This window comes from Rutidosis leptorrhynchoides, chromosome 11 (genome assembly GCF_046630445.1).
Source record: "Rutidosis leptorrhynchoides isolate AG116_Rl617_1_P2 chromosome 11, CSIRO_AGI_Rlap_v1, whole genome shotgun sequence".
NCBI classification, from domain to species: domain Eukaryota; kingdom Viridiplantae; phylum Streptophyta; class Magnoliopsida; order Asterales; family Asteraceae; genus Rutidosis; species Rutidosis leptorrhynchoides.
Window position 1 is genome coordinate 14,184,086 of NC_092343.1, and position 72,089 is coordinate 14,256,174.

The following is a 72,089-nucleotide window of genomic DNA, read 5'->3' on the forward strand; positions in this document are numbered from 1 at the left end:
CAAGAATATTTTTTTTATAGTTTTAATTTTAATTTCCTAGATATTAAATCTCGCGTAAAATTACTCATTTTAGTGTGTGAAATAAAAATACTTTTCATGAATTTTTCTGTCAAAATACTCATATTTTTTCTAAATTTTCTCAATGAACCGGTCTATATGGAATTGTTTGGTTGAAGCGGTTTGACTGTAAATGTGTTTTTGTCTTAAATGGTATGTGAAACCAACTAAGAACGAGTAAAATTGGCTCAATACTAATATTTAAATGGACATCATAATGGTTTCACGAATTATTTCATTGATTATTTCTATAATTATTTCATTGGTTTCTCGAATTGATTCAATGCTTTCAACTACAGTATTTTTTATAGTTTTAATTTTACTTTCTGAGATTTTAAATCTCGCGTAAAAGTACTCATTTTAATGTGTGAAATAAATAGACTTTTCATGAATTTTTCTGTCAAAATACTCTTATTTTTTCTAAATTTTTCTGAATGAACCGGTCTAGATGAAATTGTTTGGTTCAAGCGGTTTGACTGTGAATGTGTTTTTGTATAAAATGGTATGTGAAACCTAGTAAGAACGAGTAAAATTGGCTCAATACTAATATTTTAAGAACGTTAAAATGGTTTCACGAATTTTTCATTGATTATTTCTTTAATTATTTCATTGTTTTCTCGAATTGATTCAATGCTTTCAACAAGAATATTTTTTTTACAGTCTTAAATTTACTTTCCCAGATATTAAATCTCGTGTAAAAGTACTCATTTTAGTGTGTGAAATAAATAGACTTTTCATGAATTTTTCTGTTAAAATAGTCTTATTTTTTCTAAATTTTCTCCATGAACCGATCTAGATGAAATTGTTTAGTTGTAGCGGTTTAATTATAAATGTGTTTTTGTCTTAAATGGTATGTGAAACCTAGTAAGAACGAGTAATATTGGCCCAATACTAATATATAAATGGATGTCAGAATGGTTTTACGAATTATTTTATGTATTATTTCTATAATTATTTCATTGGTTTCTCGAATTGATTTAATGCTTTCAACAAGAATATTTTTTATAGTTTTAATTTTACTTTCCTAGATACTAAATCTCGCGTAAAATTACTCATTTTAGTGTGTGAAATGAAAAGACTTTCCATGAATTTTCTGTCAAAATACTCTTATTTTCTCTAAATTTTCTCAATGAACCGATCTAGATCAAATTGTTTGGTTGAAGCGGTTTGACTGTAAATGTGTTTTTGTCTTAAATGGTATGTGAAACCTACTAAGAACGAGTAAAATTGGCTCAATACTAATATTTAAATGGATGTTAGAATGGTTTCACGAATTATTTCATTGATTATTTCAATAATTATTTCATTGATTTCTCGAATTGATTCAATGCTTTCAACAAGAATATTTTTTTACAGTTTTAATTTTACTTTCCCAGATTTTAAATCTCGCATAAAAGTACTCATTTTAGTGTGTGAAACAAATAGAATTTTCATGAATTTTTCTGTCAAAATACTCTTATTTTTTCTAAATTTTCTCAGTGAATCGGTCTAGATGAAATTGTTTGGTTGAAGCTGTTTGACTGTGAATGTGTTTTTGTATAAAATGGTATGTGAAAACTAGTAAGAACAAGTAAAATTGGCTCAATACTAATATTTAAATGGACGCCAGAATGGTTTCACGAATTATTTCATGTATTATTTCTATAATTATTTCATTAGTTTCTCGAATTAATTCTATGCTTTCAACAAGAATATTTTTTTACAGTTTTAATTTTACTTTCCCAGATATTAAATCTCGCATAAAAGTACTCATTTTAGTGTGTGAAATAAATAGACTTTTCATGAATTTTTCTGTCAAAATACTTTTATTTTTTCTAAATTTTCTCAATGAATCGGTCTAGATGAAATTGTTTGGTTGAAGCAGTTTAAATGTGAATGTCTTTTTGTATAAAATGGTATGTGAAACCTAGTAAGAACGAGTAATATTGGCTCAATACTAATATTTAAATGGATGTCAGAATGGTGTCACGAATTATTTTATGTATTATTTCTTTTATTATTTCATTGGTTTTTCTAATTGATTCAATGCTTTCTGAAATGTTCCGTTCATATCGATTATAAACGTTTCATATTAATTGATTTTGTTGCGAGGTTTGACCTCTATATGAGACATTTTTCAAAGACTGCATTCGTTTTATTTAAAAACAAACCATAACCTTTATTTTGTTAATAAAGGTTCAAGAACCATAACGTAGATTATCAAGTAATGATAATCTAAAAGATAACGTTTTACACACGAATATTACATATTGGTTTACAACAATATTACACATCGATTTAAATCTCCGAATGCAATTTTTAAACAATATATTACAAGCATGCTGACTCCAATTATTGTCCTTAAATTAGCATGCAACAGCGGAAGCTCTTAATAATCACCTGAGAATAAACATGCTTAAAAGTCAACAAAAATTTTAGTGAGTTATAGGTTTAACCTATATATTTATCAAATCATAATAATAGACCACAAGATTTTCATTTCCATTTTTCAATAACATGCGAACTGCATAAAAACCATTCATATGTTGAACACCTGGTAACTAACATTTACAAAATGCATATAGAATATCCCCAAAATAGAAATCCATCTGTATTAATAACTCGAAGTACTAAAGCATACCATTTTCCAGTATGAGGGGAATTAGTGCCCGTAGATCTACCTTTAGGATTCGCGTCAATTAGGGTGTCTGTTCCCTAATTCTTAGGTTACCAAGCTAGAAGGGTGATATTCGGTATTCATAATCCAACATAGAATGTATTTTCAAGTACTTGTGTCTATTTTGTAAAAGATTTACAAAATTGCATGTATTCTCATCCCAAAATATTAGATAGTAAAAATGGGACTATAACTCACTTTCACAGATTATCACTTCGTCGGAAAATAACACTTTGCCACTGGTCGATTCACGAACCTATAACAAATATGTATATATATATATATATATATATATATCAAAGTATGAACGAAATATAATTATACCATTTTTTATTATGTTTTAACGATTTAAGTTTGTTAAGTTGATAGTCCAACGTTTGTAATCCACAAATAATTGTCCACAGTTAGTAGTACAGAAATAAATCAATATATATTATCTCGAATCAGTCCACGACCCAGTGCATACAAATCTCAGACTCGATCACAACTCAAAGTATATATATTATTTTGGAATCAATGAGACGACCCGTCCTTATCCATCTGGACGAATACATTACATTTGGTTACATCACGAGGTACTTGACCTCTATATGATACATTTTACGAACATTACATTCGTTTTTAAAAGACAAACTTTCATTTCATCGAAATTTAACGGCATGCATAAATTTCATAATATATCCAACTATAATTGACTTTATAATAATCCTGATGAACTCGACGACTCGAATGCAACGTCTTTTGAAATATGTCATGAATGACTCCAAGTAATATCTCTAAGATGAGCAAATGCACAGCGGAAGATTTCTTTAATACCTGAGAATAAACATGCTTTAAAGTGTAAACCAAAAGGTTGGTGAGTTCATTAGTTTATCATAAACATTCATTTCCATCATTTTAATAGACCACAAGATTTCATATATTTAATTGTACACGTAACCCGAGTACAAAATAACACGCGTAACCCGCGAATTAAAAATCATTCATATGGTGAACGCTTGATAACCGACTTAACTTTATTGCATAGAATATCCCCAAACAGAACCTCTCATCTGTATAATAATAATAATCTCAAAGTACTAAAGCATCCGTACCCCGGATGAGACTTGTCGAGGTCCATAGATCTATCTTTAGCATTCGCGTCAATTAGGGGCCATACCCGTTTCCTAATTATTAGGTTACCAAGCTAAAAAGGGGTGATATTCAATATTCATAATCCAGCCATAGAATGTAGTTTTTAATCACTTGTGTCTATTTCGTAAAATATTAGTAAAATCAGCGCATGTATTCTCAGTCCCAAAAATAAGTATAAAAAGGGAGTAATGAAACTCACAATACGATATTTTGTAGTAAAAATATGCATACGACGATACTGAACAATGCAGGATTGGCCTCGGATTCACGAACCTATATCATTTATATATATTAACACATATAATCACATAATTCCTTCTATATAATATTTATGTATATTAAGTGCTGTAGTAATATAAATATATATACTTTATTTATATTTTATATCTTCAGTTATATTTTATATATGGTTATTTTGTAAAATAATCAATATTCATACATATAGTTATATTAAAATATATATATATATATATATATATATATATATATATATATATATATATATATATATATATATATATATATATATATATATATATATATATATATATATATATATATATATATATATATATATATATATATATATATATATATATATATATATATATACCCTTATAGTTGGTATTGTATCAAAAATCAATAATTTGTTATGTAATATTTATATAGATAAATGTTAATATGTTTAATATAATTTTTATGTAATATTAATATATAGGTATATAATATTTATTTATTATATAAAAATAATAATAATAATAATAATAAAGTAACTACCTCAAAGGCCTCCTAAAAAGAAAATATTTGCCACAGCCCGAGCTCGAACCCACAACCTCTCGCTAACACGAAACACACCAAACCACCCTTCCAATTCCGTTTTTCTTGATTCAATACCGAAATTAATTATTTTTCCCGTTTATAAGATCAAGCCCAACAGAATCTTTACTCCTCTACCCAACTGCAATATGTACCGGGCCCAACTGATTAAATCCTATACGGCCCAATAGAAATCATGTAATATCTCAGTCCAAATGCTCGTTTCTGGCCCAACCCTTAAGACATCTTTTATTGAAAAACAAATGTATGCTGATGCCTGGTTTCGAACCCACGACCTCATGCTCAACTTCCACACTCCAAACCATTCCTCCATTTCTTCTTTTCTGCTTAAGTTACTAACTTAAATTTATCTAACTTATTCCTTATATCACCTCCTTCTTCCTCTTAAATAATCTAGTTCACCATAATCATGATCATATATCATTATCGTATTCAATATCATGTTCATCATCACATTTTCGTTCACCAACATAATCATAAACGGTTTCCTGACCCAAGAACACAACCTAACATTTACATCGGCCCAAAGAATCTGAATCCTAGGTTTAGCAGAAGGAACACAACTGACTAAAAATATCCTAAACCAAGCACGACCCAATTACTAAATCAAAGATCGTGGCCCAACAACAGTTTATCAGGCCTAACAATTTAATTAGTCCATTCAATATTAAAGGTTTTCGTTTTCAATTGGAACATGAACGAATCAATCCCAGCTGTCCTAGATGTACCCTTATTGTGATGACCCGGGAATTTCTGACCAAATTTAAACTTGATCTTTATATATTTCCAACACGATAAGCCAAGTCTCTATTGTTGAGTCTCAAAAAGTTTTGGAACTATATTCATGTAATCAATTACCCTTTTGACCGTGCTCTATGATTCACGAACAATTGTTGTTAGTAAATATGTATATTAAAAAAATGACATATGTAAAACTAATATAATAAATATAAATACAAGTTTAAATATAGTATTATATCAATATTATTATTATTACTCTCATTATCATTAATAATATTATATTATTTGTAATATAATATTATTATAACATATAATGAATAGATATGAAGAAAAAAAACAAGATATGTAACTTGTATAATCTTAATTGTTATTTGTATTATCATTAGATATTGTTATTACCTTTATTGTTAAAAATCATTATTATTATCTTCAATAATATGATTATTATCATTTTATTTTTAATATTTGTATCATTATTATTAATATAATAATTATTATTATTATAGTATTATTATTAATATTGATATAATTAGTATTAATATCTATTAAAATCATTATGTTAAGTATTGTTATTTATATTAAGACACAACTGATTATTATCATTAATGTTATTATTATTACTAATAAATATTGTTATTTATATTATTATTATTACTATTATTATTTATAAGTATTATTATTATTATTATTATTAATATCTATATAATAATTATTAATATTAATTGTATATATATATATATAAAACAAGGAAAAAGGTACGATTATGTATTCCATCAATAGTAAACAATTTTTGTATCTGTCTTCAATCTGTTACACATCACATTCAGCTGTACCAATTTGGATTATCAACAATCTGCTTTTAGTTTGTTTATATTTTCTTCTACTGACTGAATATTGCTTGTCGACACAATCTTAACTACAAAACAAATACAATAAAATCTTACACTATGGTAATTGTTAGATATCACATTACATACACACATTATACTGTAATTGAGGAAGGAAAACAAAAACTATGAAATAAAGCTCACACGCACCCATCAACCAAACTACCACCATGAAGCATTCCTTCACTTCTCAATATTCAACACTCTCAACATTCGATATAAATGAATAAATAAATACTCTCAAAATTCAAACCTTCATGACGGTTTCGGGTACCATGATCTCCACTACAATACTTGAAACACAACAACTTCATCAAATGAGAATCAAGAGAGTCGTGTAGACCACTAGTGTTGTATGCTATTGTTTTCGTTTCTACTTATGGTTGCTAGACAACTATACAAACGTCACCATCATCATATCATACAACTTGCTCGATGTAAACCTTCACCACCTTGAACTTACCATGAATCCCCACCACCTCCTACTTGCTTCTTTCTTCGAGGACCACAACACACCACTTGTAACCACCATCAATTATCATGACTATACTACTATATCCCGTTTTATGATATGATCAGTCGAAGCTACATCTATTTTAATCTTCTCATGCGTCTGTTTCAAAAGCCAATAGAATTGAACACTTTACAAAAGAAAAATAGGACGTGGACTTTTATACAGCTCGATCAAATTAGGTACAATTTGTGATATATATAATGCGTTTTTTTTACAAGTGGAGCAAAGTTGAATACTTTTTTTTAAAAGAATGATGTGATACAATTAAATAAAAAAATGGCACTAGGATATGTTTGTGCAGATGCACTTTTACGGTTTAAAAAAAAAGACTCAAGTTGCTGCATGAACGTGGAGACCAACATCAACCGAATTTTTTTATATTTTTTTTAATATTAAACGGTCTAGATTTGGGCTTACAATGGGTTCTTGTAATTGGACTTCAAGTATTTATCATGTTGGACTTCAATAGATAGGTTAAATATATTTGGGTTACAATTAAATTCAGAAAAACAAAATGGTCCGATGGTTGAGCGCATGTTTGATGAGCGAAGGGTCGGGTGTTCGAGCCTTGGCTACGACAATTCTTTTTGAAAGCTTATTTGGAGGTAGCTAAGTTATTATTATTTCTATTATTATTATTATTATTATTATTATTATTATTATTATTATTATTATTATTATTATTATTATTATTATTATTATTATCATCATCATCATTATTATTATCATTATTATTATTATTATTATTATTATTATTATTATTATTATTATTATTATTATTATTATTATTATTATTATTATTATTATTATTGTCATTGATATTGTTATTGTTATTGTTATTGTATAGTTAATATTATGATTATTGTTATTATTATGTATTATAATTATTATTACTACTAATATCATAAGTATAAATAAACATTAGGGACCATATTATCATTAGTATTAATAAGTATCATTAATACTATTATTATCAATATAGTATTAATATCATTATTAGTGTTTAGATTATTATTATTATCATTAATATTTCTATCATTAAAATTTAATATTTGTAACATTTTATGAATGATAACATTATTATTACTATTACTACGAATATTATAATTATTATTAGTAATACAATTATCATTATAAGTATCATGATCAGTATTATTATTATTACCATTATAAGTATGATTATTTATATTATAATAAGTGTTAATAATATGTAATTACTAAAATCATTAGGATAAGTACCAATAACTGAAAAATGTATATTTCACAGTTATTATTATAAATATCATTATTAATATCATTAATATAAATATTAACAACAATACCCTATTTAGTAATATTAAGTCTTATGATTTTTATTATTTTTATTGTAGTATTACTAAAATTACTATTTTTAACACACAAATGGTATATACATATATAAAAATACATTTAATACATAAAACATAATGAAAAGTAATATTTTAAATAACAAAATAAATATATGAAACATATATAATATTAATATAAAAAGTATATAACTACTAAATTTATATATATATTATTCGATTACAACTATGTATATTAATAAATATACAAATGATATAGGTTCGTGAATCCAAGGCCAACCCTGCATTGTTCAATGTCGTCATATGTATTTTTACTACAAAATACAGTACTGTGAGTTTCATTTTCCTTTTTTACCCTTTATATTTTTGGGCTGAGAATACATGCGCAATTTTTATAAATGTTTTACGAAATAGACACAAGTAATCGAAACTACATTATATGGTTGAATGATCGAAGCCGAATATGCCCCTTTTTGCTTGGTAGCCTAAGAATTATGGAACATCACTATTTTTGAGAATTAGTTCATGCCTAATTGACGCGAATCCTAAAGATAGATCTATTGAGCCTAACGAACCCCATCCAAAGTACCGGATGCTTTAGTACTTCGAATTCGTTTTTATCATGTCCGAAGGATTTCCCGAAATGATAGGGGATATTCTTATATGCATCTTGTTAATGTCGGTTACCAGGTGTTCAATCCATATGAATGATATTTTTGTCTCTATGCATGGGACGTATATTTATGAGAACTAAAAATAAAAATCTTGTGGTCTATTAAAATGATGAAAATGATTATTTATGTTAAACTAATGAACTCACCAACCTTTTGGTTGACACTTGAAAGCATGTTTATTCTCAGGTATGAAAGAAATCTTCCGCTGTGCAATTGCTCATGTTAGAGATATTACTTGGAGTCATTCATGACATATTTCAAAAGACGTTGCATTTGAGTCGTCGAGTTCATCAAGATTATTATTAAGTCGATTATAGTTGGATATATTATGAAATGGTATGCATGCCTTCAACTTTCGATGAAATGAAAGTTTGTTTTTTAAAAACGAATGCAATGTTTGTAAAATGTATCATATAGAGGTCAAGTACCTCGCGATGTAACCAAGTGTAATGTATTCGCTCTTATGGATTAGGACGGGTCATTAGAGTTGGTATCAGAGCGGTGGTCGTAGCAAACCAGGTCTTGCATTAGTGTGTCTAACTAATAGTTGTTAGGATGCATTAGTGAGTCTGGACTTCGACCTAGTAGTTATTAGGTTATATTAATGAGTTTAGACTTGAACCTGGTCCGCATGTCAAAAGTTTTGCTTATCATTCTTTGTCGAAAAATATCCACCTATCATTGTCAGTCGCAACACTTCTTATTGCAATTATTGCATAGATGGTGTACAGACAAATTCATATCTTAGCATATCTACTAATCCATATCTTAGCGTATCTTCTAATTCATATCTTAGCGTATCTATTACGGTAAACTTTGCCTGCTATCTCCCGTAAATTTCTCCGTAATTTAAGGAATCCTGGTACTATATATATCTATGCATATTATGCATTGAGAATACCATCCAACTATCAATTGCTATCACTAAACGCTTCATACCAAAAATATTTTTCTGTGATAGCGAAAGATGGCCTCTACGAATCATCCAAATTCCTCTGACTCCGAAGACAGTGTGACGGGAGCACAACAACCAATCAACTACCGTGATTACTGGAGAAAATGGGGGTGGGTTCGTGACATACTCACCCTATGGAGAAGGGAAGAAGGTACTCCATATCATGAACCGAATCTACCACCTAACCTTGGAGTACTCGACCCGCTCACCGGCGAACCTGTTCGCAATACCGTTTATACCCTTTTTGCCAGAATCTTTCGTCTTGAGACTACCATTAACGGAACTAGAGAAGATATCTGATCTCTACCTCACACTGATAACCAACCAGGGTTAGTGTAAGAAGTTAAGGAACTTCGAGCTCGAGTGCTAACCTTAGAGAATGTGGTTCAAAACTTACAAGCACCAGCAGCATCACCGGAACTAATAGTACCACCAACATCAGTACCGGCAACACCAGTACCACCAACAACAACATCCGCATCCCAAGCCTCGATTCCACAATCTGTTCCACGAACATCAACATCATACGCACCATAGATACCAAGAAGTACCAACAACAATGAACGATGAAGTATTGATCCATAACTTCATTGAAGAAATATTCTGCAAAGAATATGTGGTTCCTAATATTTTTAGAGATTAGTTATTCTAGCTCAAACCAAAAATCATAAGAGTTTAATATCATATTAACTCATTAAATCCATGATTACATCTGAAGAAAATATATATGTATATATATTTTTTCATAAAGATTGTAATTAAAAATTCTTTCGTACAAACTGTTAATGGTGAAAATATTTTAACTGGTAGGTAATACCCGAGGAATATTTAGATTTCACATTAATAAGTACACTGTACATTCTTTCAAATCTAATTCAACAGTCATTCACTATCCTACTTACAACCACCGATATACGTATTCGTTCACCGCAGAATAATCATTTTCATTCAAATTTCATATTTGGATTTTGACTTATTAGAATCCAACAAGTGGCATAATGAAGAAAATATTTGACAAAATAAAATTTGTTAGAAACAAACGAATTAACTATGAGAAAAATATTGTTAAGAATCCACGCTAACTGTTTCCAGCTAACTGTTCCTAGCTAACTGATTACATTTTATTTATCGTAATTTAATTATCGCAATTTACATTCTCGCAATTTTATTTATCGTCATTTAATTTCTATTATTTATTTTTACGCACATTAAATATCGGGACACGTATACAAGGTTTTGACATATCATATCGACACATCCATATATATTATTTGGAATAACCATAGACACTCTATATGCAGTAATGATCGAGTTCTCCATACAGGGTTGAAGTTGATTCTACAATAATACATATACTTTTAGTTGTGATCGAGTCTGAGACATGTACACGGGTCACGATACGTATTAATTAATTCGAATATTATATATTAAGCTATATATGAATTATTGGATTGTTAAATGTGGACTATCAACTGTGGACTACCAACATTGGACAATTAAAATGAATTAAAATATTGATTATAACATATGAAACTAAACAATTCTTCAAGTTTGCCATTTGATTTCATCATAAACCTCATTTTTATCTTGACAATTACAATCTGCATTCAAACCTTTCATGATTCTTGAAAACACCTCAATCGAGAGGATGAACCAACCTTACTTCACCTACGGAAGAAAAGATTGATACATATAGTTATGCACCTGAAAACACTCGGAACCTGAGTAAACATTTAAACCGTATCTGTGCTAGCTCTTTTGGCATTGTTATTACTGAAAATAACATTGCAATTCCTTTTCAAAGTAGGGAATTTTGTCACAGCTCCAGCAAGTCAACTTCGACTTTTCAGTTGGACAAGCCTTATTATAATCTTGATTTATAAGCTTGCCTTTCGTTATCGTTACCGAGGAACCTTTTATATTCCACCATATTACCTGCAGATGTACCAGCAACCTCGTCGCTCCTTGGTTTAAATCCCTTCAACAAATCACTATATTTATCTATTGAAGTCTCATCATGTACTCATCCGCATCTTGTAACAAGAATTGCCATACCAATTACCGGGAATCAGCAAATCTGTATTGTGAGTCTCGCAACGTTTCCACATTAACAGTTATATGTATTCATATAATATTTATCTCTTAGAACTATGATCTTCCATTCTGAAATTCTGAAAAGCGCCCAGTCTGCGAATTAATACTCTGAATTTTGAAAAGTTTAATGAAGCAACCAAAAATTGTAAACGACCTCAACAGCCAAAAGTTTATGATAAAGAATTGTATGTTGGCAAAGCTCAGAAAAAGTTTGAAACTGAAAAACTGATTGAGCAAACTATGAAGGAGTCTCTGAACAAATCACAAGGACTAAACTTTTACATTAAGAATTCTGATGATTCTGTTTTTGTTGAAATCTTTAGCGAATACCTTGCTTCTAATTCCAAACTCTTGCGGACAAATTTTTCTTCACCATCCTTCGATATTAGAAATTCCAAGATATCATCGTATCTTTCATTATAAATATTCTTCATATTTCTGAAGATATTTTCATAACTATTCTTATCTGAAATCAATAATCTCTTCGTGCTATCAGTGTTACATCATATAGAAACTGTTAGTTTCTATATCCTGTAAACTTTCGAGCTTAAAATATGAATGTTATTGATGTAATGTTAGGAATTGATGCATGAGTTAGTATAATATAATGACACTTGATCAACGTGATTATATTACAGTAAGTCATGCTGAGTTTCTAATGAAACGTGATGATTCACAGATCATAACGTCATCAAGTGCCATGTTACATGACTTTTACATTCTACTTAATCTCTAAACATATCAAGAACATATCTTCCTGATAGTTCTATCTATTCTCAGTGATTCTGGTAATTTGACAAATCAAATCGTTCTATTACGTTCTTTCTCGTTTAGAACGTTAAGTTTATTCGAAACTCCATACTTACGAATTCCGGACCATTACTCGCTTTACTAGAGATCGAGAGGATAATAAAAAGGCAAAGAGTTCCAAAATATAAGAGAAAATATAAAGCCCAATAACAACACGAAGGTTACAAAGTACAGATATTAATACGAATAAAAATATAAAGAAAGAATATAATTAAGAATAGTATCATCCCAAGGTAATAGTATAAGTAAACAGATTTTTTTGGTGGAAGATTGAAAAGATGGATGACAGAAAAGATAATTAGAAAATATTAAGGATTAGAACTGGATTAAGTATTTTCACAATCTTTTGGATGTATGAACTAAGAAGGAAAGTATAGGAATGATGAGGATAATGGAACGACGGAGTTTAATTTATAATGAAAATAGTAGACCGAGTAATCAAGGCAGATCACCGTATTAAATAATAGAGATCTTAATTTCCTTACTCACCGAAGAATCAAATCTTTTAGATTTTGAAGATTTTCTTTAAATCCCTTGAATTTCGGAATTCAACCAAGACAACGTCAAAAGTTAAGACACACCTTATTTTCTAAATTCAACCATGATTAGTAAAAAGTTATGATGAAACTTATCTTTCTCATTTCACTATTAAGTGATAGCTTCACTCGTACTCTTCGAATAATGGAATTATTTTATCTTTATTACTCAATGATAATAAAACTCTATTTATCAACTCATATTCATCATGAAAACATTTTTATTGCTAGCCATGACCACCTCACTCAAATTTCGAGACGAAATTTCTTTAACGAGTAGGTACTGTGACGATCTGGGAATTTCCGACCAAATTTAAACTTGATCTTTATATGTTTCCGACACGATAAGCAAAGTCTGTATTGTTGAGTCTCAAAAAGTTTTGGAACTATATTCATGTAATCAATTACCCTTTTGACCGTGCTCTAAGATTCACGAACAATTGTTGTTAGTAAATATGTATATTAAAAAAATGACATATGTAAAACTAATATAATAAATATAAATACAATTTTAAATATAGTATTATATCAATATTATTATTATTACTCTCATTATCATTAATAATATTATTTGTAATATAATATTATTATAATATATAATGAATAGATATGAAAAAAAACAAGATATGTAACTTGTATAATCTTAATTGTTATTTGTATTATCATTAGATATTGTTATTACCTTTATCGTTAAAAATCATTATTATTATCATCAATAATATGATTATTATCATTTTATTTTTAATATTTGTATCATTATTATTAATATAATAATTATTATTGTTATAGTATTATTATTCATATTGATATAATTAGTATTAATATCTATTAAAATCATTATGTTAAGTATTGTTATTTATATTAAGACACAACTGATTATTATCATTAATGTTATTATTATTACTGATAAATATTGTTATTTATATTATTATTATTACTATTATTATTTATAAGTATTATTATTATTATTATTATTATTATTATCAATATCTATATATTAATTATTAATATTAATTGTATATATATATAAAACAAGGATAAAGGTACGATTATGTATTCCATCAACAGTAAACAATTTTTGTATCTGTCTTCAATCTGTTACACATCACATTCAGCAGTACCAATTTGGATTATCAACAATCTGCTTTTAGTTTGTTTATATTTTCTTCTACTGACTGAATATTGCTTGTCGACACAATCTTAACTACAAAACAAATACAATCGAATCTTACACTGTGGTAATTGTTAGATATCACATTACATACACACATTATACTGTAATTGAGGAAGGAAAACAAAAACTATGAAATAAAGCTCACACACACCCATCAACCAAACTACCACCATAAAGCATTCCAACACTTCTCAATATTCGACACTCTCAACATTCGATATAAATAAATAAATAAATACTCTCAAAATTCAAACCTTCATGACGGTTTCGGGTACCATGATCTCCACTACAATACTTGAAACACGGTAACTTCATCAAATGAGAATTAAGAGAGTCGTGTAGACCACTAGTGTTGTATACTATTGTTTTCGTTTTTACTTATGGTTGCTAGACAACTATACAAATGTCACCATCATCATATCATACAACTTGCTCGATGTAAACCTTCACCACCTTGAACTTACCATGAATCGCCACCACCTCCTACTTGCTTCTTTCTTCGAGGACCACAACACACCACTTGTAACCACCATCAATTATCATGACTATAATACTATATCCCGTTTTATGATATGATCAATCGAAACTACAACTATTTTAGTCTTCTCATGCGTCTGTTTCAAAAGCCAATAGAATTGAACACTTCACAAAAGAAAAATAGGACGTGGACTTTTATACAGCTCGATCAAATTCGGTACAATTTGTGATATATATAATGCGTTTTTTTACAAGTGGAGCAAAAGCATGTTTAAATGGCCGACACCCTAGACCAAAGTTGAATACTTTTTTTAAAAGAATGATGTGATACAATTAAATATAAAAAATGGCACTAGGATATGTTTGTGCAGATGCACTTTTACGGTTTAAAAATAAAAAAACACTCAAGTTGCTGCATGAACGTGGAGACCAACAACAACCGAATTTTTTTCTTTTTTTTTATTATTAAACGGACTAGATTTGGGCTTGCAATGGGTTCTTGTAATTGGACTTCAAGTATTTATCATGTTGGACTTCAATATATAGGTTAAATATATTTGGGTTACAATTAAATTCAGAAAAACAAAATGGTCCGATGGTTGAGCGCATGTTTGATGAGCGAAGGGTCGGGTGTTAGAGCCTTGGCTACGATAATTCTTTTTGAAAGCTTATTTGGGGGTAGCTAAGTTATTATTATTTCTATTATTATTATTATTATTATTATTATTATTATTATTATTATTATTATTATTATTATTATTATTATTATTATTATTATTATTATTATTATTATTATTATTATTATTATTATTATTATTATTATTATTATTATTATTATTATTATTATTATTATTATTGTCATTGTTATTGTTATTGTTATTGTATAGTTAATATTATGATTATTGTTATTATTATGTATTATAATTATTATTACTACTAATATCATAAGTATAAATAAACATTAGGGACCATATTATCATTAGTATTAATAAGTATCATTAATACTTCTATTATCAATATAGTATTAATATCATTATTAGGGTTAAGATTATTATTATTATCATTAATATTTCAATCATTAAAATTTAATATTTGTAACATTTTATGAATGATAACATTACTATTAGTATTACTATGAATATTATAATTATTATTAGTAATACAATTATCATTATAAGTATCATGATCAGTATTATTATTATTACCATTATAAGTATGATTATTTATATTATAATAAGTGTTAATAATATGTAATTACTAAAATCATTAGGATAAGTATCAATAACTGAAAAATGTATATTTCAAAGTTATTATTATAAATATCATTATTAATATCATTAATATAATTATTAACAACAATACCCTATTTAGTAATATTAAGTCTTATGATTTTTATTATTTTTATTGTAGTATTACTAAAATTACCATTTTTAACACACAAATGGTATATACATATATAAAAATACATTTAATACATATAACATAATGAAAAGTAATATTTTATATAACAAAATAAATATATGAAACATATATAATATAAATATAAAAGTATATAACTAATAAATTTATATATATATTATTCGATTACAACTATGTATATTAATAAATATACAAATGATATAGGTTCGTGAATACATGGCCAACCCTGCATTGTTCAATATCGTCATATGTATTTTTACTACAAAATACAGTACTGTGAGTTTCATTTTCTTTTTTTACCCTTTATATTTTTGGGCTGAGAATACATGCGCAATTTTTATAAATGTTTTACGAAATAGACACAAGTAATCGAAACTACATTATATGCCCCTTTTTGCTTGGTAGCCTAAGAATTAGGGAACATCACTAATTTTGAGAATTAGTGCACACCTAATTGACACGAATCCTAAAGATAGATCTATTGGGCCTAACGAACCCCATCCAAAGTACCGGATACTTCAGTACTTCGAATTCGTTTTTATCATGTCCGAAGGATTTTTCGGAATGATAGGGGATATTCTTATATGCATCTTGTTAATGTCGATTACCAGGTGTTCAATCCATATGAATGATATTTTTGTCTCTATGCGTGGGACGTATATTTATAGAACTGAAAATGAAAATCTTGTGTTCTATTAAAATGATGGAAATGATTATTTATGTTAAACTAATGAACTCACCAACCTTTTGGTTGACACTTGAAAGCATGTTTATTCTCAGGTATGAAAGAAATCTTCCGCTGTGCAACTCATATTAGAGATATTACTTGGAGTCATTCATGACATATTTCAAAAGACGTTGCATTCGAGTCGTCAAGTTCATCAAGATTATTATTAAGTCGATTATAGTTGGATATATTATGAAATGGTATACATGCCGTCAACTTTCGATGAAATGAAAGTTTGTTTTTTAAAAACGAATGCAATGTTTGTAAAATGTATCATATATGTGATGTAACGACCCAGAAATTTCCGACCAAATTTAAACTCTAATCTCTATATATTTCCGATACGATAAGCAAAAACCCTAATGTTGAGTCTAGAAAAATTTGAAATCTATATTTAGGTAATCAATTACCCTTTGACCATGCCCGATGATTCACGAACAATTATTTGTAAATAAATATGTATACCTATAAAAATAAATATAAATATATGTATCGAATATATTATCATTCTTAATTTATATTATTCTTGATGATTGAATTATAATTGGTACTGTTTTCCTTTTTAATCATAATCTAATTTATATATGTACGATTCTGTGATTGAGTTAGGAAAAACAAAACTATACCCGGTCACCTCACCTTTCACCATACAACACCTATCCACTTCTTTTGATTTTATGGAACACAACACATCTCCAACTAAATTTTTGTACTATCCTCTTGTTACTTTGCTAAAATTCTCGTTTATTCTTTCTTTTAAACATCCACTTGATCACGTTTGTGATTTTAATTATTATATTTATCATTTTAATCTATATATCAAATATCTCTATCTTCAGATACAAAATATGTAGATGAACACAACGCACTCTTCATCTATAACCACAACCCTTCCCTTGCTCCATCCTCTCCTTTTTCTACACTTCATGTTTTCTGTTTTCAGTCCCGTACAAACCAAACCCATTTACCTTATTTTTACTTCTCGCTGCTACAATCAAAAACCTTTTGCGAAAATTACTTGTTCTTCTTCTTCGGTTCAAGCACAAAAACCCGTTTGATTTCTATTTTGTAACCCACACAACACCATGAAAAACTCTATTACTTCATATTACTGTTTCTTTATCTATTTGATCAGACCCGGGATCGAGACTACCTTCACCATCGTGAACCATACCCGGCTAACACCACTTCACCACACCGGACCACCATCGAGCTTCCACCATATGCAAACCACCGTCATGTAAACACCATGCATAATCTTAAAACGAGACCACGACACCACCTACAATTGACACCTTCATCACCAAAATCATAACTCTCATCACCCTTACATATTTTTGTTATTGTATTTGTCTTCTATTGTAAACACCACACACCACAACCCAAATCCGTTGTATCATTTTCTATTTTAATCACGGAACCCATGGTCACCAAGATCACCCCCACAACCTTCGAACCTCACCAAACTAATCACCACAATCTTAGAAACTATTCCATTTTTATGTTTGATGTATTTTTGTTGTGATTAACCAAAACCGTCACCTATCACCACTAATGCTACGTCACTTGTTTTATTCCTATTTTTCCGTTACAACTTCGAACACCAAAACCGCTGCCTAGCCACCACCACCACTTTGATCCATCACCAACGGCTACCACTATACAGCCGCTGCTCCATATTCCTGTTTAGTGATTCAATAAACCCATCAACTGAAAACCTGCTGCTACTGATTTGTTGCTGCTACACCTTCTATTTCTTCATATTTCGAACACCAATGACCACCAACAAACCATAATTACTGTTATCTGTTTTATCGACAACTGCAAGTACCCACCGAACAAAACCCACGTCATGACTACTACTAACCGAAGGGTCATAACCCAAATTAACTTATTCGACTGCCTGCTATGGTGTTCCTGTTAAAAGATCGATTCAGCCTAACCAAAACCGAATATCATTGCTATTTGTTCTTCCTTCTCTTTCAGTCGTTAATGATGAAGATGAAACTTATAATTGATGATGAGGAGTTCGATGCTAATCATGATTGAGAGAAGATGATTACAAGAGTTAAAGTCGACGTGTTAATATTCTGTTATTTCCTTTTCGTTTGTGGCCGACAGAAACTTTCTTGTGACCTAACAAATCGATGACTAATTTAATGTCTAGTTAAATTGGCCGTTTATGTTTATAAACTTTATGATTGGGTCGTGTTTGTATATGAGTTTGGACTACCATACTCTATTTCCAAATGGCCCGTGAACATAATTAAAAGAATACAAGCATTGGGCTTTTAATTTATGATGGGCCGTGTTATATTGATTGGTGAACGGGTTTTATGAAATTTAACAAGGAGAAGAACTTAGGAAAGAAAGATTCGGGTTTTATTCAAACGGGTGTTGTATAATGAAGAAAAACTGATATGGTTCCACGGTCATGGAGTGTTGTGTTTGAGCGAGGGGTCTTGGGTTCGAGTCCCGTCATTGACAATTCTTTTTAAAGGAGATTTTAAAAAGGGTATACTTATTTATATCTTTTTATTACTATTATTATTATTATTATTATTATTATTATTATTATTATTATTATTATTATTATTATTATTATTATTATTATCACATTAACAACATTATCATTATAAAAATAATGATTATTATTATTATGACTATTAAAATTATTATTTCTAAAACTATCATTATTATTATTAAAATTATCATTTTTATTATTAAACTTATCATTTTTATTAAAAAAAAAAACTACTATTATTATTAAAATTATCTATCTTAAGATTAACATAAGTATATTACCATCTTTATTTATTGAAAATAGTCAAAACGAATATATGTAATTAAATAATGAAACTTATAAGTTGTTAATAAAAAAAAAATTGATATAACTAATAAATTTATAAATATATTTATTTGTTGATTACAATTATGTGTGTTAATATATATAAATGATATAGGTTCGTGAATCCGAGGCCAACCCTATACTTGTTCAATGATGTTATATGTATTTTTACTACAAAATACATTAGGTGAGTATATAGTCCCTTTTTAAACTTTAAATATTTTGGGCTGAGAATACATGCGCTGTTTTTATAAATGATTTACGTTATGACACAAGTGATTAAAAATGATATTCTGCGGATTGATGTGCTAGGTAATTTAGTTATATGTTATAATAGCATGTAAGCGCGAATCCTAAAGATAGATCTATCGGGTTTAACACCCCCATCCAGTAGGCTGCACTAGACATAAGAACTAGTGGGCGGATGTTTAGTACTTCGAGGATTATTTATACACTTGCGAGTGTACATATCCATCTTTGCGAAGATGACTTATTATATTATTGTTAAGGTTGGTTACTGAGGCCTCAACATAAGCAGAATGATTTTTATACACTTGCGAGTGTATTATATTTTTATATATGAAATCTTGTGGTCCATAATTATAACGCTGCTAGCATCAAACCTATATATCTCACCAACTTTATTTGACATTTTAAAGCATGTTATTCTCAGGTACAAATTAAGTCTTCCGCTGTGCATTTGCTCATGTTAAAGATATTATTTGGAGTCGATCATCGCAATGGAACCAGATGTTGATGATTCCGTCCAGGAGGATTGGGTCGGGTCGTCACATGTGGTATCAGAGCGTTGGTCTTAGCGAACCAGGCCTTGCATTAGTGTGTCTAACTGGTAGTTGTTAGGATACATTAGTAAGTCTGGACTTTGACCGTGTCTGCCTGTCAAAAGTTTTGCTTATCATTTCTAGTCGAAAATCATCTGCTTATCATCCTTAGGAAATTGCCTGCTTATCATTCTCAAGTCTAGACACATTCCACTGCATTTAGTGCATCGATAGTGTATAGACGAAATTCATATCTTAGCGTATCTGATAATTCCTATTTTAGCATATCTGTAGACCTGCCTGACAAATGCCGTAGGTTCTTCTGTAGTCTACAAAATCCTTAGTGTTATATGTATATAGATATTCTATGTAGTTAGAGTATCATCCTATATTCAAAAATTATTTCACATCGAAGAACTATTCCATTCATCGACTTTCTCTTGGCAATGAACCTGAAAGCACTTACCGGCGAATCTGATCGAGAAACCATTTACCCTCTCATTTCTAGAAATATCCCGTTACCATTATATATTATCCTATATTTCGAATCTTACTCAACCGCTCGTCTCAACTGTCAATCATTCCGTAGTATTAGAAGAAATTAACGAACTACGCGCTCGTGTGACGACTTTGGAGAACCTGGTGCGAAGGTTACAAATACCAGCAGCAGCACCAGCAACATAATTAGTACCACCATTATCGACGTCGATAGTACCCTTATTATCCTCAAACCACCACCACGTCGTAAATCTCAACGTCACAAATTACACCTCGAGTATAATCACCGTTCTACGTATCGCTCTATCCACTTTATTTTCGTTCTACATATCGTTCTACATCGATTATCTTCGATTTACGTACTATTCTACCTCACTACCTTCGTTCAATATAACGACTAAGTAATCTCTAATGTTTTAGAGATTATGTAATCTAGTGTTAACAATAAACCTGATGAGTTTAATATCTTATTGACTCATTAAATCTATGATTACATTTAAAGAAAATATATATGCCAGTATATTTTCATTAAGATTGTAATTAAAAATTCCTTCGTACAAATTATTAATGATGAAAATATTTTAACGGGTGGGTAGTACCCGAGGAATATTTAGAATTCACATTAATAAGTTACACTGTACATTTTTCGAATCTGATTCAACGATCATTTACTATCCTACTTACAACTACCGATATACGTATCCGTTCATCACCGAATAACCATTTCTATTCACATTTCATATTTGGATTTTGACCTATCAGAATCCAACAAGTGGCATCATGAAGAAAACATTGGAAAAAAAAAAGTGTTAGAAACAAACGAATTAATTAATTGAAATTGAGATAGGATTACACGCTAACTGTTCCGGCTAACTGTTCCCAGCTAACTGATTAACATTTAATTTATCGCAATTTATATTCTCGCACTTTACATTCTCGCAATTTACATTCTCGCAATTTTATTTATCGTCATTTAATTTCTGTCATTTACTTTTACGCACTTTAAATAACGGGACACGTATACAAGGTTTCGACCTATCTTATCGACCCATCTATATATATATTTCGGAACGATCATAGACACTCTATAGTTGACTATACAGGGTCGAGGTGGATTCCAAAATATATATATACTTTGAGTTGTGATCGACACCGAGACCGGTACACGGGTCACGATACGTATTAATTTGAATATTATATATATAACTGCATATGAACCATTGGACTATTGAACTGCTAACTTTGGACAATTAAAATGAATTAAAATGTTGATTATAACATATGAAACTAAACAATTCTTCAAGTTTGCCACTTGATTTTATTCTAAACCTCATTTGTACCTTGACAATTACAATTCGCGTTCAGATCTTTCATGATTCTTGAAAACACCTCGATCGAGAAGTTGAACCAGCCACACCTCGTCTACGGAAGAAAGATTTATACATACAGTTATGTACCTGGAAAACTTTCGAAACCGAATTTATAATTAAAGCGTATTCGCGTCAAATTCCTTATCATTCATTAGCAAAAACAACCATACGATTCCTTTTCAAAGTAGTTAATTTTGTTACAGCTCCACTTCGACTTCTCAGTGAGACTACTACTATTATAACCTCGATAATTATACCTTGTCCATTCGCCGTCATTACCGGAGAATCTTTTATATTTCACAACATCATTAGCAGATATACCAGAAGCTCGTTATCTCTTTGGCGGAATCCGCAAATAGTATTTTGAAAATCTTGTAGCACTTCTCCAGTTATACTCAAAAGGTCTATCCCTAAGAGTTACATATTTCGAATGTGAAGTTTCTGAAAAACACCCTGAACTATGAAGTAGTCCTTAAAATGCTGATGAAGCAGCAAAAACTGTAAACGAATTTAGCAATCAAAAGTTGACGATAAAGTATAATGTGTTGGTAAAGCTCAGAAAAGAGGAGATTTGGAATTGGAAAACTAATTGAGCAAAGTATGAAGAAGGTGTGGATAAATCACAAGAACTGAATCTGCTCTCAAAGAATTCAAACGATTCAGTACCTGCTGAAACCGTTAGTAAGAACCCTACTCGATATTCTAAACCTTTCCGGATGATATTCTTCATTATCATTTTATCTTAGATATTATAAGATATCTTCATATCTTTTGTTATACTTATTCTCCATAATTCTGGAGAAATTTCCACAATTACCCTTATCTGAAATCATTTATCACTCCGTAAAATCTGCGTTACAACATAAAATAAACTGTGTTAGTTTCTAAATTCTGAAATCTTCGAGTTTAAAATATGAATGTTTTGAAGTAGTGTTGGGAACTGATGCATGAATTAGTATAATATAATGAAACTTGATCAACTTCATTATATTACAGTAAGTCATGATAAGTTTCTAATGGAATGTGATGATTCACAGTACCATCATCATGTGCCATGTTACACGGCTCTTACATTCTATCCAATCTTTAAACATATAAAGAACATATCATCTTGATAGTTCTATCTATCCGAATATTCTGGAAATTTGACAAATCAAAAATCGTGCCATTTCCATTTCTTTCTGAGGGCATTAGCTATGCTCATTCCAAATTTCATACTTACGAATTCCAGACCATTACGGGAAGAAGAAACGAAAGGACAAAAACCCAAAATAGAAATTGGAGTATAAATCACAGCAAATAGGAGAGTATTAGCTGTGAATGACAATGATTATGGAAGATAGACGTAGGGACATCGAAGTATAAGGGAAGATATAAAACCCGATAACAAACCCGAAACTACAAACCATGCATATCAATACATATTGCCACGAAAAGGCACGGGAAGATTAAAAACACTATAACCCCAAGATAATAGTAGAAGTAAATAAAATCCTCTGGGGGAAGATGAAAGAGAAGAATGACAGATGTGAAAATTAGGAGTAAATCAAGAATCAGAATTGAATGAAGCATATTTTAAAGTATGAGTTAAGGAGAAAGAGTAGAAGATGTCGGATATGGAAATAAGGAAACGAAGGGGGTAGTTTTATAGAGAAATAACCGACAGAGAAATCAAGACAGATCTGCTGCATTTAATCAAAGGAAATCCTGTTTCCTAAATCGCCGAAAAACCAAATCTTGTTACGTAAGATTTTCTTTAAATTCCTTAAATCTCGGAAATCAATCATAACCACGTTATCGGTTAGAACAAATCCATACTTACTCATTTCACTCTTTTATGATAAGCATAACTCGTACGCTTCACATGATCGAAACGTTTTATCTATATCTCTCACTAATGATAAAAACTCCATTATCACCTCATATTCGTCATGAAAACATTCCTATTGTTATTTATGACAACCTCTACCAAATTTCGGGGACGAAATTTCTTTAACGGGTGGGTACTGTAACGATCCGGAAATTTCCGACCAAATTTAAACTCTAATCTCTATATATTTCCGATACGATAAGCAAAAACCCTAATGTTGAGTCTAGAAAAATTTGAAATCTATATTTAGGTAATCAATTACCCTTTGACCATGCCCGACGATTCACGAACAATTATTTGTAAATAAATATGTATACCTATAAAAATAAATATAAATATATGTATCGAATATATTATCATTCTTAATTTATATTATTGTTGATGATTGAATTATAATTGGTACTGTTTTCCTTTTTAATCATAATCTAATTTATATATGTACGATTCTGTGATTGAGTTAGGAAAAACAAAACTATACCCGGTCACCTCACCTTTCACCATACAACACCTATCCACTTCTTTTGATTTTATGGAACACAACACATCTCCAACTAAATTTTTGTACTATCCTCTTGTTACTTTGCTAAATTTCTCGTTTATTCTTTCTTTTAAACATCCACTTGATCACGTTTGTGATTTTAATTATTATATTTATCATTTTAATCTATATATCAAATATCTCTATCTTCAGATACAAAATATGTAGATGAACACAACGCACTCTTCATCTATAACCACAACCCTTCCCTTGCTCCATCCTCTCCTTTTTCTACACTTCATGTTTTCTGTTTTCAGTCCCGTACAAACCAAACCCATTTACCTTATTTTTACTTCTCGCTGCTACAATCAAAAACCTTTTGCGAAAATTACTTGTTCTTCTTCTTCGGTTCAAGCACAAAAACCCGTTTGATTTCTATTTTGTAACCCACACAACACCATGAAAAACTCTATTACTTCATATTACTGTTTCTTTATCTATTTGATCAGACCCGGGATCGAGACTACCTTCACCATCGTGTACCATACCCGGCTAACACCACTTCACCACACCGGACCACCATCGAGCTTCCACCATATGCAAACCACCGTCATGTAAACACCATGCATAATCTTAAAACGAGACCACGACACCACCTACAATCGACACCTTCATCACCAAAATCATAACTCTCATCACCCTTACATATTTTTGTTATTGTATTTGTCTTCTATTGTAAACACCACACACCACAACCCAAATCCGTTGTATCATTTTCTATTTTAATCACGGAACCCATGGTCACCAAGATCACCCCCACAACCTTCGAACCTCACCAAACTAATCACCACAATCTTAGAAACTATTCCATTTTTATGTTTGATGTATTTTTGTTGTGATTAACCAAAACCGTCACCTATCACCACTAATGCTACGTCACTTGTTTTATTCCTATTTTTCCGTTACAACTTCGAACACCAAAACCGCTGCCTAGCCACCACCACCACTTTGATCCATCACCAACGGCTACCACTATACAGCCGCTGCTCCATATTCCTGTTTAGTGATTCAATAAACCCATCAACTGAAAACCTGCTGCTACTGATTTGTTGCTGCTACACCTTCTATTTCTTCATATTTCGAACACCAATGACCACCAACAAACCATAATTACTGTTATCTGTTTTATCGACAACTGCAAGTACCCACCGAACAAAACCCACGTCATGACTACTACTAACCGAAGGGTCATAACCCAAATTAACTTATTCGACTGCCTGCTATGGTGTTCCTGTTAAAAGATCGATTCAGCCTAACCAAAACCGAATATCATTGCTATTTGTTCTTCCTTCTCTTTCAGTCGTTAATGATGAAGATGAAACTTATAATTGATGATGAGGAGTTCGATGCTAATCATGATTGAGAGAAGATGATTACAAGAGTTAAAGTCGACGTGTTAATATTCTGTTGTTTCCTTTTCGTTTGTGGCTGACAGAAACTTTCTTGTGACCTAACAAATCGATGACTAATTTAATGTCTAGTTAAATTGGCCGTTTATGTTTATAAACTTTATGATTGGGTCGTGTTTGTATATGAGTTTGGACTACCATACTCTATTTCCAAATGGCCCGTGAACATAATTAAAAGAATACAAGCATTGGGCTTTTAATTTATGATGGGCCGTGTTATATTGATTGGTGAACGGGTTTTATGAAATTTAACAAGGAGAAGAACTTAGGAAAGAAAGATTCGGGTTTTATTCAAACGGGTGTTGTATAATGAAGAAAAACTGATATGGTTCCACGGTCATGGAGTGTTGTGTTTGAGCGAGGGGTCTTGGGTTCGAGTCCCGTCATTGACAATTCTTTTTAAAGGAGATTTTAAAAAGTGTATACTTATTTATATCTTTTTATTACTATTATTATTATTATTATTATTATTATTATTATTATTATTATTATTATTATTATTATTATCACATTAACAACATTATCATTATAAAAATAATGATTATTATTATTATGACTATTAAAATTATTATTTCTAAAACTATCATTATTATTATTAAAATTATCATTTTTATTATTAAACTTATCATTTTTATTAAAAAAAAAAACTACTATTATTATTAAAATTATCTATCTTAAGATTAACATAAGTATATTACCATCTTTATTTATTGAAAATAGTCAAAACGAATATATGTAATTAAATAATGAAACTTATAAGTTGTTAATAAAAAAAAAATTGATATAACTAATAAATTTATAAATATATTTATTTGTTGATTACAATTATGTGTGTTAATATATATAAATGATATAGGTTCGTGAATCCGAGGCCAACCCTATACTTGTTCAATGATGTTATATGTATTTTTACTACAAAATACATTAGGTGAGTATATAGTCCCTTTTTAAACTTTAAATATTTTGGGCTGAGAATACATGCGCTGTTTTTATAAATGATTTACGTTATGACACAAGTGATTAAAAATGATATTCTGCGGATTGATGTGCTAGGTAATTTAGTTATATGTTATAATAGCATGTAAGCGCGAATCCTAAAGATAGATCTATCGGGTTTAACACCCCCATCCAGTAGGCTGCACTAGACATAAGAACTAGTGGGCGGATGTTTAGTACTTCGAGGATTATTTATACACTTGCGAGTGTACATATCCATCTTTGCGAAGATGACTTATTATATTATTGTTAAGGTTGGTTACTGAGGCCTCAACATAAGCAGAATGATTTTTATACACTTGCGAGTGTATTATATTTTTATATATGAAATCTTGTGGTCCATAATTATAACGCTGCTAGCATCAAACCTATATATCTCACCAACTTTATGTTGACATTTTAAAGCATGTTATTCTCAGGTACAAATTAAGTCTTCCGCTGTGCATTTGCTCATGTTAAAGATATTATTTGGAGTCGATCATCGCAATGGAACCAGATGTTGATGATTCCGTCCAGGAGGATTGGGTCGGGTCGTCACATGTGACGACCCGGGAATTTTCGACCCAATTTAAACTTAATCTTTATATGATTTCGATACGATAAGCAAAGTCTGTAATGTTGAGTCTTAAAATTTTTGAACTGTTTCAGTAAACCTTTGACTACTTTCGACGATTCACGAACAACTAATTTGTAAATAAATATATATATATATGAATATATGAGATTTGATAAGTATAATATGTTATATCAATCTCATTATTATTATTACTATTATTATTATTATTATTAACATTAATATTGATATTATTATTTGTATCATTAAAATTATTATAATATATAATATATAGATCTAAAGATGTAAATTGAAATTACTAGTATTATTATTATTATTATTATTACTATTATATATTATCATTATTATTATTATGATTATTATTAACAGAATTATTATGTTATTATTATTAATTAATATTATCAGTATTATTATTATTTATTATTATTATTAGAATTATTATTATTACTATATTTATATTTATTAATTATTAATATTAATTATATATATATATATATAAATTATAAAAATCAGATTCAATTATATGAATCTGTTTCACATCCCCATCTAATCCAATTTTTTTTTTACTCGATTCCTTATGTGTCTAAATTCGTACGAATCTCAAATCAAACAATGGAATAATCCAAAACTCTGTTTCCCGTCTAAATCACCATCCACTTTGTTAGCCCGTGATTTAAGGATTATTGTGTTATCTTCTTTTCTTCTTTCCACCATAAAAGTTATATGTATCATATATACATTTACTAGATACTTGATACTAGAACATAACCATTTGCATTCTTCTACTCACCGGCAACCACCTTCCATGAAAACCATGATCCGCCACCATCTATCTCCATCACCTCAACCGTCATCTTTAATCAAACCATCATCATATACATGGAAACCCATGTGAAATTTCATGCTATCATTTATATTACTAATTTTGTGTTATTCCCCGTTTCTTGTTTTCTTCATGAGCTCACCACCATAAACAAACCAACACCTACAAACAACGACACCATCACAACCTATGAAATCCATTTAAACTCAACACCATGAAAACCACCATCTGTGACGACCCAGAAATTTCTGACCAAATTTAAACTTGATCTTTAAATGATTTCGATATGATAAGCAAAGTCTATAATGTTGAATCACAAAATTTTTTAATTATTATATGGATTCATTGACCCTCGACTGTTCCCGATGATTCACGAACAATTGTGTACAAATAAATATGTAAATATATATATAAAAAAAAATATAAGAGTATACTGTGATCAAGTCGAATTAAAAATGTAAAATAACAAGATAAATAAATGATTATTAGGATGAATAGGTATGAATAGATATATGATGTTATTATATATATATATATATATATATATATATATATATATATATATATATATATATATATATATATATATAAATATTTCTAATAATAATTATTATATTATAACAGTTATAGAATATATATAACTATTAAATATGCAATAAATGTATTCATATAATATATGATATAACTATTAATAAATGTAATTTCAATTTGTATTATTAATATATATAATTATGAGATAAAATATAGTTACTATATTAAAGGGGTTATTATTAAAATAAATATTAATACCAGAATTATGAATGTCATTATATAATATATATGAATGCATATATATATAAAATTTTTGATACAATTAAATTGTTATACTATTATGGTTACTAAAAATAATCATTTCCATTTAAGACTATTATCAATATTACTTTTATTATAAATTTTATTATTTTATTGTATTATTTCGATATTATTATTAATATTACTATCATAAATATATAATCTATAAATATGAACTTGATAAATATAAATTGTTATAGTACTATTATTACCTTTAATAATATTAATATTATTATAATTAGTATTATTATTATTAATAATAACATTATTATTATAAATTTTATGGTTATTATTATCAATATGTTAATTAATTATATCATTTTTATTAGTATTAGTATTATTATTATTATCATTAATATTATCATTATTATTGTATTATTAGTATTATATTATTATTATTAATAATAATATTAAGGGTATTATATTTATCCATATGCTTATTAATTACTAATATAAATTAAACAGTATATAATATATTAAAGGCTGATGTAAACGAATTATCTTCACCAGCTTCTTGTTATTTATTTTATTCTTCTTCTTTCTTCTACTTACTGCATACTCGTGATGTATGGTCGAACTAACCCATGATACAAACAACTATCTGTCCATTCTTGTTACTGCACAAATAAATTAATTACATACTCAAATTCTCTTTTGCAAGTCGATTAGAAATCAAACCAAAAATACAGAAACAAAAGCCCGAAAACTCTGTCCTTCAACTTTATAGTCAAATCTCGAATTCGAATCAAACTTCAAAATTCATAAATGCAGTGTTGTTAAGAATCTGTTACTTAAAATACCTGCAAAGTTTCAACTCCCAAATCTTTTTATTGAAGTCGAATTTAAGAGTCAAAATTTCGGTTTTAAAAAGTCAACAGAAGTGTTTATTGAGAAATTCAAGTTTGTTGTGATGCTTCATGTTCAATTGACAATTTTAATAGATTCTGGGAGTGATATTCTACCTATTTCATGAAGGAATTAGGACCTAAAAACGTCTAGATTTCAAAATCAAGGTTTGGGTTTCTTTGTTCTTCGAACGGCAGCAGAATTTAAAATTCTCTTTTTCTGTCTAATTAAATCAACTCACTTATATTTTGTTTGTTTACTCTTCATATCCAAATGAAAGTTTTAATTTAGCTGTTGTCAATTGTTGAGAACCTCTGGTCGATCAGTTACATGAAGAAGGAGATAAATATTGGAAACATAATTATACGGAATAAATAGATTTAGCAAACAAAATAATCAGAAATAAAAGCCGATGGTGCTATGGTTAAGTGTGTTTTCGGGTTGGTGAGAGGTCGTGGGTTCGAGTCCCGGCTTGGGCGGATTGTTATCCTTTTGAGCCTTTAAGGTAGTAATCACTTTTGTTAATTTTTTATTATTATTATTATTATTAATTATTATTGTTATTGTTATAAGTATTATCATTATTATTATTATTATTATTATTATTATTATTATTATTATTATTATTATTAATATTATTATTTTTATTATTATTATCATTATTATTATTGTTGTTATTAGTTAAGTGTTATTATTGTTAAGAATTTCACTAGTTTTACTATCATAATACAAAATATTATTATTATATTAATATCATTATATAAATATTAATACCATTGTTATTGTTATTTTTAGCATTAGCACTAGTATTATCATTTTTAAAATTATAAATTTTTACAAAGGTATTTTATTTAAAATTATCGTCTTCATTACTATTATAAGTATTATTATCATTAAAACTTTTATTATTAGTATTAACAATATTTCTACAAAAATTATTATTATTATAAGTATTATTATCATACTTATTATTATTATCATTATTAAGTATATTTACTAATATTATTATTATAATATAACTTTTTATTTATTATCATTTATATTATGTTATCAAATGATTTTTAGTTATATAACCCTATAGTTAATACATATAACATATCTATATTAATGTTTTAAAATAAATACTAATTATTTAGTTAAAGTACACAAAATAGAAATAATTAAATTACTTATTGATAAAAATATATAAATTACTAAAACAACAATTATATCACTAATTATATATAAATCTAGTTGTTCGATTACGAGTATAGATGTTAATATATATACTTGTTATAGGTTCGTGAATCCGAGGCCAACCCTGCATTGTTCAGTTGTTTAATGTCGTCATATGTATTTTTACTACAAAATACATTAAGTGAGTTTCATTTGATTCCCTTTTACTCTTTACATTTTTGGGACTGAGAATACATGCAAATGCTTTATTAACTGTTTTACAATAATTATATGCGTGAGTTTCATTAATCCCTTTTTAAATGCTTTTGCAATATATATTTTTGGGACTGAGAATACATGCGCTGCTTTTATTAATGTTTTACGAAATGGACACAAGTGATCGAAACTACATTCTATGGTTGGATTATCTAATCGAATATGCCCCTTTTTATATAGTCTGGTAATCTAAGAATTAGGGAACAGAAACCTTAATTGACGCGAAACCTAAAGATAGAACTATCGGGCCCAACAAGCCCCATCCAAAGTACCGGATGCTTTAGTACTTCGAAATTTTATATCATGTCCGAAGGAGGATCCCGGAATGATGGGGATATTCTTATATGCATATTGTGAACGTCGGTTACCAGGTGTTCAATCCATATGAATGATGTTTTTGTCTCTATGTATGAGACGTTTGTTTATGAGAAATGGAAATATGAAATCTTGTGGTCTATTAAAATTATGAAATGATTATTTATGTTAAACTAATGAACTCACCAACCTTTTGGTTGACACTTTAAAGCATGTTTATTCTCAGGTATGAAAGAAACATTCCGCTGTGCATTTGCTCATTTTAAAGACAGTTTTTGGAGTCGATCATCGCAATGGAACCAGTTGTTGGTGACTTCGTCCAGATGGATTAGGACGGGTCCTTTCAGTTGGTATCAGAGCGGTGGTCTTAGCGAACCAGGTCTTGCATTGGTGTGTCTAACTAGTAGTCGTTAGGATGCATTAGTGAGTCTGGACTTCGACAGTGTCTGCATGTCAAAAGTTTTGCTTATCATTTAGTGTCGAAAATTATTTGCTTATCATCCTTAAAGTCTAGACACGTCTTACTGCCTCTATTGCATAGACAGTGTATAGATAAATTCATATCTTAGCGTATCTGTTATTGTTACCTTTGCCTGACAGCTTCCGTAGATTTCTCCGTAACTTATGGGATTTTAGTATTATATATGCATATGTAAATTATGTATTGCAGGGTACTAATCTACATCCTATAATCTATTTCTTATCAAAAATCCTTCATCTGATCGTACGAGATGAATCCCTCAATCAATTCGAATTCCTCGGATTCCGACAACTATTCCGATATGGAGTTTCACCTAAGCTCCGAAAGCAGTGTCACCAGAATGAATCAACCAATCATCCATACCCAATTCATCTGATGAGTTCGTAGTCGACTTAATCAGTGGAGACGCGAAGAAGGCGATCCTTTTCACCAACCGAATCTACCTCTTGGCGAAGAACCTGAAGCACTTACCAGTGAACCTGTTCGTAATACCATTTTCTCTCTCATCTCCAGAGTATCTCGTCATGATTATATACTCTCTCAAATTCTAGATCTTATTCATCCGCTCGTTTCGACCAACAATCATCCCAGAATAATAGAAGTAGTCAATGAACTTCGCGCTCGAGTAATCAATTTGGAGAATATGGTGCAAAATGTACCAGCTCCAGCAACATCACCGGCATCAACAGTACCATCAGTAACAGCACCAGTACCATCAAAAATCCATGCCTCAACATCTCATTATGTACCTCGAGTATAATCATCATTCTACGTATCGTTCTACATCAATTACCTTCGTTCTTCATGGCGATTATGTGATCTCTAATGTTTTAGAAATTATGTATTCTTGCTCAAACGGTAAATCAGATGTGTTAATATCATATTAACTCATTAAATCCATGATTGCATCTGAAGAAAATATATATGTATATATGTTTTTATAAAGATTGTAATTAAAAATTCTTTTGTACAAACTGTTAATGGTGAAAATATTTTAACGGGTAGGTAATACCCGAGGAAATATTTAACTTTCATATTAACATATTATACTGTACATTCTTCGAATCTGATTCAAGTCATTTACTATCCTATTTACATCCACAGATATACGTATCCGTTTACAGCAAAATAACCATTTTCCTTCAATTTCATAATTGAATTTTGACCTATCAGAATCCAATAAGGGGCATAATGAAGAAAACATTGGACAAAATAAAATTTGTTAGAAACAAACAAATTAACTATGAGAAATTCTGTTAAGAATTTACGCTAACAAAATCCTAGCTAACTGTTCCTAGCTAACTGATTACATTTTATTTATCGCAGTTTATTTATCGCAATTTACATTCTCGCAATTTTATTTATCGTCATTTAAATTATGTTATTTACTTTACGCACTTTATTTATCGTTATTTAATTTCTGTTATTTATTTTTACGCAATTTAAATATCGGGACACGTATACAAGGTTTTGACATATCATATCGACACATCTATATATATTATTTGGAATCACCATAGACACTCTATATGCAGTAATGATCGAGTTCTCTATACAGGGTTGAGGTTGATTCTCAAATAATATATATACTTTGAGTTGTGATCGATTCTGAGATATGTATACGGGTCACGATACATATTAATTAATTCGAATATTATATATTAAACTGTATATGAATTATTGGACTTTCAATGTGGACTATCGACTGTGGACTAATAATATTGGACAATTAAAATGAATTAAAATATTGACTATAATATATGAAACTAAACAATTCTTCAAGTTTGCCACTTGATTTCATCTTAAACCTCATTTGTATCTTAACGATTACAATCTGCGTTTAAACCTTTCATGATTCTTGAAAACACCTCAATCGAGAGGATGAACCAACCGCACTTCATCTACGTAAGAAGAGATTGATGCATATAGTTATGCACTTGAAAACTCTCAGAACTTGAGTAAACGTTTAACACGTATCTGTGCTAATTCCTTTAGTGTTATTATTACCTAAAATAACTTGGTAATTCCTTTCAAAGTAACAAATTTTGTCACAGCTCCAGCAAGACAACTTCGGCTTTTCATTCAAAACAAGCTTATTATAACCATGATATATATGCGTGCTCTTTTATTATTACCGGGGAACCTTTTATTATACTCCACCATATTACCAGCAGATGTACCAACAACCTCGTCGCTCATTGGTTTAAATCCCTCCGACAAATCACTATATTTATCTATTGAAGTCTCGTCATGTACTCATCCGCATCTTGTAACGAGAACTGCCATAACAATTACCGGGAATCAGCAATCAGTACTTTGAAAACTCACAGCATATCTACATCAATAATTATATGTAAACATATAACCTTTATCTCTTAGAATTATAACCTTCCACTCTGAAATTTTGAAAAGCACCCAGTCTACAAATCAATACTTCAAATTCTGAAAAACCTGAATACAGCAGCAAAAACTGTACAAGCTGAATACAGCAGCAAAAACGGTACACGACCTTAACCGTCGAAAGTATAAAGATAAAGAATAGTATGTTGGCAAAGCTTAGAAAAGTAGGAACTGGAAACCGGATTGAGCAAACCATGAAGGAGACTCTGAACAACTTACAATGACTAAACTTGTACATAAAGAATTCAGATGATTCTGTTTCTGATGAAATCTTTAGTGAATACCTTACTCCTTAACCACTCTAAATCATCGTGAATGAATTTCTTCATTACAATTTGATTCTGAAATCCTAAGATATCATCGTACCTTTCTTTATTAATATCCTCAATATTTCTGAAGATATCTTCATAAATATTCTCGTTCGATTTTAATTATCTCTCTGCGCTATTCGTATTATATCATAAAAGGAAACTGTTTTAGTTTCTATATTCTGCGAACCTTCGAATTTAAAATATGAATGTTTTTGAAGTAGTGTTGGAAATTGATGCATGAGTTAGTATAATATAATGACACTTAATCAACGTGATTATATTACAATAGGTCATGCTGAGTTTCTAATGGAACGTGATGATTCACAGACCATAACGTCATAATGTGCCATGTTACACGTCTCTTACATTCTATCTAATATATAAACATATCAAGAACATAATTTCTTGATAGTTCTATCTTTTCTCTTGAATTTTGGTAATTTAACCAATCAAGATCGTGATATTACAACTTCACTCTTAGAACATTAAGTTCATTCGAGACTCCATACTTACGAATTCTGGACCATTACTCACTTTAATAGAGGTCGAGAGGAGAATAAAAAAGCAAAGAGCTCCAAAATATAAGAGAAAATATAAAGCCCAATAGCAACACGGAGGTTACAAACTGTGGATATTAATACGAATAGCAATATAAAGACACGATAGAATTAAGAATAGTATCACCCCGAAGTAATAATAGAAGGAAACAGATTTGTTTGGTGGAAGATTGAAAAGAATAATGACAGAAATGATAATTAGGAAAATATCAAGGATTAGAACTGGATTAAGCATTACTATAATCTTTTGGGTATATGAACTGAGAAATAAGGTGTAGGAGTGGTGAAAACTAATGGAACGGAAAAGCTTAATTTATAATGGAAATATCAGACAGAGTAATCTAGGCAGATCACCGTATTCAAATATAGAGATCTTAATTTATTTACTTACCGAAGAATCAAATCTTTTAAATTTTAAAGATTTTCTTTAAATCCCTTGAATTCCGAAATTCAACCAAGACAACTCAAAAGCTAAGACGCACCTTATTTTCTAAATTCAACCATGACTAGTCAAAAGTTATGATGAAACTTGTCTTTCTCATTTCACTATTTGGTGACAGCTTCACTCATACGCTTCACATAATCAAATCGTTTTATCTATATTAATCAATAATGATAAAACTTTATTTATCAACTCGGAGTCGTCATGAAAACATTTTTATTGTTAGTCATGACCACCTCGCTCAAATTTCGGGACGAAATTTCTTTAACGGGTAGGTACTGTGACGACCCGGAAATTTCTGACCAAATTTAAACTTGATCTTTAAATGATTTCGATATGATAAGCAAAGTCTATAATGTTGAATCACAAAATTTTTGAATTATTATATGGATTCATTGACCCTCGACTGTTCCTAATGATTCACGAACAATTGTGTACAAATAAATATGTAAATATATATATAAAAAAAATATAAGAGTATACTGTGATCAAGTCGAATTAAAAATGTAAAATAACAAGATAAATAAATGATTATTAGGATGAATAGGTATGAATAGATATATGATGTTATTATAAATCTACATATATATATATATATATATATATATATATATATATATATATATATATATATATATATATATATATATATATATATATATATATATATATATATATATATATATATAAGATTTCTAATAATAATTATTATATTATAACAGTTATAGAATATATATAACTATTAAATATGCAATAAATGTATTCATATAATATATGATATAACTATTAATAAATGTAATTGCAATTTGTATTATTAATATATATAATTATGAGATAAAATATAGTTACTATATTAAAGGGGTTATTATTAAAATAAATATTAATACCAGAATTATGAATGTCATTATATAATATATATGAATGCATATATATAAAAAATTTTTGATACAATTAAATTGTTATACTATTATGGTTACTAAAAATAATCATTTCCATTTAAGACTATTATCAATATTACTTTTATCATAAATTTTATTATTTTATTGTATTATTTCGATATTATTATTAATATTACTATCATAAATATATAATCTATAAATATGAACTTGATAAATATAAATTGTTATAGTACTATTATTACCTTTAATAATATTAATATTATTATAATTAGTATTATTATTATTAATAATAACATTATTATTATAAATTTTATGGTTATTATTATCAATATTTTAATTAATTATATCATTTTTATTAGTATTAGTATTATTATTATTATCATTAATATTATCATTATTATTGTATTATTAGTATTATATTATTATTATTATTAATAATATTAAGGGTATTATATTTATCCATATGCTTATTAATTACTAATATAAATTAATCAGTATATAATATATTAAAGGCTGATGTAAACGAATTATCTTCACCAGCTTCTTGTTATTTGTTTTATTCTTCTTCTTTCCTCTACTTACTGCATACTCGTGATGTATGGTCGAACTAACCCATGATACAAAAAACTATATGTCCATTCTTGTTACTGCACAAATAAATTAATTACATACTCAAATTCTCTTTTGCAAGTCGATTAGAAATCAAACCAAAAATACAGAAACAAAAGCTTGAAAACTCTGTCCTTCAACTTTATAGTCAAATCTCGAATTCGAATCAAACTTCAAAATTCATAAATGCAGTGTTGTTAAGAACCTGTTACTTGAAATACCTGCAAAGTTTCAACTCCCAAATCTTTTTATTGAAGTCGAATTTAAGAGTCAAAATTTTGGTTTTAAAAAGTCAACAGAAGTGTTTATTGAGAAATTCAAGTTCGTTGTGATGCTTCATGTTCAATTGACAATTTTAATAGATTCTGGGAGTGATATTCTACCTATTTCATGAAGGAATTGGGACCTAAAAACGTCTAGATTTCAAAATCAAGGTTTGGGTTTCTTTGTTCTTCGAACGGCAGCAGAATTTAAAATTCTCTTTTTCTGTCTAATTAAATCAACTCACTTATATTTTGTTTGTTTACGCTTCATATCCAAATTAAAGTTTTAATTTAGCTGTTGTCAATTGTTGAGAACCTCTGGTCGATCAGTTACATGAAGAAGGAGATAAATATTGGAAACATAATTATACGGAATAAATAGATTTAGGAAAAAAAATAATCAGAAATAAAAGCCGATGGTGCTATGGTTAAGTGTGTTTGCGGGTTGGTGAGAGGTCGTTGGTTCGAGTCCCGGCTTGGGCAGATTGTTATCCTTTTGAGCCTTTAAGGTAGTAATCACTTTTGTTAATTTTTTATTATTATTATTATTATTAATTATTATTGTTATTGTTATAAGTATTATCATTATTATTATTATTATTATTATTATTATTATTATTATTATTATTATTATTATTATTATTATTATTATTATTATTATTATTATTATTATTATTATTATTATTATTATTATTATTATTATTATTATTATTATTATTATTATCATTATTATTATTATTGTTGTTATTAGTTAAGTGTTATTATTGTTAAGAATTTCACTAGTTTTACTATCATAATACAAAGTATTATTATTATATTAATATCATTATATAAATATTAATACCATTGTTATTGTTATTTTTAGCATTAGCACTAGTATTATCATTTTTAAAATTATAAATTTTTACAAAGGTATTTTATTTAAAATTATCGTCTTCATTACTATTATAAGTATTATTATCATTAAAACTTTTATTATTAGTATTAACAATATTTCTACAAAAATTATTATTATTATAAGTATTATTATCATACTTATTATTATTATCATTATTAAGTATATTTACTAATATTATTATTATAATATAACTTTTTATTTATTATCATTTATATTATGTTATCAAATGTTTTTTAGTTATATAACCCTATAGTTAATACATATAACATATATATATTAACGTTTTAAAATAAATACTAATTATTTAATTAAAGTACACAAAATAGAAATAATTAAATTACTTATTGATAAAAATATATAAATTACTAAAACAACAATTATATCTCTAATTATATATAAATCTAGTTGTTCGATTATGAGTATAGATGTTAATATATATACTTGTTATAGGTTCGTGAATCCGAGGCCAACCCTGCATTGTTCAGTTGTTTAATGTCGTCATATGTATTTTTACTACAAAATACATTAAGTGAGTTTCATTTGATTCCCTTTTACTCTTTACATTTTTGGGACTGAGAATACATGCAAATGCTTTATTAACTGTTTTACAATAATTATATGCGTGAGTTTCATTAATCCCTTTTTAAATGCTTTTGCAATATATATTTTTGGGACTGAGAATACATGCGCTGCTTTTATAAATGTTTTACGAAATGGACACAAGTGATCGAAACTACATTCTATGGTTGGATTATCTAATCGAATATGCCCCTTTTTATATAGTCTGGTAATCTAAGAATTAGGGAACAGAAACCCTAATTGTCGCGAAACCTAAAGATAGATCTATCGGGCCCAACAAGCCCCATCCAAAGTACCGGATGCTTTAGTACTTCGAAATTTTATATCATGTCCGAAGGAGGATCCCGGAATGATGGGGATATTCTTATACGCATATTGTGAATGTCGATTACCAGGTGTTCAATCCATATGAATGATGTTTTTGTCTCTATGTATGGGACGTTTGTTTATGAGAAATGGAAATATGAAATCTTGTGGTCTATTAAAATTATGAAATGATTCTTTATGATAAACTAATGAACTCACCAACCTTTTGGTTGACACTTAAAGCATGTTTATTCTCAGGTATGAAAGAAACATTCCGCTGTGCATTTGCTCATTTTAAAGACAGTTTTTGGAGTCGATCATCGCAATGGAACCAGTTGTTGGTGACTTCGTCCAGATGGATTAGGATGGGTCCTTTCACCATCATCCTTGCTTTCTGCTACATTGTTGCTTTTGTTTTAAATCTAGATTGAACAGACCATCAAACCGACCATTGTTTTCTATTTCAAACAAGTTAAAACCGAAATTTCAAAACAATTTGATTACCTACTGTTACGTGAGCTTGCCTACTTATTTTTTCTGAAATATGTTCGACCCAAATCACCACCATAGAACACGCACACCACCTTCATATATCACCCTTGTGAGCCACTCTAAATCACCCAAATCAACCACTATCACTCCATCATCCACTTATATATATATATATATATATATATATATATATATATATATATATATATATATATATATATATATATATATACATATACATATACATATACATATGTACACCCATTCTCTTGTTATCCTTCGTGAAACCACAACAAAACCGATCACCTTCACTTTTAAAAAAATCAACAAAACTCATACGTGAACTGCCTTCAGCTCATGCGTCAGCTGTTTTTTTTCGATTCTTCTGTTTAAACCTTCGAAACTAACAAACCTTCATTTAATCCATCATTTTTCTTCTCAGTTCAATGAATTTAAATGGCACTCTTTGAATTATTTATGGTTGGTGGCAGACAAGAGGAAGCACTATATGATATAATAACAAAAACTTGGACCCATGGAACATGATGTTGTTAGAAGAGATTCGGTGGATATAAAAACTATCATTTACCAATTTAAGATAATTCCACTGATAATTCACTAGTTTAATAAACTCCTACAACATGGGTCAGTTGCTTTTGGGCTTGTTTTAACTGTTGGACTGATAACATGTTTATAGTATTGGGCCGAAACTCGATCTTTTCCTTGTGCCTGTCTGTTACGCGCTTAATATTGCATCAGGTGCAATACTTCTCTGTGTTCTATCCCTATTTAACGAGTAGAGGATGAAAGTGATAAACTTATGAAGCAAGATGATGATGATGCGAATAGATGATGCCATAAAGACGTTCCACTATTTTTCTTTTAAAGGTAACTTTGAATATAATAGTGTAAAGCATATGATTACTATAAGTGGGTAATTATTGATTTGATGATGTAGCAATGAATGGTAACGGTATAGATCTTTTTGATATTGATGATGATGATTAAATTAAGGTGAAGATGGTTACGGTTATGATTATGATCCATGCGATGATATAGAATGGTAATGATAAAGAAACACGATGAAAAGTGAGTTATGATATACGATGTTATGTATGATAAGTATGATGATAGTTAAGTTTTTGATAGAGGATGATGCTGATTAAATAATGATACGTATGATGGTAATGATGATCGATGTTAGATGATGTTGTAAATAGCGATGATTAGGATGATGATGATAGTTTGAATTAATGACAGTGATGTTAGTGAAAACAGAAAATGAGTTAAAAGAAAATAAAATCCTAATAATAACAGAAATGAAATCTCAGAAGAGTGGTTAGGGGTGTTTGTGATTATCTAGAGGTTCTGGGTTCGAACCCAGGGCATTACAACAATTTTTTTTATTATTGTTAAGAGAAACTGGTTGGGCTGTGAACTTCTGCTGTTAGGCCGAATGGGTCAGGTCAAGGGAAATGGCGATGACGGGTTAAGGAAATATAGGGCCAAGATTAATCAGAAAAGTCGAATTGGTCAAGTGGTGTTGAGTGTTTGTGGGTGGGCGAGAGGTCGCGAGTTCGAGTCCTGTCTAAGGCATATTTTTTTAGGGAAAAAGCTCTTAAAGGTAGTTCATGTATTATTAGTATTATTATTATTATTATTAACATAACTATTATTATTATTACCATTACCATTACCATTTTCGTTATTAGTGTTAACATTATTATTAAAGTTATTAATACTATTATAAGAGTCGGTATTATCAAAATTATTATTTTCATTACCATTACTATTAAATTATTCACTTTATTAAAAACTACTATTATCAGCATTATTATGAGATTTATTATAAAAACTATCTTTTTAAACAGATAAATATTTTATACTGATTACATACACGCTAATATTTCACATAACTATATAAATAAAACTTACTAATATTATTTATTTAAAAATGTACATATAACAAACTATTGATTTTAAATATAACACTAAACAATTATGTATATAAATAAATATGGATATATTAACATAACTATATAGATATTAATTATTTTGAATATATACACAAATTAAATATATAGTGTATAAATTAAGATATAATAAATAAATTTGTTCGATTACGATTATGTGTATTAATAAAGATACAAATGATATAGGTTCATGAATCCGAGGCCAACTCACACGTGTTCAATGACGTCATACGTATTTTTACTACAAAATACATTAAGTGAGTTTCATTTACCTTTTTACCCTTTATATTTTTGGGCTGAGAATACATGCGCAACTTTTATAACTGTTTTACGAAATAGATACAAGTAATCGAAATTACGTTCTATGGTTGAATGATCGAAACTGAATATGCCCCTTTTTATTAAGTCTGGTAATCTAAGAATTAGGGAACAGACACCCTAATTGACGCGAACTCTAAAGATAGATCTATCGGGCCCAACAAGCCCCATCCAAAGTACCGGATGCTTTAGTACTTCGAAATTTATATCATGTCCGAAGGAGGATCCCGGAATGATGGGGATATTCTTATATGTATATTGTGAATGTCGGTTACCAGGTGTTCAATCCATATGAATGATATTTTTGTCTCTATGCATGGGACGTATGTTTATGAGAAATGGAAATATGAAATCTTGTGGTCTATTAAACTTATGAAATGATTATTTATGTTAAACTAATGAACTCACCAACTTTTTGGTTGACACTTTAAAGCATGTTTATTCTCCGGTACGACAGAAATCTTCCGCTGTGCAATTGCTCATTTTAAAGATATTACTTGGAGTCAATTATGACATATTTCAAAAGATGTTGCATTCGAGTCGTTGAGTTCATCAAGATTATTATTAAGTCAATTATAGTAGAAATATTATAAAATGGTATGCATGCCGTCAACTTACATTGTAATGAAAGTTTGTCTTTTCAAAAATGAATGCAATGTTTGTAAAATGTATCATATAGAGGTCAAGTACCTCGCGATGTAATCAACTATTGTGAATCGTTTATAATCGATGTGGACTTTGTCCGGATGGATTAGGACGGGTCCTTTCAGTTGGTATCAGAGCGGTGGTCTTAGCGAACCAGGTCTGCATTAGTGTGTCTAACTGATAAGTCATTAGGATGCATTAGTGAGTCTGGACTCCGACCGTGTCTGCATGTCAAAAGTTTTGCTTATCATTTCGTGTCGAAAATTTCCTTCTTATCATTCTTAGGGAATCATTTGCTTATCATTCTTAGTCTAGACACGTTTTACTGCATTGACTGCATGAATAGTGTATAGACAAAATTCATATCTTAGCGTATCTGCTACTTTATATCTTAGCGTATCTGTTACTGTAACTTTGCCTGACAACTTTCGCAGATTCCTCCGTAACTTATGGGATTTTAGTATTATATATGCATATGTAAATTATGTACTGCAGGGTACTAATCTATATCCTATAATCTATTTCTTATCGAAAATCATTCATCGGATCGTACGGGATGAATCCCTAAACCAGTTCGAGTCCCTCAGATTCCGATAAGCTATTCCGATAGTTATTCCGACAGCTATTCCGACATAGATGTTCACCTAAGCTCCGAAAACAGCGTCATCGGCATGAATCAACCAATCAGCCATTATCAATTCATCTGATGGGTTCGTAGTAGACTTAATTAATGGAAACGCGCAAAAGGCAATCCCTTCCACCAACCAAATTCACCTCTTGACAATGAACCTGAAGCGTTTACTGGCGAACCTGTTCGAGACACCATTTTCAGTCTCATTTCCGGGGTAACTTGACAAGATTATATCCTATCCACAATTCTGAACCTTATTCATCCGCTCGTTCCGACCGACAATCATCCCAAAATAATAGAAGAAATTAGCGAACTTCGCGCTCGAATAATCAATTCGGAGAATATGGTGCAAAACGTACCAGCTTCAGCAACATCACCGGCACCAACAGTACAATCAATAACAGCACCAGTACCATCAACAATCCATGTTTCAATATCATCATCTGTACTTTGAGTATGATCTTCGTTCGACATGTCGAATATGTAATCTCTAAAATTTTAAAGGTTATTTATTCTAGTTCCAACCGAAAAGCAAATGAGTTTAATATTATATTAACTCATTAAACCCATGAATACATCTGAAGAAAATATAAATGTATATATGTTTTCATAAAGATTGTAATTAAAAATTCTCTTGTACAAACTGTTAATGGTGAAAATATTTTAACGGGTAGGTAATACCCGAGGAATATTTAGATCTCACATTAATAGGTTACACTGTACATTCTTTGAAGCTAATTCAACGGTCATTTATTATCCTACTTACAGCCACAGATATACAAATCCGTTCACCACAGAATAACCATTTTTATTCGATTTCATATTTGGATTTTGACTTATCAGAATCCAACAAGTGGCATAATGAAGAAAACATTGGACAATTAAAATGAATTGAAATATTGATTATAACATATGAAACTAAACAATTCTTCAAGTCTGTCACTTGATTTCATCTTAAACCTCATTGTATCTCGACAATTACAATCTGCATTCAAACCTTTCATGATTCTTGAAAACACCTCAATCAATAGGATGAATTAACTGCGCTTCATCTACGGAAGGAAAGATTTATGCATATAGTTATGCACCTGAGAAACTCTCGACAATTGAGTAAAAGTTTAACACGTAGCCGCATCAGATCCTTTGGCATTTATTAGCAAAAATAACTTTGCGATCCCTTTTCAAAGTAGCCAATTTTGTCACAGCTCCAGCAAGTCAGCTTCGAACTTTCATTCGAAGTAGCTTTACTATAATCCAGATATATAAAATTACCCTTTTGATACCGGAGAATTCTTTTATATTCCACCATACTACCAGAAGACATACCAACAACCTCGTTGTTTCTTGACTTGAATCTCTCTGACAAATCATTATATTTATTCATTGAAACCCTATCATATAATCATTCGCATCTTGTAACGAGAACTACCATACCAATTACCGGGAATCAGCAATCAGTTCTTTGAAAACTCACAGCATATCTACATCAACAGTTATATGTATGACATTTATCTCTTAGAATTATGATCTCTCATTCTAAAATTCTGAAAAACACTCAGTCACAAATCAATACTATAAATGTTGAAAAAGTTGAATGAAGCAGCAGAAACCATACACAACCGTAAACGACCTTAATCATCGAAAGTTTGATGATAAACAATAGTATGTTGGAAAAGCTCAGAAAAGTTGAAACTGGAAAACGGATTGAGCTAACCACGAAGGAGAACAAGGATAAATACAAGGACCATACCATATATTCAAAGAATCCAGGTAATTCTGGATTCGATGAAACCTTCAACGAATATCTTGCTCCGTACTCATGTTAAAATCTTGCGGAAAATCTTCCTCATCAACCATCGAACTTAGAAATTCCAAAATATCATCATAAATATCTTCGATAATTCTGAAGATATTTTCATAAATATTCTCGTCCAAAATTATTTATCTCTTCATGCTATCTATATTACATCATAAAGGAAACTACTTTAGTTTCTAAATTTCTTTAAAAATTCGAGTTTAAATTATGAATGTTTTTGAAGTAGTGTTGGGAACTGATGCATGAGTTAGTATAATATAATGACACTTGATCAACGTGATTATATTACAGTAAGTCATGCTGAGTTTCTAATGGGACGTGATGATTCACAGATCATAACGTCATCATGTGCCATGTTACATAACTCTTTCATTCTACTCAACTCCTGAACAAATCAAGGAAATGTATTCTTGATAGTTCTATCTTCCGTGATGTTGATAAATTTGAAAATCAAATCGTGCTATCATGTTCCTTCCTGCTTAGAACATTATAATCATTCGAAACTCTATATCTACAAATTCTGGACCATTATTCGCTTGACTTGAAGTCGGGAAGAGAAAATAAAAGCATAGAGCTTTGAAATTTAAGGGAGAATATAAATCCCGATAGCAACACATAAATTACAAACCGTATATATCAATGTTTATAGCAACATAAATACACGGGAGAATTAAAAACATTATAATCCCAAGGGCGAAGTAGAAGAAAGCAGATTCCTCTGGTGAAAGTTGGAAAAGGAGAATGATTGTTGTGATAGTAAGGATGAGGACAAGGATCAGAACTGGATTAAGCATTTTCAAAAAAAAAAAAAAAAAAAAAATCTTTTAGATGTATGAAACAAGAAGGAAAGTATAGGAATGGTGAGAATAATGGAACAGAAGAGTTTAATTTATAATGAAAATATCAGACAGAGTAATCGAGGGAGATCACCGTATTTAATTATAGTGATCTTAATTTCCTTAATTTCTGAAGAATCAAATCTTATTACAAAGATTTTCTCTAAATCCCTTGATCAACCCTGTCTACGAAAACAGATATGATGAAACTATACTTTACTCATTTCATTCTTTTGTGATAGCTTCATTTGTACTCTTCGAATAATCGAATTATTTTATCTATATTACTCATTGATGATAAAACTCTAATTCTCAACTCGTATGCATCATGAAAACATTTCTATTGTTAGCCATGACTACCTCACTCAAATTTCGGGACGAAATTTCTTTAACGGGTAGGTACTGTGACGACCCGGGAATTTTCGACCCAATTTAAACTTAATCTTTATATGATTTCGATACGATAAGCAAAGTCTGTAATGTTGAGTCTTAAAATTTTTGAACTGTTTCAGTAAACCTTTGACTACTTCTGACGATTCACAAACAACTAATTTGTAAATAAATATATATATATATGAATATATGAGATTTGATAAGCATAATATGTTATATCAATCTCATTATTATTATTACTATTATTATTATTATTAACATTAATATTGATATTATTATTTGTATCATTAAAATTATTATAATATATAATATATAGATCTAAAGATGTAAATTGAAATTACTAGTATTATTATTATTATTATTACTAATATATATTATCATTATTATAACTATAATTATTATTAACAGAATTATTATGTTATTATTATTAATTAATAATTAATATTATCAGTATTATTATTATTTATTGTTATTATTAGAATTATTATTATTACTATATTTATATTTATTAATTATTAATATTAATTATATATATATATATATAAATTATAAAAATCAGATTCAATTATATGAATCTGTTTCACATCCCCATCTAATCCAATTTTTTTTTACTCGATTCCTTATGTGTCTAAATTCGTACGAATCTCAAATCAAACAATGGAATAATCCAAAACTCTGTTTCCCGTCTAAATCACCATCCACTTTGTTAGCCCGTGATTTAAGGATTATTGTGTTATCTTCTTTTCTTCTTTCCACCATAAAAGTTATATGTATCATATATACATTTACTAGATACTTGATACTAGAACATAACCATTTGCATTCTTCTACTCACCGGCAACCACCTTCCATGAAAACCATGATCCGCCACCATCTATCTCCATTACCTCAACCGTCATATTTAATCAAACCATCATCATATACATGGAAACCCATGTGAAATTTCATGCTATCATTTATATTACTAATTTTGTGTTATTCCCCGTTTCTTGTTTCCTTCATGAGCTCACCACCATAAACAAACCAACACCTACAAACAACGACACCATCACAACCTACAAAATCCATTTAAACTCAACACCATGAAAACCACCATCATCCTTGCTTTCTGCTACATTGTTGCTTTTGTTTTAAATCTAGATTGAACAGACCATCAAACCGACCATTGTTTTCTATTTCAAACAAGTTAAAACCGAAATTTCAAAACAATTTGATTACCTACTGTTACGTGAGCTTACCTACTTATTTTTTCTGAAATATGTTCGACCCAAATCACCACCATAGAACACGCACACCACCTTCATATATCACCCTTGTGAGCCACTCTAAATCACCCAAATCAACCACTATCACTCCATCATCCACTTTATATATATATATATATATATATATATATATATATATATATATATATATATATATATATATATATATATATATATATATATACACATATGTACACCCATTCTCTTGTTATCCTTCGTGAAACCACAACAAAACCGATCACCTTCACTTTTAAAACAATCAACAAAACTCATACGTGAACTGCCTTCAGCTCATGCGTCAGCTGTTTTTTTTCGATTCTTCTGTTTAAACCTTCGAAACTAACAAACCTTCATTTAATCCATCATTTTTCTTCTCGGTTCAATGAATTTAAATGGCACTCTTTGAATTATTTATGGTTGGTGGCAGACAAGAGGAAGCACTATATGATATAATAACAAAAACTTGGACCCATGGAACATGATGTTGTTAGAAGAGATTCGGTGGATATAAAAACTATCATTTACCAATTTAAGATAATTCCACTGATAATTTACTAGTTTAATAAACTCCTACAACATGGGTCACTTGCTTTTGGGCTTGTTTTAACTGTTGGACTGATAACATGTTTATAGTATTGGGCCGAAACTCGATCTTTTCCTTATGCCTGTCTGTTACGCGCTTACTATTTCATTAGGTGCAATACTTCTCTGTGTTCTATCCCTATTTAACGAGTAGAGGATGAAAGTGATAAACTTATGAAGCAAGATGATGATGATGCGAATAGATGATGCCATAAAGACGTTCCACTATTTTTCTTTTAAAGGTAACTTTGAATATAATGGTGTAAAGCATATGATTACTATAAGTGGGTAATTATTGATTTGATGACGTAGCAATGAATGGCAACGGTATAGATCATTTTGATATTGATGATGATGATTAAATTAAGGTGAAGATGGTTACGGTTATGATTATGATCCATGCGATGATATAGAATGGTAATGATAAAGAAACAAGATGAAAAGTGAGTTATGATATACGATGTTATGTATGATAAGTATGATGATAGTTAAGTTTTTGATAGAGGATGATGCTAATTAAATAATGATACGTATGATGGTAATGATGATCGATGTTAGATGATGTTGTAAATAGCGATGATTAGGATGATGATGATAGTTTGAATTAATGATAGTGATGTTAGTGAAAACAGAAAATGAGTTAAAAGAAAATAAAATCCTAATAATAACAGAAATGAAATCTCAGAAGAGTGGTTAGGGGTGTTTGTGATTATCTAGAGGTTCTGGGTTCGAACCCAGGGCATTACAACAATTTTTTTATTATTGTTAAGAGAAACTGGTTGGGCTGTGAACTTCTGCTGTTGGGCCGAATGGGTCAGGTCAACGGAAATGGCGATGATGGGTTAAGGAAATATAGGGCCAAGATTAATCAGAAAAGTCGAATTGGTCAAGTGGTGTTGAGTGTTTGTGGGTGGGCGAGAGGTCGCGAGTTCGAGTCCTGTCTAAGGCATATTTTTTTAGGGAAAAAGCTCTTAAAGGTAGTTCATGTATTATTAGTATTATTATTATTATTAACATAACTATTATTATTATTACCATTACCATTACCATTTTCGTTATTAGTGTTAACATTATTATTAAAGTTATTAATACTATTATAAGAGTCGGTATTATCAAAATTATTATTTTCATTACCATTACTATTAAATTATTCACTTTATTAAAAACTACTATTATCAGCATTATTATGAGATTTATTATAAAAACTATCTTTTTAAACAGATAAATATTCTATACTGATTACATACGCTAATATTTCACATAACTATATAAATAAAACTTACTAATATTATTTATTTAAAAATGTACATATAACAAACTATTGATTTTAAATATAACACTAAACAATTATGTATATAAATAAATATGGATATATTAACATAACTATATAGATATTAATTATTTTGAATATATACACAAATTAAATATATAGTGTATAAATTAAGATATAATAAATAAATTTGTTCGATTACGATTATGTGTATTAATAAAGATACAAATGATATAGGTTCATGAATCCGAGGCCAACTCACACGTGTTCAATGACGTCATACGTATTTTTACTACAAAATACATTAAGTGAGTTTCATTTACCTTTTTACCCTTTATATTTTTGGGCTGAGAATACATGCGCAACTTTTATAACTGTTTTACGAAATAGACACAAGTAATCAAAATTACGTTCTATGGTTGAATGATCAAAACTGAATATGCCCCTTTTTATTAAGTCTGGTAATCTAAGAATTAGGGAACAGACACCCTAATTGACGCGAACTCTAAAGATAGATCTATCGGGCCCAACAAGCCCCATCCAAAGTACCGGATGCTTTAGTACTTCAAAATTTATATCATGTCCGAAGGAGGATCCCGAAATGATGGGGATATTCTTATATGTATATTGTGAATGTCGGTTACCAGGTGTTCAATCCATATGAATGATATTTTTGTCTCTATGCATGGGATGTATGTTTATGAGAAATGGAAATATGAAATCTTGTGGTCTATTAAACTTATGAAATGATTATTTATGTTAAACTAATGAACTCACCAACCTTTTGGTTGACACTTTAAAGCATGTTTATTCTCAGGTACGACAGAAATCTTCCGCTGTGCAATTGCTCATTTTAAAGATATTACTTGGAGTCAATTATGACATATTTCAAAAGACGTTGCATTCGAGTCGTTGAGTTCATCAAGATTATTATTAAGTCAATTATAGTAGAAATATTATAAAATGGTATGCATGCCGTCAACTTACGTTGTAATGAAAGTTTGTCTTTTCAAAAATGAATGCAATGTTTGTAAAATGTATCATATAGAGGTCAAGTACCTCGCGATGTAATCAACTATTGTGAATCGTTTATAATCGATGTGGACTTTGTCCGGATGGATTAGGACGGGTCCTTTCAATATAGAGGTTAAGTACCTCGCGATGTAACCAAGTGTAATGTATTCGTTCTTATGGATTAGGACGGGTCATTAGACTAATACGTGTATTACTCTAACTTTCTCAATCAGTGTAATAGTAATGAGGACCCAAGTGGATTTTGTTTAAATAATTTCATTATTCTCTGCATACAATTTAATGATTGTTGGGATTTAGATAAAACAAGAAGGTCTACTTTAACTTTATATCATTATCATCTTTATCGTGCACTAACCTCAATATATGTCCTTCGCTAAAAAAAAATGAACATGTAATGCAGTAGCAGGAATTGGTGATGTGTGATGATGGTGGCTTTTGATGATTATGTTGGCGGAAGTGCTTCGATTTTGAACACAGAAGCATGGTAGCTGCAGTAGCTATAACAGGAACAAAAAGAAAACAAATGGGTTTCGATTTGGTTGCAACAGTGATGGGTAAAATCGGTGACGGTTTTTGTGGTGGTTGTTTTGTGTGTTTTCATGGTGGTTGATGGTTGCTCGCTCCAACACAGAAAAAAAAAATTCGAGTAGTAGCAGTGGTAGTTCGATGTTGAGGTTGGAGATAGTGTTTGGGTTATTTGCTATAATCGAAAATAGTAGTAGCCGCTCAAGTTGGTTGTGGGTGTGTTATCAAGTTATAATTTATGTATGTATATGTTTATATATGTATCTTTATAGATGGTGATTGTGACGACCCAAAAATTTTTGACCAAATTTAAATTTAATCTTTATATGAATTCGACGCAATAAGCAAAGTTTGTAATGTTGAAGTCTCATAAATTTTGAACTGTGTTCATGCATACATTTGACCTTTGAACTATTTATATGGATTCAGTGAACCTTTGACTATTTCTGAAGATTCAACAATTGGTTGTAAATAAATATGTATATATATATATATATATATATATATATATATATATATATATATATATATATATATATATATATATATATATATATATATATACATATATATATATATATATATATATATATATATATATATATAAATGTATATGAACGGGTCCTTTCAGTTGGTATCAGAGCGGTGGTCTTAGCGAACCAGGTCTTGCATTAGCGTATCTAACAGATAGTTGCTTAGATGCATTAGTGAGTCTGGACTTCGACTGTGTCTGCATGTCAAAAGTTTTGCTTATCATTTCGTGTTAAAAATTAACTGCTTATCATTCTTAGTCTAGACACATCTTACTGCCTTTATTGCATAGATAGTGTGTAGATAAAATTCATATCTTAGCGTATCTGATAATTCATATCTTAGCGTATCAGTTACTGTAGACTTGCCTGACATGTGCCGTAAATTCCTCCGTAATCTATGAAATCTTCTGATCTATATATAGATATTCTATGTAATTAGAATACCACCCAATAGACGGAAATCTTTTCCTATCGAAAAATCCTTTAATCAATCGTAGGGAATGGAACTCGTCACTAGTTCAAGTTCTTCGGAACCCGACAGCTATTCTGACATGGATGTTCACCTAAGCTCCGGAAGCAGCATCATCAGAATGAATCAACCAATCAGCCATCCCCAATTCATCTGATCATTTCGTAGTCGACTTAATCAATGGAGATGCGAAGAAGGTCATCCCTTCCACCAACCGAATTCACCTTTTGGTGAAGAACCTGAAGCACTTACCGGCGAACCTGTATGAAAAACCATATTCACCCTCATTGCCAGGATATCTCACAAAGATTATATGATATTCCAAATTCTAAACCTTATTCATCCGCTCGTTCCGACCGACAATCATCCCGAAATAATGGAAGAAGTCAACGAGTTTCGCGCCTGAGTTTTAGCTTTGGAAATATGGTGCAAACGTACCAGCTTCAGCAACTTCACCGGCACCAACAGTACAACCAACATCAACACCAGTACCATCAACAATCCATGCCTCAACATCTAATTCTGTACCTCGAGTATAATCATCATTCTACGTATTGTTTTACAACAATTATCTTTGTTCTTCATGGCGATTATGTAATCTCTAAAGTTTTAGAGATTATTTATTCTAGCTCAAACCGAAAAGCAAATGAGATTAATATCATATTAACTCATTAAATCTATATGACATCTGAAGAAAATATATATGTATATATGTTTTCATAAAGATTGTAATTAAAAATTCTTTAGTAAAAATTGTTAATGGTGAAAATATTTTAACGGGTAGGTAATACCCGAGGAATATTTAGATTTCACATTAATAAGATACACTGTACATTCTTCAAATCTGATTCAACAGTTATTTACTATCCTACTTACACCCACAGATATACGTATCCGTTCATCGCAGAATAACCATTTCCATTCGATTTCATATTTGGATTTTGACCTATCAGAATCCAACAAGTGGCATAATGAAGAAAAAATTGGACAAAATAAAAATTTGTTAGAAACAAACAAATTAACTATGAGAAACTTTGTTAAGAATCCACGCTAACAAAATCCTAGCTAACTGTTCCTAGCTAACTGTTAATTCCTTATTGCATTTATTTATCGCAATTTTAATTCTCGCAATTTTAATTCTCGCAATTTTATTTATCGTCATTTAATTTCTGTTATTTATTTTACGCACTTTATTTATCGTCATTTAAATACTATTATTTACGCATTTTAAATATCGGGACACGTATACAAGGTTTTGACATATCATATCGACGCCTCTATATATATTATTTAGAATAACCATAGACACTCTATATGCTGTAATGCTTGAGTTAGCTATACAGGGTTGAGGTTGATTGTCAAATAATATATATACTTTGAGTTGTGATCGAGTCTGAGACATGTATATAATGGGTCACGATACGTATTAATTAATTCGAATACTATATATGAATTATTGAATTATTAACTGTGGACTACTGTGGACTACCAACATTGGACAATTAAAATGAATTAAAATATTAATTATAACATATGAAACTAAACATTTCTTCAAGTTTGTCACTTGATTTCATCTTAAACCTCATTTTTATCTTGACGATTACAATCTGCGTTCAAACATTTCATGATTCTTGAAAATATCCCAATCGAGAGGATGAACCAACCGCATTTCATCTACGGAAGAAAAGACTGATACATATAGATATGCACCTGAAAAATACTCGGAACCTGAGTAAACATTTAACACGTAGCTTTGCTAACTCCTTTTGCGTTGTTATTACCGAAAATAACTTTGCAATCCCTTTACAAATTAGCCAATTTTATCATAGCTCCAGCAAATCAACATCGACTTTTCATTCGAATAAACTCTATTATAACTTTGATATATAAGTTCGTCCTTCGTCATCGTTACCGGGGAATCGTTTATATTCCACCACATTAGCAGTAAATTATCACCAACTCCATTACTCAATGGCTTGAGTCTCTACGAAGAACCATTATATTCGTTCATTAAAACCCTATCATATTCTCATCCGCATCTTATAACGAGAATTGCCATATCAATTACCGAGAATCAGCAATCAGTATTTCGAATCACACAATATTGCTACATCAACAGTTATATGAATATGTATTACATTTACCTCTTAGAATTAGGATCTTTCATTCTGAAACTCTGAAAAGCATTAAGTCTACGAATCAATATTCTAAATTTTGAAAAAGCTGAATGAAGAAGCAAAAACTTAGATGACTTTAACAGTCAAAAGTTTGATGATAAAGAAGGATACGTTTCGAAAGATCAAAAGAAAAGTTGGAACTGGAAAATGGATTGAGCAAATCATGAAGGAGGCTGTGGACAAATCACAACGACTAAATCTGTCTTCAAAGAATCCAAATGAGTCAGTATCTACCGAAGTCATTATCGAATACCTTGCTCATGACTCTAAACCTTTTCTAACAAATCTTCATCAACATCCTTTGATATTAGGAATCCTAAGATATCATCATAGCTGTTATTATAAATATCCTCAATATTTCTGAAGATATTTTCATAACTATTCTTATCAAAAATCATTTATCTTTTCGCGCTATCTGTGTTACATCATAAAAGGAACTATTTTAGTTTCTAAATTCTGAAAAATTCGAACTTAAAGTATGAATGTTTTTGAAGTAGTGTTGGGAACTGAAGCACGTGTTAGTATAATATAATGACACTTAATCAACGTGATTATATTAAGGTAAGTCATGCTGAGTTTCTAATGGAACGTGATGATTCACAGACCCTACCGTCATCATGTGCCTTTTTACGCGACTCTTACATTCTACCTAATCTTTAAATATATTAAGAACATATCTTCTTGATAAATCTAATTTTCCAGGATATTCTGGTAATTTGACAAATCAAGATCGTGCTATCACAATTTCCTTCTCAGAACATTAACTATATTCATTCTGAATTTCATACCTACAAATTCTGGACCATTATTCGCTTGACTTAAAGTCGGGAAGAGAAAACAAAAAGATGGAACTCCAAAATATAAAGGAAATGAAGAGGGAGGATTTATAGTGAAACATCTGACAGAGCAATCGAAATAGACTATTGCATTTAACAAAAGAAGATCCTAATTTCCCTAATCACCAAAGTTTCATGACCCGTCCTAATCCATCTGGATGAATACATTACATTTGGTTACATCGAGAGGTACTTGACCTCTATATGATACATTTTACAAACATTGCATTCGTTTTTAAAAGACAATCTCTCATCACATCAAAAGTTGACAGTATGCATACCATTTCATAATATATCCAACTATAAATCACTTAATAATATTCTTGATGAACTCGACGACTCGAATGCAATGTCTTTTTGAAATATGCCATGAATGACTCCAAGTAATATCTTTAAAATGAGCAAATGCACAGCGGAAGATTTCTTTCATACCTGAGAATAAACATGCTTTCAAGTGTCAACCAAAAGGTTGGTGAGTTCATTAGTTTATCATAAACATTCATTTCCATCATTTTAATAGACCACAAGATTTCCTTTATTCATATTCATACACTCGCAAGTGTTTAAAAATTATTCATATGGATTGAACACCTAGTAATCGACATTAACAAAATGCATCTAGAATATCCCCAAACATATAATCGAAGTACTAAAGTAGTTCAAATTCTCGGACTGGGGCGGGTCAAGTGTAGTGACCCGAACTTTTCCATGTTTATATATATATTAAATGAAATTGTTATTTACATGATTACGTATTTCCAACATGTTAAGCAATCAAACTTGTTAAGACTTGATTAATTGAAATAGGTTTCATATAGACAATTGACCACCCAAGTTGACCGGTGATTCACGAACGTTAAAAACTTGTAAAAACTATACGATGACATATATATGGTTATATATATAGTTAACATGATTTTATTATAAGTGAGTATTTCATTAGGTATTTTAACAATGAGTTATATACATAAAAATGAGACTATTAATTTAAGAAACTCGAAAACGATATATATAACGATTATTGTTATAACAACGTCTTACTAGGTACATATGAATCATATTAAGATATTGATACACTTGGTTAATTATGTTAAATGATAAGTAAATATATTATTAAGTGTATTAACAATGAAATACATATGTAAAAATAAGACTACTAACTTAATGATTTCAAAACGAGACATATATGTAACGATTATCGTTGTAACGACATTTAACTATATATATATCATACTAAGATATATTATATATCATAATATCATGATAATATAAAAATTTAACATATCATTTGTTATAATAAACAATGGGTTAACAACATTCAACAAGATCGTTAACCTAAAGGTTTCAAAACAACATTTGCATGTAACGACTAACGATGACTTAAGGACTCAGTTAAAATGTATATACATATAGTGTTTTAATATGTATTCATACACTTTTGAAAGACTTCAAGACACTTATCAAAATACTGCTACTTAACAAAAATGCATACAATTACATCCTCGTTCAGTTTCATCAACAATTCTACTCGTATGCACTCGTATTCGTACTCGTACAATACACAGCTTTTAGATGTATGTACTATTAGTATATACACTCCAATGATCAGCTCTTAGCAGCCCATGTGAGTTACCTAACATATGTGGGAACCATCATTTGGCAACTAGCATGAAATATCTCATAAAATTACAAAAATATGAGTAATCATTCATGACTTATTTACATGAAAACAAAATTACATATCCTTTATATCTAATCCATACACCAACGACCAAAAACACCTACAAACACTTTCATTCTTCAATTTTCTTCATCTAATTGATCTCTCTCAAGTTCTATCTTCAAGTTCTAAGTGTTCTTTATAAATTCCAAAAGTTCTAATTTCATAAAATCAAGAATACTTCCAAGATTGCAAGTTTACTTCCAAGTTTTCTAAATCCATTCCAAGTAATCATCCAAGATCAAGAAACCTTTGTTACTTACAGTAGGTTAATTCAATTTCTATTCCAAGTAATCATCCAAGATCAAGTTTACTTCCAAGAAACCTTTCTAATACAAGGTAATAATCATATTCAAACTTTAATTCAATTTCTATAACTATAACAATCTTATTTCGAGTGGAAATCTTACTTGAAATTGTTTTCGTGTCATGATTCTGCTTCAAGAACTTTCAAGCCATCCAAGGATCCTTTGAAGCTAGATCTATTTTTTTCATTTCCAGTAGGTTTATCCAAGTAACTTGAGGTAGTAATGATGTTCATAACATCATTCGATTCATACATATAAAGCTATCTTATTCGAAGGTTTAAACTTGTAATCGCTAGAACACAGTTTAGTTAATTCTAAACTTGTTCGCAAATAAAAGTTAATCCTTCTAACTTGATTTTTAAAATCAACTAAACACATGTTCTATATCTATATGATATGCTAACTTAATGATTTAAAACCTGGAAACACGAAAAACACCGTAAAATCGGATTTACGCCGTCGTAGTAACACCGCGGGCTGTTTTGGGTTAGTTAATTAAAAACTATGATAAACTTTGATTTAAAAGTTGTTATTCTGGGAAAATGATTTTTATTATGAACATGAAACTATATCCAAAAATTATGGTTAAACTCAAAGTGGAAGTATGTTTTCTAAAATAGTCATCTAGACGTCGTTCTTTCGACTGAAATGACTACCTTTACAAAAATGACTTGTAACTTATTTTTCTGACAATAAACCTATACTTTTTCTGTTTATATTCATAAAATAGAGTTCAATATGAAACCATATCAATTTGATTCACTCAAAACGGATTTAAAATGAAGAAGTTATGGATAAAACAAGATTGGATAATTTTTCTCATTTTAGCTACGTGAAAATTGGTAACAAATCTATTCCAACCATAACTTAATCAACTTGTATTGTATATTATGTAATCTTGAGATACCATAGACACCTATACAATGTTTCGACCTATCATGTCGACACATCTATATATATTTCGGAACAACCATAGACACTCTATATGTGAATGTTGGAGTTAGCTATACAGGGTTGAGGTTGATTCCAAAATATATATAGTTTGAGTTATGATCAATACTGATATACGTATACACTGGGTCGTAGATTGATTCAAGATAATATTTATCGATTTATTTTTGTACATCTAACTGTGGACAACTTGTTGTAGGTTACTAACGAGGACAGCTGACTTAATAAACTTAAAACATCAAAATATATTAAAAGTATTGTAAATATATTTTGAACATACTTTGATATATATGTATATATTGTTATAGGTTCGTGAATCAAATAGTGGCCAAGTCTTACTTCCCGACGAAGTAAAAATCTGTGAAAGTGAGTTATAGTCCCACTTTTAAAATCTAATATTTTTGGAATGAGAATACATGCAGGTTTTATAAATGATTTACAAAATAGACACAAGTGCGTGAAACTACATTCTATGGTTGAATTATCAAAATCGAATATGCCCTTTTTTATTAAGTCTACTAATCTAAGAATTAGGGAACAGACACCCTAATTGACGCGAATCCTAAAGATAGATCTATTGGGCCTAACAAACCCCATCCAAAGTACCGGATGCTTTAGTACTTCGAAATTTATATCATATCCGAAGGGTGTCCCGGAATGATGGGGATATTCTTATATATGCATCTTGTTAATGTCGGTTACCAGGTGTTCACCATATGAATGATTTTTATCTCTATGTATGGGATGTGTATTGAAATATGAAATCTTGTGGTCTATTGTTACGATTTGATATATATAGGTTAAACCTATAACTCACCAACAATTTTTGTTGACGTTTTAAGCATGTTTATTCTCAGGTGATTATTAAGAGCTTCCGTTGTCGCATACTTAAATAAGGACAAGATTTGGAGTCCATGCTTGTATGATATTGTGTAAAAACTGCATTCAAGAAACTTATTTCGTTGTATCATATTTGTATTGTAAACCATTATGTAATAGTCGTGTGTAAACAGGATATTTTAGATTATAATTATTTGATAATCTACGTAAAGCTTTTTAAACCTTTATTGATGAAATAAAGGTTATGGTTTGTTTTAAAAATGAATGCAGTCTTTGAAAAACGTCTCATATAGAGGTCAAAACCTCGCAACGAAATCAATTAATATGGAACGTTTTTAATCAAAAAGAACGGGACATTTCAGTTGGTATCAGAGCGTTGGTCTTATAGAACCAGAAAATTTACATTAGTGTGTCTTATCGAGTTTGTTAGGATGCATTAGTGAGTCTGGACTTCGACCATGTTTTCTTTAAAAATGATTGCTTAACATTTTTGTTGGAAACTATATATTATTAACATGTATATATTATGTGATATATTAATCTCTTAACATGTTTGATATTGTGTGATAGATGTCTACCTCTAGCACAAATCCCATTGACTCACCTAATAATAATGAAGAGTCGAATATATATTGGACTGATTCACAAGTTCCCGAATCAGAACCGGAAGAAGAATCAGAACCGGAAGAGGAGGAACTGGAGGAGGAAATAGAACCGGTGGGGGAAATAATAAAACGGTTAAGTAAAAGAAAATCCTCAACCAACCGACCAAGGTTAATTATGGTCAATGGTGTTTCCGCCAAGTAAACAAAATATTGGGAGGATTACCAATTCTCCGATGAATCGAATTCCGACGAGAATTCCGATGATGTTATAGAAATTACCCCAACTGAATTTAAAAAGGCAAAAGAAAATAATAAGGGAAAGGGCATAAAAATAGAGAAATCTAATTCCAACCCCGATGAACTTTATATGTATCGTCAACCCCCGAAGCCCTTAAGTTGTAACAATGACCCGGGAGCCTCTAAACCACCAGGTTTTTCTAAACCATTGTGTAAAACGACAGCTCGTATTAGGGGAACATCATATATCCCTAGAAACTTGGCAAAACGAACCAAAACCGAAGAAGAAGAAACGAGCGAGTCGGAATAAGATAGTTGTATTCGTGTGGTGTAATATATGTAATATAGTGTGCTTATGCTTTATGATATATGTAAAAATTGCTTATATTAATAAGTATTTTTTTTTATGAATCTAACTCTTGTCTATTTTACAGTTTAAAAACACAAAATGGATAGACAACCCAATATTTTAAGAGACCTACCCGGAGACATGATTGATGAAATCTTGTCTAGAGTCGGTCAGAATTCCTCGGCACAACTATTTAAGGCGAGATCAGTTTGTAAGACATTCGAAGAACGTTCCAAGAATGCCTTGGTTTATAAAAGGCTTTCGTTCGAAAGATGGGGGATATCACATTGGGAAATACATAAGTTACGATGTGTTTACTTTGACGCATATATTGCGGGGAACCCAAATGCTATTTTACGCAACGGGTTAAGAAATTATTTTGACTCAATATATCCGAATATAGGACTTCGTGATTTAGAAAAAGCGGCTAACATGCAACATAAAGAAGCATGTTATACTTAAGGGTTAGTAATGTTCACTTCTCACCAAAGTGAGAACAAGAACATCGGGCTACAACTATTAAACAAAACGTTCCCACAAGTGACGGAGTCGGTAATTAGGGTAAGAAATGAGGTTTTTAGGTTATTACGAGACTGTTGGTCATTACATAACCCTCGTCCCTTTGACGACGTTACAACACGCTGTCTTATTAACGGCCATAACGGTTATGTTCCACAAGACCAAGGATGGGAAGTAGTCCTAGTAAAACCAGAATGCATGACTTGTTTCTGGACGTATGAATTACGTGTCTTTATTGCCTTTGCTGAACGACTTGTGTACTAGATAGAATTATCTTCACAACTATCTTGTATCAAAGTTATTGTGTGCTATATTTCATACTTTATGTAAAATAAGCGGTATTGTAAGTTTGTAAAATATTGTATAAAAGTTTGAACGCGAAATATTATTATAATCAGTTTTTCATATAGAATTGTAGTAGTTGAATTGTATATTAGCTACTAAGTATGAACTTAATGGGTAGGTACTACCCGAATTTAAACTTATAAAACGCTAATATGAAGAAAAAGCTTTTATAAATGAGTTCATATTATGCTAAGAAATACTATTAACTACTCTTAATATTCTGTATGATTAACTTGTTCCATTTGACTATTTTGAAGGAAATGGCACCGACTACTCGACACACCGTGAATATGAATGAAGAGGAATTCCGTACTTTTCTAGCTTCAAACATAGCCGCAGTACAGGCTGTGCTACATACCAACAATAACCTTGGATCTAGCAGTGCAGGAAATCGTGTAGGATGCACCTACAAAGAATTCACTGCCTGCAAACCTTTGGAATTTGATGGAACCGAAGGACCGATCGGATTGAAACGGTGGACCGAGAAGGTCGAATCGGTGTTTGCCATAAGTAAGTGTACTGAAGAGGACAAAGTAAAGTACACTACGCATACCTTCATAGGTTCTGCGTTAACATGGTGGAATACCTATCTAGAGCAAGTGGGACAAGATGATGTGTACGCACTACCGTGGTCAGCATTCAAGCACTTGATGAACGAGAGGGTTATGAACCCAAGGATTTGATATTACCACGTACGAAAGACGATTCACAGAATTGTGCCTATTGTGTCCGGGAGCGTTCGAAGATGAGGAAGAGAAGATCGACGCATTTGTGAAAGGATTACCGGAAAGAATCCAAGAAGATATAAGTTCACACAAGCCCGCCTCCATACAACAGGCATGTAGAATGGCTCACAAACTAGTGAACCAGATTGAAGAAAGAATTAAAGAACAGACTGCTGAAGAGGCCAATGTGAAGCAAGTCAAAAGAAAGTGGGAGGAAAACGGTGATAAGAATCACCAATACAACAACAACAGCAATTACAACAATTATCCCAACAATCGCAACATCAATCGCAACTACAAAAAATGGCCAAACAATAACAACAACAACAGCAACTACAACAATCATCCCAACAACAATAACAACCGCAACAACAACAACAATCAGAAGCAGCTATGCCAAAGGTGTGAAAAGTATCACTCAGGGTTCTGCACAAAATTTTGCAACAAGTGTAAAAGATATGGTCATAGCGCAGCGAAGTGTGAGGTCTACGGACCAGGGGTTAACAGAACGAAAGGAACAAATGGTGTCGGAACGAGTAATGGCGGAGCAAGTAGTGTCGGACCAAGTTATGCCAATGTAGTTTGTTATAAAAGTGGAAAACCGGGCCACATTATTAAAAATTGCCCGAACCTGGAGAACACGAATGGACAAGGCCGCGGAAGAGTTTTCAATATTAATGCGGCAGAGGCACAGGAAGACCCGGAGCTTGTTACGGGAACGTTTCTTATTGACAATAAATCTGCTTACGTTTTATTTGATTCGGGTGCGGATAGAAGCTATATGAGTAGAGATTTTTGTGCTAAATTAAGTTGTCCATTGACGCCTTTGGATAGTAAATTTTTACTCGAATTAGCAAATGGTAAATTAATTTCAGCAGATAATATATGTCGGAATCGAGAAATTAAACTGGGTAGCGAAATATTTAAGATTGATTTGATACCAGTAGAGTTAGGGAGTTTTGATGTAATAGTTGGCATGGACTGGCTGAAGAAGGTGAAAGCAGAGATCGTATGTTATAAAAATGCAATTCGCATTATACGAGAAGAAGGAGAACCCTTAATGGTGTACGGAGAAAAGGGCAACATGAAGCTACATCTTATTAGTAATTTGAAGGCACAAAAACTAATAAGAAAAGGTTGCTATGCTGTTCTAGCACACATCGAGAAAGTACAAACTGAAGAAAAGAGCATCAATGATGTTCCCATCGAAAAGAATTTCCCGATGTATTTCCGAAAGAATTACCGGGACTACCTCCACATCGATCTGTTGAATTTCAAATAGATCTTGTACTAGGAGCTGCACCAATAGCTCGTGCTCCTTACAGACTCGCACCCAGCGAGATGAAAGAACTGCAAAGCCAATTACAAGAACTTTTACAGCGCGGTTTCATTTGACCAAGCACATCACCGTGGGGAGCTCCTGTTTTGTTTGTCAAGAAGAAAGATGGTACATTCAGGTTGTGTATTGACTACAGAGAGTTGAACAAACTTACCATCAAAAACCGTTATCCACTACCGAGAATCGTCAACTTATTTGATCAACTACAAGGCTCGTCTGTTTATTCAAAGATTGACTTACGTTCCGGGTATCATCAAATGCGGGTGAAAGAAGATGATATTCCAAAGACTGCTTTCAGAACACGTTACGGTCATTACAAGTTTATGGTCATGCCCTTTGGTTTAACTAATGCACCAGCTGTGTTCATGGACCTTATGAACCGAGTGTGTGGACCATACCTTGACAAGTTTGTCATTGTTTTCATTGATGACATACTTATTTACTCAACGAGTGACCAAGAACACGGTGAACATTTGAGAAAGGTGTTAGAAGTATTGAGGAAGGAAGAATTGTACGCTAAATTTTCAAAGTGTGCATTTTGGTTGGAAGAAGTTTAATTCCTCGGTCACATAGTGAACAAAGAAGGTATCCAGGTGGACCCGGCAAAGATCGAAATCGTTAAAAAGTGGGAAACCCCAAAAACTTCGAAGCATATACGTCAATTTTTAGGATTGGCTGGTTACTACAGAAGATTCATATAAGATTTCTCCAAAATAGCAAAACCCTTGACTGCATTAACGCATAAAGGGAAGAAATTTGAATGGAAGGATGAACAAGAGAAGGCGTTTCAATTATTGAAGAAAAAGCTAACTACGGCACCTATATTGTCATTGCCTGAAGGGAATGATGATTTTGTGATTTATTGTGACGCATCAAAGCAAGGTCTCGGTTGTGTATTAATGCAACGGACGAAGGTGATTGCTTATGCGTCTAGACAATTGAAGATTCACGAGCAAAATTATACGACGCATGATTTGGAATTAGGCGCGGTTGTTTTTGCATTAAAGACTTGGAGGAACTACAAATATGGGGTCAAAAGTATTATATATACCGACCACAAAAGTCTTCAACACATATTTAATCAGAAACAACTGAATATGAGGCAGCGTAGGTGGATTGAATTGTTGAATGATTACGACTTTGAGATTCGTTACTACCCGGGGAAGGCAAATGTGGTAGCCGACGCCTTGAGCAGAAAGGACAGAGAACCCATTCGAGTAAAATCTATGAATATAATGATTCACACTAACCTTACTACTCAAATAAAGGAGGCGCAACAAGGAGTTTTAAAAGAGGGAAATTTAAAGGATGAAATACCCAAAGGATCGGAGAAGCATCTTAATATTCGGGAAGACAGAACCCGATATAGGGCTGAAAGAATTTGGGTACCAAAATTTGGAGATATGAGAGAAATGGTACTTAGAGAAGCTCATAAAACCAGATACTCAATACATCCTGGAACGGGGAAGATGTACAAGGATCTTAAGAAACATTTTTGGTGGCCAGGTATGAAAGCCGATATTGCTAAATATGTAGGAGAATGTTTGACGTGTTCTAAGGTTAAAGATGAACATCAGAAACCATCAGGTCTACTACAACAACCTGAAATCTCGGAATGGAAATGGGAAAACATTACCATAGATTTCATTACTAAATTGCCAAGGACTGCAAGTGGTTATGATACTATTTGGGTAATAGTTGATCGCCTCACCAAGTCAGCACACTTCCCGCCAATAAGAGAAGATGACAAGATGGAGAAGTTAGCACGACTGTATTTGAAGGAAGTCGTCTCCAGACATGGAATACCAAACTCTATTATCTCTGATAGGGATGGCAGATTTATTTCAAGATTCTGGCAGACATTACAGCAAGCATTGGGAATTCGTCTAGACATGAGTACTGCCTATCATCCACAAACTGATGGGCATAGCGAAAGGACGATACAAACGCTTGAAGACGTGCTACGAGCTTGTGTTATTGATTTCGGAAATAGTTGGGAAACGGGGAAAACTAAATTCAAGGTACATTGGACCATTCAAGATTATAGATCGTGTCGGACCAGTAGCTTACCAACTGGAGCTACCTCAACAACTCGCGGCTGTACATAACACTTTCCATGTCTCAAATTTGAAGAAATGTTTTGCTAAAGAAGATCTCACTATTCCGTTGGACGAAATCCAAATCAATGAAAAACTTCAATTCATTGAAGAACCTGTCGAAATAATGGATCGTGAGGTTAAGAGACTTAAACAAAACAAGATACTGATTGTTAAGGTTCGATGGAATGCTCGTAGAGGCCTCAGTTCACCTGGGAATGAGAAGATCAGATGAATAAGAAATACCCGCATTTATTTCCAGAAGATACGTCAACACCTCCAACTGCTTAAAATTTCGGGACGAAATTTATTTAACGGGTAGGTACTGTAGTGACCCGAACTTTTCCATATTTATATATATATTAAATGAAATTGTTATTTACATGATTAAGTGTTTCCAACATGTTAAGCAATCAAACTTGTTAAGACTTGATTAATTGAAATAGGTTTCATATAGACAATTGACCACCCAAGTTGACCGGTGATTCACGAACGTTAAAACTTGTAAAAACTATACGATGACATATATATGGTTATATATATAGTTAACATGATTTTATTATAAGTATGTATCTCATTAGATATTTTAACAATGAGTTATATACATAAAAATGAGACTATTAATTTAAGAAACTCGAAAACGATATATAAAACGATTATCGTTATAACAACGTCTTACTAGGTACATATGAATCATATTAAGATATTGATACACTTGGTTAATTATGTTAAATGATAAGTAAATATATTATTAAGTGTATTAATAATGAAATACATATATAAAAATAAGACTACTAACTTAATGATTTCGAAACGAGACATATATGTAACGATTATCGTTGTAACGACATTTAACTGTATATATATCATACTAAGATATATTATATATCATAATATCATGATAATATAACAATTTAACATCTCATTTGTTATAATAAACAATGGGTTAACAACATTCAACAAGATCGTTAACCTAAAGGTTTCAAAACAACATTTACATGTAACGACTAACGATGACTTAACGACTCAGTTAAAATGTATATACATGTAGTGTTTTAATATGTATTCATACACTTTTGAAAGACTTCAAGACACTTATCAAAATACTTCTACTTAACAAAAATGCTTACAATTACATCCTCGTTCAGTTTCATCAACAATTCTACTCGTATGCACCTGTATTCGTACTCGTACAATACACAGCTTTTAGATGTATGTACTATTGGTATATACACTCCAATGATCAGCTCTTATTAGGCCATGCGAGTCACCTAACATATGTGGGAACCATCATTTGGCAACTAGCATGAAATATCTCATAAAATTACAAAAATATGAGTAATCATTCATGACTTATTTACATGAAAACAAAATTACATATCCTTTATATCTAATCCATACACCAACTACCAAAAACACCTACAAACACTTTCATTCTTAAATTTTCTTCATCTAATTGATCTCTCTCAAGTTCTATCTTCAAGTTCTAAGTATTCTTCATAAATTCCAAAAGTTCTAGTTTCATAAAATCAATAATACTTCCAAGATTGCAAGTTTACTTCCAAGTTTTCTAAATCCATTCCAAGTAATCATCCAAGATCAAGAAACCTTTGTTACTTACAGTAGGTTATCTTTATAATACAAGGTAATAATCATATTCAAACTTTAATTCAATTTCTATAACTATAACAATCTTATTTCGAGTGGAAATCTTACTTGAAATTGTTTTCGTGTCATGATTCTGCTTCAAGAACTTTCAAGCCATCCAAGGATCCTTTGAAGCTAGATCCATTTTTCTCATTTCCTGTAGGTTTATCCAAGGAAATTGAGGTAGTAGTGATGTTCATAACATCATTCGATTCATACATAAAAAGCTGTCTTATTCAACGTTATAAACTTGTAATCACTAAAACATAGTATAGTTAATTCTAAACTTGTTCGCAAATAAAGTTAATCCTTCTAACTTGACTTTTAAAATCAACTAAACACATGTTCTATACCTATATGATATGCTAACTTAATGATTTAAAACCTGGAAACACGAAAAACACCGTAAAATCGGATTTACGCCGTCGTAGTAACACCGCGGGCTGTTTTGGGTTAGTTAATTAAAAACTATGATAAACTTTGATTTAAAAGTTGTTATTCTGGGAAAATGATTTTTATTATGAACATGAAACTATATCCAAAAATTATGGTTAAACTCAAAGTGGAAGTATGTTTTCTAAAATGGTCATCTAGACGTCGTTCTTTCGACTGAAATGACTACCTTTACAAAAACGACTTGTAACTTATTTTTCTGACAATAAACCTATACTTTTTCTGTTTAGATTCATAAAATAGAGTTCAATATGAAACCATAGCAATTTGATTCACTCAAAACGGATTTAAAATGAAGAAGTTATGGGTAAAACAAGATTGGATAATTTTTCTCGTTTTAGCTACGTGAAAATTGGTAACAAATATATTCCAACCATAACTTAATCAACTTGTATTGTATATTATGTAATCTTGAGATACCATAGACACGTATACAATGTTTTGACCTATCATGTCGACACATCTATATATATTTTGGAACAACCATAGACACTCTATATGTGAATGTTGGAGTTAGCTATACAGGGTTGAGGTTGATTCCAAAATATATATAGTTTGAGTTGTAATCAATACTGGGATACGTATACACTGGGTCGTGGATTGATTCAAGATAATATTTATCGATTTATTTCTGTACATCTAACTGTGGACAAATAGTTGTAGGTTACTAACGAGGACAGCTGACTTAATAAACTTAAAACATCAGAATATATTAAAAGTATTGTAAATATATTTTGAACATACTTTGATATATATGTATATATTGTTATAGGTTCGTGAATCAACCAGTGGCCAAGTCTTACTTCCGACGAAGTAAAAATATGTGAAAGTGAGTTATAGTCCCACTTTTAAAATCTAATATTTTTGGGATGAGAATACATGCAGGTTTTATAAATGATTTACAAAATAGACTCAAGTAAGTGAAACTACATTCTATGGTTGAATTATCGAAATCGAATATGCCCTTTTTTATTAAGTCTGGTAATCTAAGAATTAGGGAACAGACACCCTAATTGACGCGAATCCTAAAGATAGATCTATTGGGCCTAACAACCCCCATCCAAAGTACCGGATGCTTTAGTACTTCGAAATTTATATCATATCCGAAGGGTGTCCCGGAATGATGGGGATATTCTTGTATATGCATCTTATTAATGTCGGTTACCAGGTGTTCACCATATGAATTATTTTTATCTCTATGTATGAGATGTGTATTGAAATATGAAATCTTTTGGTCTATTGTTACGATTTGATATATATAGGTTAAACCTATAACTCACCAACATTTTTGTTGACGTTTAAAGCATGTTTATTCTCAGGTGAATACTGTTGCATACTAAAATAAGGACAAGATTTGGAGTCCATGTTTGTATGATATTGTGTAAAAACTGCATTCAAGAAACTAATTTCGATGTAACATATTTGTATTGTAAACCATTATGTAATGGTCGTGTGTAAACAGAATATTTTAGATTATCATTATTTGATAATCTACGTAAAGCTTTTTAAACCTTTATTTATGAAATAACGGTTATGGTTTGTTTTAAAAATGAATGCAGTCTTTGAAAAACGTCTCATATAGAGGTCAAAACCTCGCAACGAAATCAATTAATATGGAACGTTTTTAATCAATAAGAACGGGACATTTCACGTTAAAAACTTGTAAAAACTATACGATGACATATATATGGTTACATATATAGTTAACATGATTTTATTATAAGTATGTATTTCATTAGGTATTTTAACAATGAGTTATATACATAAAAATGAGACTATTAATTTAAGAAACTCAAAAACGTTATATATAACGATTATCGTTATAACAACGTCTTACTAGGTACATATGAATCATATTAAGATATTGATACACTTGGTTAATTATGTTAAATGATAAGTAAATATATTATTAAGTGTATTAACAATGAAATACATATGTAAAAATAAGACTACTAACTTAATGATTTCGAAACGAGACATATATGTAACGATTATCGTTGTAACGATATTTAACTGTATATATATCATACTAAGATATATTATATATCATAATATCATGATAATATAACAATTTAACATCTCATTTTTTATAATAAACAATGGGTTAACAACATTCAACAAGATCGCTAATCTAAAGGTTTCAAAACAACATTTACATGTAACGACTAACGATGACTTAACGACTCAGTTAAAATGTATATACATGTAGTGTTTTAATATGTATTCATACACTTTTTAAAGACTTCAAGACACTTATCAAAATACTTCTACTTAACAAAAATGCTTACAATTACATCCTCGTTCAGTTTCATCAACAATTCTACTCGTATGCACCCGTATTCGTACTCGTACAATACACAACTTTTAGATGTATGTACTATTGGTATATACACTCCAATGATCAGCTATTAGCAGCCCATGTGAGTTACCTAACACATGTGGGAACCATCATTTGGCAACTAGCATGAAATATCTCATAAAATTACAAAAATATGAGTAATCATTCATGACTTATTTACATGAAAACAAAATTACATATCCTTTATATCTAATCCATACACCAACGACCAAAAACACCTACAAACACTTTCATTCTTCAATTTTCTTCATCTAATTGATCTCTCTCAAGTTCTATCTTCAAGTTCTAAGTGTTCTTCATAAATTCCAAAAGTTCTAGTTTCATAAAATCGAGAATACTTCCAAGATTGCAAGTTTACTTCCAAGTTTTCTAAATCCATTCCAAGTAATCATCCAAGATCAAGAAACCTTTGTTACTTACATTAGGTTATCTTTCTAATACAAGGTAATAATCATATTCAAACTTTAATTCAATTTCTATAACTATAACAATCTTATTTCGAGTGGAAATCTTACTTGAAATTGTTTTCGTGTCATGATTCTGCTTCAAGAACTTTCAAGCCATCCAAGGATCCTTTGAAGCTAGATCTATTTTTCTCATTTCCAGTAGGTTTATTCAAGGAAATTGAGGTAGTAATGATGTTCATAACATCATTCGATTCATACATATAAAGCTATCTTATTCGAAGGTTTAAACTTGTAATCACTAGAACATAGTTTAGTTAATTCTAAACTTGTTCGCAAATAAAGTTAATCCTTCTAACTTGACTTTTAAAATCAACTAAACACATGTTCTATATCTATATGATATGCTAACTTAATGATTTAAAACCTGAAAACACGAAAAACACGAAAAACACCGTAAAATCGGATTTATGCCGTCGTAGTAACACCGCGGGTTGTTTTGGGTTAGTTAATTAAAAACTATGATAAACTTTGATTTAAAAGTTGTTATTCTGGGAAAATGATTTTTATTATGAATATGAAACTATATCCAAAAAGTATGGTTAAACTCAAAGTGGAAGTATGTTTTCTAAAATGGTCATCTAGACGTCGTTCTTTCGACTGAAATGACTACCTTTACAAAAATGACTTGTAACTTATTTTTCCATCTATAAACCTATACTTTTTCTGTTTATATTCATAAAATAGAGTTCAATATGAAACCATAGCAATTTGATTCACTCAAAACGGATTTAAAATGAAGAAGTTATGGGTAAAACAAGATTGGATAATTTTTCTCATTTTAGCTACGTGAAAATTGGTAACAAATCTATTCCAACCATAACTTAATCAACTTGTATTGTATATTATGTAATCTTGAGATACCATAGACACGTATACAATGTTTCGACCTATCATGTCGACACATCTATATATATTTCAGAACAACCATAGACACTCTATATGTGAACGTTGGAGTTAACTATACAGGGTTGAGGTTGATTCCAAAATATATATAGTTTGAGTTATGATCAATACTGAGATACGTATACACTGGGTCGTGGATTGATTTAAGATAATATTTATCGATTTATTTCTGTACATCTAACTGTGGACAACTAGTTGTAGGTTACTAACGAGGACAGCTGACTTAATAAACTTAAAACATCAAAATATACTAAAAGTGTTGTAAATATATTTTGAACATACTTTGATATATATGTATATATTGTTATAGGTTCGTGAATCAACCAGTGGCCAAGTCTTACTTCCCAAAGAAGTAAAAATCTGTGAAAGTGAGTTATAGTCCCACTTTTAAAATCTAATATTTTTGGGATGAGAATACATGCAGGTTTTATAAATGATTTACAAAATAGACACAAGTACGTGAAACTAAATTCTATGGTTGAATTATCGAAATCGAATATGCCCCTTTTTATTAAGTCTGGTAATCTAAGAATTAGG